Consider the following 72,089-nt stretch of genomic DNA (forward strand, 5'->3'; position numbering starts at 1 on the left):
TGTATGGGAGATATGTGTATGGGAGATATGTGTATGGGGGATATGTGTATGGGAGATATGTGTATGGGGGATATGTGTATGGGGGATATGTGTATGGGGGATATGTATGTGTATGGGGGGTATGTATGTGTATGGGGGATATGTATGTGTATGGGGGATATGTATGTGTATGGGGGATATGTGTATGGGGGATATGTGTATGGGGGATATGTGTATGGGGGATATGTATGTGTATGGGGGATATGTGTATGGGGGATATGTATGTGTATGGGGGATATGTATGTGTATGGGGGATATGTATGTGTATGGGGGATATGTGTATGGGGCATATGTGTATGGGGGATATGTATGTGTATGGGGGATATGTGTATGGGGGATATGTATGTGTATGGGGGATATGTGTATGGGGGATATGTGTATGGGGGATATGTGTATGGAGGATATGTGTATGGGGGATATGTGTATGGGGGATATGTATGTGTATGGGGGATATGTGTATGGGGATATGTGTATGGGGATATGTGTATGGGGATATGTGTATGGGGGATATGTGTATGGGGATATGTGTATGGGGGATATGTGAATGGGGGATATGTGTATGGAGGATATGTGTATGGGGGATATGTGTATGGGGGATATGTGTATGGGGGATATGTGTATGGGGATATGTGTATGGGGGATATGTGTATGGAGGATATGTGTATGGGAGATATGTGTATGGAGGATAAGTGTATGGGAGATATGTGTATGGGGATATGTGTATGGAGGATATGTGTATGGGAGATATATGTATGGGGGATATATGTATGGGAGATATGTGTATGGAGGATATGTGTATGGGAGATATGTGTATGGAGGATATGTGTATGGGAGATATGTGTATGGAGGATATGTGTATGGGAGATATGTGTATGGAGGATATGTGTATGGGAGATATGTGTATGGGAGATATGTGTATGGAGGATATGTGTATGGAGGATATGTGTATGGGAGATATGTGTATGGAGGATATGTGTATGGAGGATATGTGTATGGAGGATATGTGAATGGGGGATATGTGTATGGAGGATATGTGTATGGAGGATATGTGTATGGGGGATATGTGTATGGGGGATATGTGTATGGAGGATATGTGTATGGGGGATATGTGTATGGGGGATATGTGTATGGAGGATATGTGTATGGAGGATATGTGTATGGGGATATGTGTATGGGGGATATGTGAATGGGGGATATGTGTATGGAGGATATGTGTATGGGAGATATGTGTATGGGGGATATGTGTATGGGGGATATGTGTATGGGGATATGTGTATGGGGGATATGTGAATGGGGGATATGTGTATGGGAGATATGTGTATGGGGGATATGTGTATGGAGGATATGTGTATGGAGGATATGTGTATGGAGGATATGTGTATGGGGGATATGTGTATGGGGGATATGTGAATGGGGGATATGTGTATGGAGGATATGTGTATGGGAGATATGTGTATGGGGGATATGTGTATGGGGATATGTGTATGGGGATATGTGTATGGAGGATATGTGTATGGGGGATATGTGTATGGGGGATATGTGTATGGGGGATATGTGTATGGGGGATATGTGTATGGAGGATATGTGTATGGGGATATGTGTATGGGGGATATGTGTATGGGGGATATGTGTATGGGGGATATGTGTATGGGGATATGTGTATGGGGGATATGTGTATGGAGGATATGTGTATGGAGGATAAGTGTATGGGAGATATGTGTATGGGGATATGTGTATGGAGGATATGTGTATGGGGATATGTGTATGGGAGATATATGTATGGGGGATATGTGTATGGGAGATATGTGTATGGAGGATATGTGTATGGGAGATATGTGTATGGAGGATATGTGTATGGGAGATATGTGTATGGGAGATATGTGTATGGAGGATATGTGTATGGGGGATATGTGTATGGGAGATATGTGTATGGAGGATATGTGTATGGGGATATGTGTATGGGGGATATGTGAATGGGGGATATGTGTATGGAGGATATGTGTATGGGGGATATGTGTATGGGAGATATATGTATGGAGGATATGTGTATGGGGGATATGTGTATGGGGATATGTGTATGGAGGAGATGTGTGTGGGGGATATGTGTATGGAGGATATGTGTATGGAGGATATGTGAATGGGGGATATGTGTATGGAGGATATGTGTATGGAGGATATGTGTATGGGGGATATGTGTATGGGGGATATGTGTATGGAGGATATGTGTATGGGGGATATGTGTATGGGGATATGTGTATGGAGGATATGTGTATGGAGGATATGTGTATGGGGGATATGTGTATGGGGGATATGTGTATGGAGGATATGTGTATGGAGGATATGTGAATGGGGGATATGTGTATGGAGGATATGTGTATGGAGGATATGTGTATGGGGGATATGTGTATGGGGGATATGTGTATGGGGATATGTGTATGGGGGATATGTGTATGGGGGATATGTGTATGGGCATATGTGTATGGGGATATGTGTATGGGGGATATATGTATGGGGGATATGTGTATGGGGGATATGTGTATGGGGGATATATGTATGGGGGATATGTGTATGGAGGATATGTGTATAGGGGATATGTGTATGGGAGATATGTGTATGGGGATATGTGTATGGGGGATATGTGTATGGGGGATATATGTATGGAGGATATGTGTATGGGGGATATGTGTATGGGGGATATGTGTATGGGGATATGTGTATGGAGGATATGTGTATGGGGGATATATGTATGGAGGATATGTGTAGGGGGGAGATGTGTGTGGGGGATTTGTGTATGGGGATATGTGTATGGGGGATATGTGTATGGGGGATATATGTATGGGGGATATGTGTATGGGGGATATGTGTATGGGGGATATGTGTATGGGGGATATGTGTATGGGGGATATGTGTATGGGGTTAAGTGTATGGGGGATATGTGTATGGGGGATATGTGTATGGGGGATATATGTATGGGGGATATGTGTATGGGGGATATGTGTATGGGGATATGTGTATGGGGGATATGTGAATGGGGGATATGTGTATGGAGGATATGTGTATGGGGGATATGTGTATGGGAGATATATGTATGGAGGATATGTGTATGGGGGATATGTGTATGGGGATATGTGTATGGGGGATATGTGAATGGGGGATATGTGTATGGGGATATGTGTATGGAGGATATGTGTATGGGGATATGTGTATGGGGGATATGTGAATGGGGGATATGTGTATGGAGGATATGTGTATGGGGGATATGTGTATGGGAGATATATGTATGGAGGATATGTGTATGGGGGATATGTGTATGGGGATATGTGTATGGGGGATATGTGTATGGGGATATGTGTATGGAGGATATGTGTATGGGGATATGTGTATGGGGGATATGTGTATGGAGGATATGTGTATGGAGGATATGTGTATGGGGGATATGTGTATGGAGGATATGTGTATGGGGGATATGTGTATGGGGATATGTGAATGGGGGATATGTGTATGGAGGATATGTGTATGGAGGATATGTGTATGGAGGATATGTGTATGGAGGATATGTGTATGGAGGATATGTGAATGGGGGATATGTGTATGGAGGATATGTGTATGGAGGATATGTGTATGGGGGATATGTGTATGGGGGATATGTGAATGGGGGATATGTGTATGGGGGATATGTGTATGGGGGATATGTGTATGGAGGATATGTGTATGGGGGATATGTGTATGGGGGATATGTGTATGGAGGATATGTGAATGGGGGATATGTGTATGGAGGATATGTGTATGGGGATATGTGTATGGGGGATATGTGTATGGGGATATGTGTATGGAGGATATGTGTATGGGGATATGTGTATGGGGGATATGTGTATGGAGGATATGTGTATGGAGGATATGTGTATGGGGGATATGTGAATGGGTGATATATGTATGGGGGATATGTGTATGGGGATATGTGTATGGGGGATATGTGTATGGGGGATATGTGTATGGGGGATATATGTATGGGGGATATGTGTATGGGGGATATGTGTATGGGGGATATATGTATGCGGGATATGTGTATGGGGGATATGTGTATGGGGGATATATGTATGGGGGATATGTGTATGGAGGATATGTGTATAGGGGATATGTGTATGGGAGATATGTGTATGGGGATATGTGTATGGGCGATATGTGTATGGGGGATATATGTATGGAGGATATGTGTATGGGGGATATGTGTATCGGGGATATGTGTATGGGGGATATGTGTATGGGGATATGTGTATGGGGGATATGTGTATGGGGATATGTGTATGGGGGATATGTGTATGGGGGATATGTGTATGGGGGATATGTGTATGGGGATATGTGTATGGGGGATATGTGTATGGGGATATGTGTATGGGGGATATGTGTATGGGGGATATGTGTATGGGGGATATGTGTATGGGGGATATGTGTATGGGGATATGTGTATGGGGGATATGTGTATGGGGGATATGTGTATGGAGGATATGTTTAGGAAAACAATAAGCTTTGGGGTGATGTCATGAGGCTTAAGTTATTGTTTTAAGTGACCAAAGTTACGACTTGACCAAAGTTGATTATTTTCCTTTAGGACTATGTCGTAGTGCTATGACTGAAGAACGGCACATCATACCCGTATCTATAGTCACATTTAAGGTGGTTTCACATCCTATCTTTTACATTATAGAAGCTATAAACAGTCATTTCCTTCACCAGTGCCCATTTCTTAAACAGAAACCACAAAGACTTTTTCTTTAAGGCTGCTGATATTCTTAGTCTGTCACTTACTGAGCCTGAATGTGGATGTGTTCACTGATAGACACTCAAAGCTCTTCTGTAAGTCAATCCGGATGATAAGGACATCTGCCAAATCTGCCAGAAATGTAAATACTTCTGTTACAGCTGACACTGGAGGCTCCTTCCAAAAAATAAAAATAAAACGATACAAATCTTACAACAGGAACAATTTCATATTCCACATACAGTACATCACTTATTACTTTATATTTTATTAAAGTATTACTTTATTCATCTCTTTAACATCCAGGACAAGTCAAAGCCCCACATCATGTTCCTCAGACGCGATGTGATTAAACCCAGTTACAGTTTCTACACAGGACCAGTTTAACGGCTGACATGAAGCAGGTCTTTACATCCCCTCTTCTGTTCCCATCGCTTTGTAACACTGCTGACCTTTCACTTCCTGACATCAGCAGTTGTATTTAGTGTGTGTGTGTGTGTGTGTGAAAGTGGTAGTTTAGGGTCATGTGCCTGTGTCACATGTAGAGAAACCCAGTGAAAGGCCTTTGTGGCTGCTGGTTGGATCACCAACAGGTTAAACCTCTAAACTCACAGTGACATCAGTGTAAATGTTTAGAATGTTTAAACACACACACACACACAGAAACACAGATACACACACATACACATGCATACACTCAGACAGACACACACACACACACTCAGAAACACAGATACACACACATACACTCAGACAGATACACACACACACACACAGATACACACACATACACTCAGACAGATACACACACATACATACACTCAGACAGATACACACACACACACACACAGATACACACACATACACTCAGACAGATACACACACACACAGATACACACACATACACATGCATACACTCAGACAGATACACACACATACATACACTCAGACAGATACACACACACACACACACACAGATACACACACATACATACACTCAGACAGATACACACACACACACACACACAGATACACACACATACACTCAGACAGATACACACACATACATACACTCAGACAGATACACACACACACAGATACACACACACACACACACACACACTCAGAAACACAGATACACACACATACACTCAGACAGATACATACACATACAAAAATACACACACATACACTCAGACAGATACACACATACACACACACACATACACTCAGAAACACAGATACACACACACGCATACACTTAGACAGATACACACACACACACTCAGAAACACAGATACACACACATACAAACATTCAGACAGATACACACACACACACACACACTCAGAAATACAGATACACACACATACATACACTCAGACAGACAGATACACACACACACACAGATACACACACATACACTCAGACAGATACACACACATACATACACTCAGACAGACACACACACACTCAGAAACACAGATACACACACATACATACACTCAGACAGACACACACACACACACACACAGATACACACACACACTCAGAAACACAGATACACACAGATACACACACACACACAGATACACACACATAGACTCAGACAGATACATACACACACACAGACACACACACACTCAGAAACACAGATACACACACATACATACACTCAGACAGACACACGCACACACAGATACACACACACACACACACTCAGAAACACAGATACACACACATACACTCAGACAGATACACATACACACACTCAGAAACACAGATACACACACACACACACACTCAGAAACACAGATACACACACATACACTCAGACAGATACACATACACACACTCAGAAACACAGATACACACACACACATGCATACACTCAGACAGATACACACACATACACTCTGAAACACAGATACACACACATACACATGCATACACTCAGACAGATACACACACACACACTCTGAAACACAGATACACACACATACACATGCATACACTCAGACAGATACACACACACACACTCTGAAACACAGATACACACACATACACATGCAAACATTCAGACAGAAACACACACACACACATACACTCAGACAGATACACACACACACACAGAAACACACACATACACTCAGACAGATACACACACACACACACACACACTCAGAAACACAGATACACACACATACACTCAGACAGATACACATACACACACTCAGAAACAGATACACACACACACATGCATACACTCAGACAGATACACACACATACACTCTGAAACACAGATACACACACATACACATGCATACACTCAGACAGATACACACACACACACACTCTGAAACACAGATACACACACATACACATGCATACACTCAGACAGATACACACACACACACTCTGAAACACAGATACACACACATACACATGCAAAAATTCAAACAGAAACACACACACACACATACACTCAGACAGATACACACACACACACAGAAACACACACATACACTCAGACAGATACACACACACACACACTCAGAAACACAGATACACACACACACACTCAGAAACACACAGATACACACACACACTCAGACAGATACACACACACACACACACTCAGAAACACAGATACACACACACACACTCAGAAACGCAGATACACACACATACACATGAATATACTCAGACAGATACACACACACACACACACACACACACACTCAGAAACACAGATACACACATACACATGCAAACATTCACAGATACACACACACACACTCAGAAACACATACACACATGCATACACTCAGAAACGCAGATACACACACATACACATGCATACACTCAGATACACACACACACACTCAGAAACACAGATACACACACATACACATCCAAACATTGAGACAGATACACACACACACACACACTCAGAAACACAGATACACACATATACACATGCATACAATCAGACAAATACACACACAAACACACATACACTCACACACATGTACACACTCTGAGACACAGATACACACACATGCATATGAACACACACTTAGAGACACAGATACACACAGACATATGAACACACACTCAGAGACAGAGACACACGCACGCACAGACATATGAACACACACTCTGACACAGAGACACACACATATGCATATGCACACACACTCAGAGACACAGATACACACACATGCACACATACTCAGCGACACAGATACACACACATGCATATGCACACACACACACTCAGACACAGATACACATACACACACACATATATTCACACACACTCAGAGACACAGATACACATGCACACACACTCAAAGACAGAGACACACACACGCACAGACATATTAACACACACTCTGACACAGAGACACACACATATGCATATGCACACACACTCAGAGACACAGATACACACACATGCACACACACTCAGAGACACAGATACACACACATGCACACACACTCAGAGACACAGATACACACACATGCACACACACTCAGAGACACAGATACACACACATGCATATGCACACACACACATGCATATGCACACACACACACTCAGACACAGATACACATACACACACACATATATTCACACACACTCAGAGACACAGATACACACACGCACAGACATGAACACACACTCTGACACAGAGACACACACATATGCATATGCACACACACTCAGAGACACAGATACACACACATGCACACATACTCAGACACAGATACACATACACACACACATATATTCACACACACTCAGAGACACAGATACACATGCACACACACTCAGAGACACAGATACACATGCACACACACTCAGAGACACAGATACACACAGATACACATGCACACACACTCAGAGACAGATACACACACATGCACACACACTCAGAGACACAGATACACACACATGCACACACACTCAGAGACACAGATACACATGCACACACACTCAGAGACACAGATACACACAGATACACATGCACACACACTCAGAGACACAGATACACACAGATACACATGCACACACACTCAGAGACACAGATACACACACATGCACACACACTCAGAGACACAGATACACATGCACACACACTCAGAGACACAGATACACATAGATACACATGCACACACACTCAGAGACACAGATACACACACATGCACACACACTCAGAGACACAGATACACATGCACACACACTCAGAGACACAGATACACATGCACACACACTCAGAGACACAGATACACACAGATACACATGCACACACACTCAGAGACACAGATACACATGCACACACACTCAGAGACACAGATACACATGCACACACACTCAGAGACACAGATACACATGCACACACACTCAGAGACACAGATACACATGCACACACACTCAGAGACACAGATACACACAGATACACATGCACACACACTCAGAGACACAGATACACACAGATACACATGCACACACACTCAGAGACACAGATACACATGCACACACACTCAGAGACACAGATACACACAGATACACATGCACACACACTCAGAGACACAGATACACACAGATACACATGCACACACATTCAGAGACACAGATACACACAGATACACATGCACACACACTCAGAGACACAGATACACACAGATACACATGCACACACACTCAGAGACACAGATACACATGCACACACACTCAGAGACACAGATACACACAGATACACATGCACACACACTCAGAGACACAGATACACATGCACACACACTCAGAGACACAGATACACACAGATACACATGCACACACACTCAGAGACACAGATACACATGCAGATACACATGCACACAGATACACATCAGAGACACTCAGATACACACAGATACACATGCACACACACTCAGAGACACAGATACACACAGATACACATGCACACACACTCAGAGACACAGATACACACAGATACACATGCACACACACTCAGAGACACAGATACACACAGATACACATGCACACACACTCAGAGACACAGATACACACAGATACACATGCACACACACTCAGAGACACAGATACACACAGATACACATGCACACACACTCAGAGACACAGATACACACAGATACACATGCACACACACTCAGAGACACATAGATACACACAGATACACATGCACACACACTCAGAGACACAGATACACACAGATACACATGCACACACACTCAGAGACACAGATACACACAGATACACATGCACACACACTCAGAGACACAGATACACACAGATACACATGCACACACACTCAGAGACACAGATACACACAGATACACATGCACACACACTCAGAGACACAGATACACATGCACACACACTCAGAGACACAGATACACACAGATACACATGCACACACACTCAGAGACACAGATACACACAGATACACATGCACACACACTCAGAGACACAGATACACACAGATACACATGCACACACACTCAGAGACACAGATACACACAGATACACATGCACACACACTCAGAGACACAGATACACACAGATACACATGCACACACACTCAGAGACACAGATACACACAGATACACATGCACACACACTCAGAGACACAGATACACACAGATACACATGCACACACACTCAGAGACACATAGATACACATGCACACACACTCAGAGACACAGATACACACAGATACACATGCACACACACTCAGAGACACAGATACACACAGATACACATGCACACACACTCAGAGACACAGATACACATGCACACACACTCAGAGACACAGATACACACAGATACACATGCACACACACTCAGAGACACAGATACACACAGATACACATGCACACACACTCAGAGACACAGATACACACAGATACACATGCACACACACTTAGAGATGCACACACACTCAGAGACACAGATACACACAGATACACATGCACACACACTCAGAGACACAGATACACACAGATACACAATGCACACACACTCAGAGACACAGATACACACAGATACACATGCACACACACTCAGAGACACAGATACACACAGATACACATGCACACACACTCAGAGACACAGATACACACAGATACACATGCACACACACTCAGAGACACAGATACACATGCACACACACTCAGAGACACAGATACACACAGATACACATGCACACACACTCAGAGACACAGATACACACAGATACACATGCACACACACTCAGAGACACAGATACACACAGATACACATGCACACACACTCAGAGACACAGATACACATGCACACACTCAGAGACACAGATACACATGCACACACACTCAGAGACACAGATACACATGCACACACACTCAGAGACACAGATACACACAGATACACATGCACACACTCAGAGACACAGATACACATGCACACACAATTAGAGACACGGATACACACACATGCCTATGCACACAAACTCAGAGTCAAAGATACACACACACGCATACACTCACACATATTCACACACTCTCAGAAACACACACACACACCCTCACACACATGCATATATACACTCACACATATATATGCACACACTCTCAGAGACACACACACAGCACCTCTTTTTTCTTTCATGGTTTTATTTGAAAACATTTTCACAGACAATATCCCGAGTCAGCCAGGCAGGCGGATCTCCACAAGCACGTCAGGTTCAGATTCAGAACGAACGTCACTCTCAGCACCCTGCGTTTATTGCTATGGTTATGTGCCGTTTCCTTAAGGGTCGTATTCAAATTAGCAAATTTAAAAAATAAAATAAAAATTAAAAAAAATACAAAAATAAAATTAAATTAAAAATAAAATAAAAAAAAGTTTTTAAAAATCAAAAGTATACACAAATCCCAATCAGCCTACTAAAGGAGGATTAAAAAAAAAATCGGAAACATGACTTTTTTGTTTCTTTTAGTCACAATCTTTCTCATCGAGTGACGCTCTTATTATTACACGTTATACAAGAGATTATAATTGAAAAACCCAGAAGACTAAAAACACACTAAACTCATGATCCTGAATGTCCAGATGACTCATTCAGCGTGGCACAAACATTAAGCACGTGTTGTTACGTTACTGGAGGGGACGCAGGACGCGGGTTTTCCGACTGACTAAAAAGTTATGAACTGATATGGCTGCTGCTGCTGGTGAAACATTTAAGAAAAAAAAAAGAGAGAGAGAGAGAGAGAAGTTTTCTTGTTTTTCGTCGACGGATCTGTCCGATCCGGTGAGAATCGAGTAGAACAGGGGACGTCTGGGAGGAGTGTGAGCTTGCTAAGTAAATCTACAATGACGAGTCTAAAAAAAGTTAGCATCTTACAAAATACTCAATAAAGAATAAAAAAAAGTCTTTTCCGTTCCCCAGAAAACCGACTCGAGTCACTCCTTAGCATCTGCCTCGGCCTCAGTGGTCGCAGATTCCTGAACGACAGAAAGAAAGAGGAAAAAAGAGAGAGAGAGGGATGAATATATGATACACTTGTTGAATCTTCCTGCTGTGGAGCAGATTGTGTTAGTTGTAAATCCTGTTAAAACACTGGGGTTAGTACTGCACTAACACACGTGTGTGAAAGATCACTGCAAAGTCAAAAAAATAATATTAATAATCACTGATGGTTAGCTTTTACTTTTTGACAAAGCATCCAAACAGTACAGCTACACAACAATCTCCATTAATTAACAGAATCGCAACTCTGAGGTTAAAGAGGAGGCTCCCTGGAGGTGGAGCTAAATACAGGGGCGTTGGTCTGACAACATGGGACACGGTACCGTAGATGTAAACATGGACGGCAGACAAGTCGCTAAATAACGCTATGCTCACGACTGTTCGTTCTAACGAACCCCACTTGCAGCTGTAGAAAGTCTGACTAATCCCGCCACTAAAAGGTTTTAAGAAGGAATTCTGACTAATCTCACCCACTCTTGAGGGAACTCAAGCAATCCCACCCACTCCGGGAGGAATTCCATCCAATCATACCCACTCTGGGGGTGGGGTAAAAATGCTCTAGAGAGCATTTAATTGGTCTGGTGTAGTGAGCGGTATGAGGAAAATATTCTGTCCAACTATATGGCTTGATCTCAGTCAGCAATATGGCAAAATTTCATTTAGTCACGAAATTAAAATGTCCAAAATCTTTATTTTTATACTTAAAATTATTATTTATAAATAAGTATAAATAAGAGTTAAGAAAGTTAATATTTATGTTTATATTTATAATTTAACATAAGAATAAATATATATAATTTATATATAATAATATAAAAATATAACATATATAATTTATATTTAAATACAAATATAAGAATTATATATAAAATATAATAAAATAAAATAAATTAATTTTTACCATTCCACCCACTGCAAGAGAAATTCTACATAATCCTGAGAGAATTCCGACCAATCCCACTCACTCCAGAAGGAATTCTGACCAATCCCACTCACTCCTGAAGGAATTCTGACCAATCCCACTCACTCCTGAAGGAATTCTGACCAATCCCACTCACTCCAGAAGGAATTCTGACCAATCCCACTCACTCCAGAAGGAATTCTGACCAATCCCACTCACTCCAGAAGGAATTCTGACCAATCCCACTCACTCCAGAAGGAATTCCGACCAATCCCACTCACTCCAGAAGGAATTCCGACCAAACCCACTCACTCCTGAAGGAATTCCGACCAAACCCACTCACTCCAGAAGGAATTCTGACCAATCCCACTCACTCCAGAAGGAATTCTGACCAATCCCACTCACTCCTGAAGGAATTCTGACCAATCCCTCTCACTCCTGAAGGAATTCCGACCAAACCCACTCACTCCAGAAGGAATTCTGACCAATCCCACTCACTCCAGAAGGAATTCTGACCAATCCCACTCACTCCTGAAGGAATTCCGACCAATCCCGCTCACTCCTGAAGGAATTCCGACCAATCCCACTCACTCCTGAAGGAATTCCGACCAAACCCACTCACTCCTGAAGGAATTCCGACCAAACCCACTCACTCCAGAAGGAATTCTGACCAATCCCACTCACTCCAGAAGGAATTCTGACCAATCCCACTCACTCCTGAAGGAATTCTGACCAATCCCTCTCACTCCTGAAGGAATTCCGACCAAACCCACTCACTCCAGAAGGAATTCTGACCAATCCCACTCACTCCAGAAGGAATTCTGACCAATCCCACTCACTCCTGAAGGAATTCCGACCAATCCCGCTCACTCCAGAAGGAATTCCGACCAATCCCACTCACTCCAGAAGGAATTCCGACCAATCCCACTCACTCCAGAAGGAATTCCGACCAAACCCACTCACTCCTGAAGGAATTCCGACCAAACCCACTCACTCCTGAAGGAATTCCGACCAAACCCACTCACTCCTGAAGGAATTCTGACCAATCCCACTCACTCCTGAAGGAATTCTGACCAATCCCACTCACTCCTGAAGGAATTCTGACCAATGCCAACCACTCCTACAGAAAGTTCACTAATTGCACCCACTCCCAAAGGAATTCTGTCCAATCCCACCTGGCTCTAAAGGAGTTCTGTCCACTTGCACTAACTCCTGATGGTATTCTGACTAATCCCACCTGATCCTGAAAAAATCCTGACCAATTCCACATGGCTCTAAAGGAATTCTGTCCAATCCCTCTAACCCCTGAAGGAATTCTGACTAATCCCAATCAACTCCTACAGAAAGTTCACCAAACCCACCCACTCCCAAAGAAATTCTGATCAATCCCTCCCCCTCCCAGGGGAATTCTGTCAATCAATCTCACCTGCAGTATATATTTGTTAAATCAACTGCGATATTAAATCAACAGATACAATATTTTCTTTTGTAAACCAATAGTTTCCTTAAACGTCCATTATGAGTGATGTGGGGGTGGTGCTGTTAGAGCTCATCTACACTGATGCTACTGATGAGAGACGCTCAGAGAAAAGGCTGGCTAGTCAAAGGAAGCTTGTCTAGTGAATTTGTTGTTTCTAATATTAAATGAAATGATGATGATGTGTAATAAAATACTATATATCTGAGTAACTTCAGTCTGTCGTATGCTACACCTCCCGGCAGGTGACATCCACACTCCTGAACGTGAAAAGCGAGTGCTGTGAGAGTGGGAGATTTAGAGAAAAAGCTGGTATAAAGCATTATTAAAGCTCTTAACCTGCTTTAGCTAACTGGCTATGTTTAGCATATAGAGAGTATTGTGTATGTTTCATTTTATACTGCATTATCACATTCGTTCTATTTCCTGTCTCAGTATTGGTCAACATCCGGGACTCGATTAACAGCACACGTGTTTTATTTGAATGAATGAACAGACATCCTGTATAATTAAGCCGGCTTCGCACGTTCACCTCACAGCAGTGACGTGTAAATACAAAACACTACTATTATCATGACACTGACAGTCCTATTCAACTATTCTGTAAAATACTACAAGCTTCCCTGATGCCCAAAAACAGACCCTGCGACGATCAACAACATTCAGTGTTCAAGATTTCTAACAGCGAGGGAAGTCTTGCAGGAACCGCTTCGATTTTTTTCTTTTTAAACAGGAACGGTACTTTAAGTGATCAATAAAGATACAGAGGCATCATTTTCACCCTCGCAAACAGCCAGGCTAACAAACGGACATTAATTATGGATCCTGCCACAACCGCAACGGCTTTATTTACAACTGAAATGGCTTCTTGGCTGTTATCTGACTCACAAATTAGCTTCTGAAAGTAAGAGTGATGAAGTGTTAAAGAGGGCAGAAGGGGCAGTGGTAGTTCAGTGGCTAAGATGTTAGGGTGAAGGATCAGAAAGCTGTGAGTTCAAATCCCGGGACCAACAAAAAAAGGTGCTGCTGTTGGGCCCCTGAGCCAAGCCCTGAACCATGAACTGCTCAGTTGTAGAAATGAGATAAATGGAGGTGGCTCAGGATAAGGGCGTCTGCCAAAATGCTGTAAATGTGCACACCCAATAGTGTTTTTAGAGCTTTTAACTCACTCTTACTAATGATGAGCCCTGATGGTTCACATAAACCCATACAAATTCCTCCGTCTTTAAAAATAAATAACTTATTTTCGTTGGGAAAAGTGAACAGTGTGCATGAAGATGCACAGGAAACCATGTTTACTGCTAACAAGCTACGCTCTGGGGGCGGGGCAAGACCCGGCTCTGAGGGCGGGGCAAAAATGCTCTAGAGAGCATTTAATTGGTCTGGTGTAGTGAGCGGTATGACAAAAATATTCTATCCAACGATATGGCTTGATATCAATCAGCAAAACAGCAAAATCTTTATTTTTATACTTAAAAATTATTATTTTTAAATAAGTTTAGCAAGGTAATATTTATGTTTATATAAACATAAGAATAAATATATATATATATAATTTATATGTAATAATATAAAAATATAAAATTTATATTTAAATATAAATATAAGAATTATATATAAAATATAATAAAATAAAACAAATGATTTATTTTCATCTTCAACTAACGGATTCACCGCAAGAAATTTCTGCGTTGCGGGACAGTGTGAATGCAGCTAACACACAGAGCAGACCACAGTGACATGTCCAAACACACACGGCAGTGTCACTCTTCACACTCTCCTACCCTTTACTCTCACTGTCTCCTTCTGTCCTGTGACGGACAGCAGGGTGGGGGAGGGGCTTCTCGGAGCTGACACGGTGACAGAAGAACGAGAGATGCAGATCTACGTGTGTGTATGTGTGTGTGTGTGTGAGAGAGAGAGAGAGAGAGAGAGAGAGAGGTTGGGAAATGAAAATTAGATAGAGGCTATGATGATTAAGTAAAGTGTTGCTTTACGGAACGGAAAGACAGAAAGATTAGAACGGTTTCCTGTTGATCTTATTGGTAATATCCCGTTGCTCTTAGGCGATAGAATAAAGAGACGTTGCTTAATGCTGTTACATGAACACATGCAACTCCTGAAGCTCAAGCCTTCCTCACATGCAGAGCTTCAATGTTTAACAATTCTGCACAGGGCTTTTCCACGACTGCGGTGCTGAAGATTAACTTAAAAGCTCTGTATCTGCATTTAAACAATAAAAATCAATTTGCATCTAATCATATATATATATATATATATATATATATATATATATATATATATATATATATATATATATTTTAATAAAGTTTCTTGGCTGCATTTTGGTCTTAACTGAGTTAAGAATTAGCAAAATTGTCGTTAAGCAGCAGCCATGCTATTGTCATGAGGGCATTAAGAATGTGTTAATATGTATGTTTATTTTTAATAATTTTCTGACAGCCTGTAGACTGGTTAAGAGAGTTGGTCTCATCACTTGATAACACAATATCATTAAAATCATTAAACAGAAAAATAACGAGAGGATTCTTGAATTTTGAGTCGAGTGTTTGGACGGCTTGTGTAAAAGGCTGTTTCTGAGCAGGAGATTTTCAATGGATTCACACATTAATGCAGAAAAAAAAAGCCATTAAATGTGTTGTATAATGTTATTTCTAAATAAAGTATATTTACTGTATAGTGAATTTGTAAAGACAAAATGCAGTTTTAAATATCTGACTAAAAATAAGCATATACATTGTTCTAAGGCACTTTCTGTCTTTAAAACATTAACATATTAATTAATAAATGTAATATCAGTGAGACACCTCAGGCTTAAAGCTTCTACAAGACTCCCATCATTATTACCCATAATGCTTTGTAAATATGGCTACATCCAAAACTTTTCATTCGCATTCAAAAGGTCACGTTAAGTAATAATAACGCTTCCATCATTTTCATTCGAGTAATAAAAGTGTTGTAAGTAACTCTCTCACCCCCTCGGGCTTGGTCTCTCCATTCTCAGTTGGCACCGCCTCTTTCTCCTCCTTCTTCCCTTTGGCGCCGCCCTTCTTTCCTTTCACCGCTTTGTCGTCAGACACCTTCTGTGAAAAAACAATCAGCACTACGTTGGACACGCCATTACTGCACTAATTACTACTAACTACTACTTACTAACTAATACTGCAGGATTGCAGCCAGCTTTCAGGATGTACAAACAGAGCAGACTTTTAATGTATAGAAGGGATACGAAGTTTACAACAAATAAATGATTATACTCTTACATTCCATTGAAAAAAAACTATATATAAATATGTATATATTGGCAGCAATAAGAGGACCAACACAATATTAGGCAGGTTTTCATAATGTTTAGGTTGATATATATATATATATATATATATATATATATATATATATCCTCCTTACTTCTGACTACTGATAATGCATTTCTGTACATTTTGTGTGTTTTTTTTGTTGCTATAGTGACCACAGACTTGTGCAAGGAGATGTTTATTAAACGTTTATGGAAGGAGGCTCCAGTGTCAGCATTCTGCTGCGTAAATAAAAGGACAAGAAATAACTTGTTATTGGAGAACGGTCAGCTTCAGGGTGGTAACGGTGACTCGGGCCGCATCACATTGCCATGCGTGTTTTTATTCATCACATAATAACGTTAAATAGATTTATAACAGTCAATTAAATGCAAACGAAGGCAAACACAATGAGCCTGGTTCAATAAGATAACATTAAACTTGAGCAGAGAATGTATCTTGTGATAAATTTTAATCAAATTTCTAAACGATACAAACTGGAGCGTGGCTGGATTTCATTTTAATCTGAAGCTGTCCAGAAGAACACTAACCCTCACGTCTCAGCTTAAGAGAATTTGTTTTCATGCACTCATTTGCAAGTTAAAAGCATTTTTCTTTAGCACATATTTAAAAGTTGAAATATTTAAATAGTGGCGTAAACATATAACCTTAACCTGCTATACACCTTTACATATATACACGTTTACCCGAGGAGGAGTTTACCAATAATACCCAAACTAACCATTTCCATACTATAAGGAAAACGATAAGAAATTGTGTGCAAAGCTTTTATCAATGTTCAGTCAAACTTCTGAATTTTAAAGTTATTAGTAATTGCACTTCATTAGTTTTTCGTGAGAAGTGAGTTCTGTAAAGTCAGTTAAGAAACTTTTTTTTTCCCAACTCACATCCTGAATATTGTGAGGAAGAAAGGAAGAACACACTTCCTGTGGTGTGGTGTGATGTTATGCAGTGTGATGTGATGTGGTGGAGTGGTGTGGTGTTGTGTGGTGTTGGGGGTGTGATGTGGTATGGTGTGGTGTGATGTTGGGGGTGTGATGTGGTGTGGTGTTGGGTGGTGTGGTGGTATGGTGTGGTGTGGTGTGGTGTGATGTGGTATGGTGTGGTGTGATGTTGGGGGGTGTGATGTGGTGTGGTGTTGGGTGGTGTGATGGTGTGATGTGATGGTGTGATGTGATGGTGTTGTGTGATGGTGTGGTGCTGGTGTGATGTGATGGTGTGATGTGATGGTGTTGTGTGATGGTGTGATGTGATGGTGTTGTGTGATGGTGTTGTGTGATGGTGTTGTGTGATGGTGTGATGTGATGGTGTTGTGTGATGGTGTGATGTGATGGTGTTGTGTGATGGTGTGATGTGATGGTGTTGTGTGATGGTGTTGTGTGATGGTGTGATGTGATGGTGTTGTGTGATGGTGTGATGTGATGGTGTTGTGTGATGGTGTGATGTGATGGTGTTGTGTGATGGTGTTGTGTGATGGTGTGATGTGATGGTGTGGTGTGATGTGATGGTGTGATGTGATGGTGTGTGATGGTGTGATGTGATGGTGTTGTGTGATGGTGTGGTGCTGGTGTGATGTGATGGTGTTGTGTGATGGTGTGATGTGATGGTGTGATGTGATGGTGTGATGTGATGGTGTTGTGTGATGGTGTGATGTGATGGTGTTGTGTGATGGTGTGATGTGATGGTGTGATGTGATGGTGTGATGTGATGGTGTTGTGTGATGGTGTTGTGTGATGGTGTGATGTGATGGTGTGATGTGATGGTGTTGTGTGATGGTGTTGTGTGATGGTGTTGTGTGATGGTGTGATGTGATGGTGTTGTGTGATGGTGTTGTGTGATGGTGTTGTGTGATGGTGTTGTGTGATGGTGTGGTGTGATGTGGTTGGGTGATGTTGGGGGGTGTGATGTGGTGTGGTGTTGGGTGGTGTTGGGTGTGGTGTTGTGTGATGGTGTGATGTGATGGTGTGATGTGATGGTGTTGTGTGATGGTGTGATGTGATGGTGTTGTGTGATGGTGTGGTGCTGGTGTGATGTGATGGTGTTGTGTGATGGTGTGATGTGATGGTGTTGTGTGATGTTGTGATGTGATGTTGTGATGTGATGGTGTGATGTGATGGTGTTGTGTGATGGTGTGATGTGATGGTGTGATGTGATGGTGTTGTGTGATGGTGTGGTGCTGGTGTGATGTGATGGTGTTGTGTGATGGTGTGATGTGATGGTGTGATGGTGTTGTGTGGTGTGGTGTGGTGGTGTGTGGTGTGATGTGATGGTGTTGTGTGATGGTGTTGTGTGATGGTGTGGATGGTGTGTGGTGGTGTTGTGTGATGGTGTGGTGTGATGGTGTGGTGTGATGGTGTGATGTGATGGGTGGGTGTGGTGGTGGGGTGTTGTGTGATGGTGTGGGTGATGTGTGATGGTGTGGTGTGGTGGTGTGGTGTGATGGTGTGGTGTGATGGTGTGGTGTGATGGTGTGGTGTGATGGTGTTGTGTGTGGGTGTGGTGTGGTGATGGGGTGAGGTGATGGTGTTGTGTGATGGTGTGATGTGATGGTGTGTGATGGTGTGATGTGATGGTGTTGTGTGATGGTGTGATGTGATGGTGTTGTGTGATGTGATGGTGTTGTGTGATGTGATGGTGTGTGATGGTGTGATGTGATGGTGTTGTGTGATGGTGTGGTGTGATGGTGTTGTGTGATGGTGTTGTGTGATGGTGTGATGTGATGGTGTGTGATGGTGTTGTGTGATGGTGTGATGTGATGGTGTTGTGTGATGGTGTGTGATGGTATTGTGTGATGGTGTGATGTGATGGTGTTGTGTGATGGTGTTGTGTGATGGTGTGATGTGATGGTGTGTGATGGTGTGGTGTGATGGTGTGGTGTGATGGTGTGGTGTGATGGTGTTGTGTGATGGTGTGATGTGATGGTGTTGTGTGATGGTGTTGTGTGATGGTGTTGTGTGATGGTGTTGTGTGATGGTGTGATGTGATGGTGTTGTGTGATGGTGTGATGTGATGGTGTTGTGTGATGGTGTGGTGTTGTGTGATGGTGTTGTGTGGTGTTGTGTGATGGTGTTGTGTGATGGTGTAGTGTGATGGTGTGATGTGATGGTGTTGTGTGATGGTGTGATGTGATGGTGTTGTGTGATGGTGTGATGTGATGGTGTGGTGTGATGTGATGGTGTTGTGTGATGGTGTGTGATGGTGTTGTGTGATGGTGTGATGTGATGGTGTGATGTGATGGTGTTGTGTGATGGTGTGAGGTGATGGTGTTGTGTGATGGTGTGAGGTGATGGTGTTGTGTGATGGTGTGATGTGATGGTGTGATGTGATGGTGTTGTGTGATGGTGTGATGTGATGGTGTGTGATGGTGTTGTGTGATGGTGTTGTGTGATGGTGTGATGTGATGGTGTTGTGTGATGGTGTGGTGTGATGTGATGGTGTTGTGTGATGGTGTGTGATGGTGTTGTGTGATGGTGTGATGTGATGGTGTGTGATGGTGTGTGATGGTGTTGTGTGATGGTGTGATGTGATGGTGTTGTGTGATGGTGTGATGTGATGGTGTGATGTGATGGTGTGGTGTGATGTGATGGTGTGTGATGGTGTTGTGTGATGGTGTGATGTGATGGTGTTGTGTGATGGTGTGATGTGATGGTGTGATGTGATGGTGTGATGTGATGGTGTGGTGTGATGTGATGGTGTGATGTGATGGTGTGATGTGATGGTGTGTGATGGTGTTGTGTGATGGTGTGATGTGATGGTGTTGTGTGATGGTGTGATGTGATGGTGTGATGTGATGGTGTGGTGTGATGTGATGGTGTGATGTGATGGTGTGATGTGATGGTGTTGTGTGATGGTGTGATGTGATGGTGTGATGTGATGGTGTGTGATGGTGTGGTGTGATGTGATGGTGTGATGTGATGGTGTGATGTGATGGTGTGTGATGGTGTTGTGTGATGGTGTGATGTGATGTGATGGTGTGGTGTGATGGTGTTGTGTGATGGTGTGTGATGGTGTTGTGTGATGGTGTGATGTGATGGTGTGGTGTGATGTGATGGTGTGATGTGATGGTGTTGTGTGATGGTGTTGTGTGATGGTGTGTGATGGTGTTGTGTGATGGTGTGATGTGATGGTGTTGTGTGATGGTGTTGTGTGATGGTGTGATGTGATGGTGTGATGTGATGGTGTGTGATGGTGTTGTGTGATGGTGTGATGTGATGGTGTTGTGTGATGTGATGGTGTGATGTGATGGTGTTGTGTGATGGTGTTGTGTGATGGTGTTGTGTGATGGTGTGATGTGATGGTGTTGTGTGATGGTGTGATGTGATGGTGTGTGATGGTGTTGTGTGATGGTGTGATGTGATGGTGTTGTGTGATGGTGTGATGTGATGGTGTGTGATGGTGTTGTGTGATGGTGTGATGTGATGGTGTTGTGTGATGGTGTGATGTGATGGTGTGGTGTGATGTGATGGTGTGGTGTGATGTGATGGTGTTGTGTGATGGTGTTGTGTGATGGTGTGATGTGATGGTGTTGTGTGATGGTGTGATGTGATGGTGTGGTGTGATGTGATGGTGTGTTGTGTGATTGCATGGTGTGATGATGTGGTGTTGGGTGGTTTGTTGTGGTGTGGTGTTGGGTGGTGTGGTGTGATGTGATGGTGTTGTGTGATGGTGTGATGTGATGGTGTGTGATGGTGTTGTGTGATGTGATGGTGTTGTGTGATGGTGTGATGTGATGGTGTGTGATGGTGTTGTGTGATGGTGTGATGTGATGGTGTTGTGTGATGGTGTGATGTGATGGTGTGGTGTGATGTGATGGTGTGGTGTGATGTGATGGTGTTGTGTGATGGTGTTGTGTGATGGTGTTGTGTGATGGTGTGATGTGATGGTGTGATGTGATGGTGTTGTGTGATGGTGTGATGTGATGGTGTGATGTGATGGTGTTGTGTGATGGTGTTGTGTGATGGTGTTGTGTGATGGTGTGATGTGATGGTGTGATGTGATGGTGTGTGATGGTGTGATGTGATGGTGTGGTGTGATGTGATGGTGTGGTGTGATGTGATGGTGTTGTGTGATGGTGTTGTGTGATGGTGTGATGTGATGGTGTGGTGTGATGTGATGGTGTTGTGTGATGGTGTTGTGTGATGGTGTGATGTGATGGTGTGATGTGATGGTGTGATGTGATGGTGTGGTGTGATGTGATGGTGTGGTGTGATGTGATGGTGTGTTGTGTGATTACATGGTGTGATGATGTGGTGTTGGGTGGTTTGTTGTGGTGTGGTGTTGGGTGGTGTGGTGTGTTGTGATGGTGTGGTGTGATGTGATGGTGTTGGGTGGTGTGTTGTGGTGTGGTGTTGGGTGGTGTGGTGTGTTGTGATGTGTTATGTTGAGCATGTTTTTTCACTTACACCACATTTGCCAACAATGTTTAATTATTAAACATGGAGGAGTTTAACAGTTTAGAGATAAGATTTAATGTTGTGGAAAGACAAGTTTGTTCCTGTTATCACTTCTAATACAGCTGTGATCAACAGCCATTCCTTCACCAGCCTCTCTCTCTCTCTCTCTGTTTCCCTCCTTTTCTCTCTCATTCTCCTTCTCTCTTTGTCTGTCTCTCTTTTCATTCTGTTTCTCTCTCCTTGTCTCTCTTACTTTCTTTTCCTTTCTGTTTCTCTGTTCTTCTCTATCTCATTCTACTTCTTTTCTTTCTTTCTTTCTTTCTTTCTTTCTCCTCCTCTCTGATTTTTTTTCTTTTTCTCTCTCACTCTCCTTTTCTTTCTTTCTTTCTTTCTGTCCCTCTCTGTTTCTCTCTCTCTATTTGTCTTTCTGTCCCTCTGTTTCTCTCTCTCACTCATCTTTTCTTTCTTTCTTACTTTCTCTCTCTCTCCCTCTCTCCATCTGTTTCTCTCTCTCGTTCTCCTTCTTTTCTTTTTCTTCCTGTTTCTCTCTTCTTCTCTTTCACTATCCTTTGTTTGCTTTCTTTCTCTCTTCTTCTCTCTTTCATTCTCCTTCTTTTTTTATTTTTCATTTATTTCTATTCCTCTTTCTTTCTTTCTTTCTTTCTTTCAAGTGCATTTTACTGACAAACCAAGCTGCATGAACTTCTCTGTCCTGAAGACCTTCCTGTATTGAAAAACTTGGCAAGTCACTGTGACTGTTATAAAGCTCTGACACCTGAAACATACATGAATGTTATATAAATGTCTCCTTAAAAAACAAACAAAAAAACCCTGCAGCATTAATAATACGTTTTTTAATCTATTTTATAGTCATTATGTGACATACAGGTCCCTGTGTATGTACTGTTACTATAGCAACAATAATGTATTAGTATGAGCACATTAATATTAAACCATATTTATAATAATATTATATATTAATAATATTAAACGCCTGAGCAACGCTGACACACACCTTCCGACCAATCAGATTACAGGACCAAACCCCGCTGTGGTATAAGCTACAATTAACCTCAAGGGGGATGAGTATTACATCCACCGGCTTTAGCAACGGCTTTAATTCTTCCTGTTCGAGTATTGACTAATTATTTCACGACGAACTACCGAGTTTCTCTTCCTTCCTGTTAGCAAATATACCCAAGTTCTCGCAGTCGTATCTCGGCCGTAAAGATCGTGTTACTAAACCATTGAGCCCATATCCCAGGACGGTCCGAGAGCCACTGTTCTTCCCCTGAATACGACTCTTAACACTGGACTCTTGTGTTGAAGATGAGATCACAGCAGAGCTACTCGACTCCACTGAACTGGAGCTGGGGCTTGAAGGAGGGGGGGAGGGGTTGTTTTATCGCCATGACAACAACTCCAGGGTAACCGTGGCTGTCTGCTGGTTGAATAAAAACGTAAACAGTTTTGAACGGCCACAAAATCGTTTAACGCACAAATCTGTCTTCTTAGACGTAATAGTTTGATGGTAAAGGATCCATCTTTGGATCGACGCTTTTCTCGAAGTCAGAAGTAAAACTTGTAAAAATTTCTCTATGGCTGTAATTATGGCTATGGCGTAATTTCCACATCTGATTATGTCATTGTTTTGGCTCGCAAACTGGTCGAAAACACTGGATCATGTTGCTGGAAAAAAAACGTAAATGTGTACATTGCCAAAGCAAAATAAGGAGTCTTCCGTAAGGAGATAGAATAGAAAAGTCTACTGTTCCTCATAACAGTCCTCCTGCATCCATATCATCGGCTAATTTCATTTTATTTTAACTTTGATTTAACCGCTAAAATTTTTATAAGCATGTCATTCCTAATAAATACATTACAACTGATGTGCGATGTACACCAACCAGGCGTAACATTATGACCACCTGCCTAACATTGTGTTGGTTCCCCTTTTGCTGCCGAAACAGTCCTGACCCGTCCTGCACTGTGTATTCTGACACCTTTCTATCAGAACCAGCATTAACTTCTTCAGCAGTTTCAGCAACGGTAACTCGTCTGTTGGATCGGATCACACGGGTCAGCCTTCGCTCCCCACGTGCATCAATGAGGCTTGGCCGTCCATGACCCTGTCACCGGTTCACCACTGTTCCTTCCTTGGACAACTTTTGATAGATACTGACCACTGCACCCCACAAGAGCTGCAGTTTTGGAGATGCTCTGATCCAGTGGTCTAGCCATCACAATATGGCCCTTGTCAAACTCAAAGCCCAAATCCTTGCGCTTGTCCATTTTTCCTGCTTCTAACATCAACTTTGAGGACAAAATGTTCACTTGCTGCCTAATATATCCCACCCACTAACAGGTGCCATGATGAGGAGATCATCAGTCTTATTCACTTCACCTCTCAGTGGTCATAATGTTATGCCTGATCGGTGTATACTTGTCTAATGTTAGCTAAGTCTAACATTAGACAAGTATTTCTCCATTTGCCGTAGCTGAGAGCTAGAAAAATCAAGAGAAGGACGCGGGGTGTCATAACAGGCTTCAGTTAAGTCAAATCCCTAAAATCAGTCAGCTCTTCCCTATCAAACGACAGCTACTAATTAGGATGAAGGTGAATACACAAAACCTTTCTAATTAGGATGGAGGTGAATATGTGTTTCCTCAGAGACTCATGAAACCAGTAAATCCCTTAGCCTCGACCTGGTGCTGCACCGCAGGGCAGCATTACACAATCAGAGAAAAAGCGTTATACAACGTCTTCCTCATACGCGACTGGTTTTCGATTCTATTTAAAATACGTGAAGGTCTCACGATTATATCATTCAGCTAATTAAACTCTTTTAGTTGTTTTATATTTTGCTGAAGTTCCTGTAAAATCTCTGCAAAAATCAAGTTTGTTTCATAAGAGTGAAACCAACACAAGCTGCATGCAAACGTTTTGAAACAGAATCTGACCCGTGATAGGTGTGTGGGTTCACAATGTGCCTCTGTGTGTGTGTGTGTGCTGGTACCTTAACTGCAGCTTTCTTGGGTTTGGGCTCAGGTTTAGGAGGAGCCGGTTTCTGTAAATGAAAAAAAAAAGGCTGACAAATGAAAGTATTTATAAAAAAAAATAAATAAATAAATTAAAAGTATAATAAAGTACATGCACAAGCAAACCGTTGGATGCAAATGAAATAAATATTCTTCAGGGGGAAAGTGTAGACGTAAGCCGCTTTTTTGTGGAACGGCAACATTTATCATTTAAAGAAGTGACTTTTAAGTGACTTTTAAAGCAACTTTGTGGCACATTTTCTGTGGAAAACGGAGTCGTCTATAATAAATACACAGATGCTCTTAGCAGGAATCTCTCCACGCTGTGTGCCGTGAGTGATGTAGGGATTCACTACACCAGGCATCCTAGAAGAGGAAGTTGGCAGTCTGGTGGTCAGATCTGCCCTTGTACACTTACAGGATACTCGACAGCTGTGTGTACAAAACTAGCATTAAACGTTAAACGCTAGTCGCAGCTCGAGCCAAATCCAGCTAAAGCTTTGTACGCTTCTGATATTTGCTGATATTCCGCAGTGTTTAACGATCATGGATTATACATGACATGATTAGGGATGCTGAAAGACAAGCCATATCAAAACCGTCTCCTTTCACCGGCTGAGTTTTGCTTCACTCCGGTCTGAAGTCTAAGCTGTCTTTATCTGTCACATGTACATTACTGCACAGTGAAATTCTTCCTTCCCATATCCCATCCTTGGGGGTTAGGGGTCAGAGCACAGGGTCAGCCATGATGCAGCACCCCTGGAGCAAAGTACGTTGAGGGACTCGCTCAAGGGCCCAACGGTGGCAGCTTGGCAGTGCTGGGGCTTAAACCCTGATCTTCCGGTCAACAACCCAGAGCCTTAACCACTTGAGCTACCACTGCCCCAGCTTTGAAGGACCACAGGCTGCACATGCACATTTCTCAAATGATTGAGAACATCGAGTAACTAGGAGGAAGGCTGCTTTGAAGCGGAACAATCAGAGGCGTATCCTGGATTCCTGGGAGTAGATGAAGTATATGACGAAAATATGATGAGATATAATCACAGTACTTCAAGACTTTGCAAGCATCTTGCAAATTTTGTAGCAAACTTCAAGAACAGTAGTGCTGCATTTTTAGTACGAATATTGTGTACTAACACATCCAGTGTGGAAACCTGTATTCCAGTCTGGAATGTGTGTTTGTATTTGGCGTGGTCTCCTGTCAGTCATTTTATGGACACGCCCCCAACAATCCTTCACATCCTTTTATGAATCATTATAAGGAGAATTTTGCACGAGTCGTAACTCAGCTGTCGAGCGGTCGGATGTCCGAGTGCGCTTTAAAGTCGTGTCATGAAAGACCTTGCTAAGGGTGACTCTAGACTGAACAACATAAGTTTTGGGAGGCGGGGCTTTGTGCACATGTGTGGAAATAGGGGCGGGCTCATCCGAATCTTATTCGAATCCATTTACTTAACTAATTTTCCTTGAAATTTGATTTCATCAATATTTAGTATCGAGATGTTATAAAATATCTGCACGATATCTGGGATCATTTAGAAAAGTGTACAATTTATCTCGATAGCAGTACTCTTTTGTCATGCTGCTCGGGTCCTAGCCGAGAGAGAGGCAGTGTTTCCTGTCCAGGAAATTCGTTTTTTATTCAGTTTTATTTTTAACACTGCTTACCAGTTGATGTTTGCAAAACAAAAGGGTTTTTTGGTGTGTGTGTGTGTGTGTGTGTGTGTGTGTGGGTGTAAACGTAATGCGCTTCATGGAGGTGTGTTCTTACAGTGATTGACAGTTGAAGATTTGTTGTTTTTTTCTCTTGGAGGATTAATTAGCATAGACGCTATTTTCAAACTCATGGAACATGCAGGTAAATGACAAAACCGAGCGAAATACAGTCCAAAGCTGTACAACAACACACAGCCTCCTCTCCATCGGCAGAAAATAACTTGAATAAAACTGAAAATCTGAGTGTAATTCAAGGACATAACAACATATCTCATAGCTGAAACGCTCACCAACGATTCACTGCCTTTTAATCGAAGGGACAAATGTGATGTGCTGCATAATCATATACAGGTTTGTTGATCACAATCTGTACCTATTTATCTAGCTAACATGTATATGTCTGCAAGCAGCTGCTACATTTGTTCACATACTTGCTTGTGAATCTTGTGTACATTTAGATTATAAAATGCAGCATCTGCACAGCAACATAGCAACTGCTTGCAACTGGATATGGGTGTGTCCACATCAATGTCGCAATGAAACTGAGAAAAGTTTATGTAATTATGGATCGACTCAGTGCAGTGACTACCAACGGGAGAGAAGACAGAAAAGTTGAGAGCATATATATGTGTGTGTGTGTGTGTGTTTAAGTTAAGTAGCCTTTATTTTGTCATATATATATATATATATATATATATATATATATATGTGTGTGTGTGTGTGTTTAAGTTAAGTAGCCTTTATTTTGTCATATATATATATATATATTACTGCAAAGTGAAATTCTATCTTCACATATATCATCTTTGGAGTGTTGTGAGCAGGGCTGGTTTGAGGGCTTTGAGGGCCCAACAATGACAGCTTATATATATATATATTAGTGTCCTCATTTTATATATATATATATATATATATATATATATATATATACATACACATATACATATATATGTAAATACACACCGACCAGGGTTTAGAGGGTTATGAGCAGGGTTGGTTTAAGGGCCTTGCTGTTAATGCTCTGTGATTGGCTACTTCCAACCCTTATTGTATATATATATTTATATATATATATAGCAATATCCAAATGTCAAATCTCTCTCCAGAGCATCTCTATGGCACGTCACATCATTATGGCAACTTGTAGTAGGAACCCCTACTGGCCACCTCACACTACTGGAGACTTTCACGGTTACGACTCTGGGTTGTTGATCAGAAAGCTCAAGCCCCAGCACTGCTAAACCACCAAAGTTGGGACCTTGAGCAAGGCCTTTAACCCTCTCTGCTCCAGTATCATAGCTGACCCTGTGCACTAGCCTCAACTTCCTAACGAGCTGGAATATGTCAAGAAAAGTATTTCCCTGTGCTGTAACGTCACAAAATAAAGGTTTCTTCTAAATAAGTCCGTGATTTGAGACTCAACATTAGTTCGCTGGATTTGTCATGGACACTGAGTCATATGGTGCTATACTCTTGTTTATGTTGGTATCGCACCACACGGACTTCTGAGCGAGGTGCCAAAAAAAACACAGGACACACACGGCATCCTTACTGTGTGCGCTTAATTAACAGCGTGTGCTTGAATTATACATCACATAATTCAGGTTAAACTTACCGAGGACAGGCGCTCTGACCTCCGAGTGGGCTGAGAGAGACAGACGGAGGGACAGACAGAAAGAAAAAGAGAGAGACCAAAAAAAAGGGTATTATTAAAATTGTATAATCATTAAGTGAGAGCATTTCAGTGTCTTGAAGTTACAAATAAATAAAGACACACTTGCTAACTGTACTCAAACAAAAACCTTACTTTTTTCTGTCACAAATCAGGCTTTAGGCTTGAGGCAGAAGGCGCGAACGAGAGCAATGAACCAGAGGGACACTTTTATTTCTGCAGCAACAAATTTAATAAAAATAAAGTTACTCTTTCTCTTACTGATGTCTCACTTTTAAGGTTTTCCTCTGACTCACCCTCGTGCCAAGAAGAACTAAACTGATGTACTTGAACTTTTAGATATTACTCGAGCAGCTAAACATCACTGCAGCTGCAATATCTAAACGAATAAATGAACATAAGTACACTCAGATCATGTGTGTGTGTGTGTGTGTGTGTGTGTGTGTGTGGCACTCACCTCCTGTTTTGTGACTTTAGTAGAGTCTTTTCCCTCTGCTCCCTCGGGTGACTGAAGGAAGAAACACACACACCACACACACACACACACACACACACACAATATACATTTCTTATTAGAATTTTAATCAGCATTTTGTCAGCATATGTTCAGTGTTGATTTTCTCGGTGTCACTTGTGTTTACGTTCTGCTGCGCAGTACGAAATGCCAATCAAAACACACACACACACACTGTACATCTCTTCAAACTGTACATGTGAAATATAATTATAATTACCTTAAATGAATCTTTTTAATGTAAACTTTAATATATATCACATTATACAATCATTCCAAGCAATACACAGTGCCTATTTACACAATACAGTAATAATACAGTTGTTGTTTTTTTTGCTGTTTATTTCCGCAGTTTAGATTTTAAATTGCGTTATTTTTCCTAGACCTGTAATAATCAGTACGATTATGATGACATTGCTGAGTATTTGCAGCTCACGACTTCCTGATTAGGTTTCTGTTTACTTTGTTGTGCTGAAATAAGCTCCGCCTTCACATGGCTCTGTGACTCCGCCCACTTTCCCTTGAAGACTATTGCTGCATTTGATGTAACTCAGAAGTTTTGAAAGAATTAGGAATTTTTTTTACCTCAACGGCTAGAAAGCAGGAAATAAACACGGACGCCTCGTCTTTGGTGTTCATCTTCGGCCAGATGACCGTGGTGACTTTTTCGTATTCATCTCCCCAAACATTGAACTTTCTAGCCAGTGTTATAGCTTTAACAAGCGTATATCTGATTGTTAACTGATCTCAAGTATATATTTATATATACAAGCATCAAAAGTGCTTTTTTTGTTACTTGTGGATGTTGTGAGCAGCCATGTTGATTTGGCTTCACTTGCTGAACTCAGGGATGAGGAGACCGTCCTGAGTTTACGAGTAGAGGGATTTCTTTGTTCTCTGTCAATACAAAATGCTTACGAGAGAGAGAGAGGATGGAGAATCCACAGGTCAAAGTTTAACTTTATAAAGCTGGCACAAAGCAGTGTGTGCCCTTCACATCCCGTGTCCTTTCCCCTTCAGTGAATTTTTTTGGATGAATTTATTCATGTTTGCTTTGTCTGCTGCTTTAGATATCGTAGATTAGCAAAGCATGGGTTTTAAAGCACCTCCTGTAGCATAACAATCATTGACTGACCACCGATCTCAATTCCTGACCATTTTGTGTCTAACAGCAAAAAAAAACAAACAAAACAAAACAATCTGAGTGTCATCTAGCATAAAGCCGGCTTAAGCATAAACGGTTCTTTATTAACGTCTACATTACGCTGTAAACCTGTCGCTCTGGAGCTTTTTAATTACCTTTAAAACAGATGTTTATAGATAGATAGATAGATAGATAGATAGATACTTTAAGGAAAAAGTTTGCACATGATGTGAATATGCGCAAAAACACAGAAATTATGTTTACATGTCTAAAAGAGGATAAACACCACGCATAAATAAAGAAAGAAAAGAGAAAAAATAAATAAATATATTAAGAAAAAGCAACAACAACAACAACAACTGGAGCTGGAAGTCTGGGTTTTGTGTGCAAAGAAAGAGGGGAAAAAAATAAATAAAATAAAAAACAAAAACAAAAAATCCATACACCTGAGAAAACCAACCAATCATATAAAAGGGGGATTAAACTATACATTTATTTGCAAAGAGTCAAGGAAAGGCCGATGAAATTTCGTATTATTTACTAGTATTAACATGAATTGGTGAATATATCACACTAAAACAGCGTCTTTAAGGTAAACATGTATTAATGGTGAAGAAGAAGAAGAAAAAACATAATTAATAGTCCTGAAATTAAAGGTGTAATTTGGCAAATTAAAACGTGTAGATGTTTTAGATGCTTGACCTGAAAAGGGAAAGTTAACTATATAAACACACACCAAACAAAAGTGTACTAAATCTGATATAATCATAATAATAATAATAATAATTATTATTATTATTGCTGTTGTTGCTGTTTGTTATAATAAAGCACAAGTTATCAATTAATTTTTGTTCGTATTGCTACTACTACTAATATTTTTGACAATATTTTATTATTGAAATTATTTACATTGTTGTTGCTATTATATTATTATTATCATTATTATTACTGCTGTAAACTATAAAAATATATAAAAAATATTTTAAAAAACTATAAAATATAAAAAAAACTATACAAACATATTTTATATTTATTAAGTATATTGCAATTGGCACAATAAAGTCAAACAATATTAATTATTTAAAAAAAAAAGAATGATTATTACTAGCAGCAGTATTGTGTACAAAACGCCACCTGACTCTACTGCGCATGCGCGAATCTTCTGCCTTTCGCTTCGCTTCCAATACAGAGCGCTGACCTCTAACATTAACACGCGCGCGCGCGCACCTCGTGTCTAATTTTGAACATATTTTTTACACTTCAGCTATGTTTAGTTTTTTTTTAGCTCGTTTAAACACATTTTTTAATATCCATCACCTAATAATCGCAAATTATTCTGAACGTTTTCGGAGGGGGGGGGCTTTTTTGTCAGTGTCGCGCGCACGCACGCGCGGGGTCAATTGTCTACGCGCGGCGCGCTCCCGAGGCGCGCGCTCGCTCGTGTGTGTGTGATTGATGTGCCAGTCGCTTACATACGGGTCTGTACGGCGCTGTGTGTGTGTGTGTGTGTGTGTGTGTGTGTGTGAGGGGAGGAAGAGGAGGAGGCATGGGAGGAGGAAGAGGGGGGTGTCGGTTCAAACAGGGCTATTAAATAAATAATAATAGCTTCCTTAAATCGATCAGCGATTCGGCGGTTTTATTAAAGAAAAGTCGCGTTTAAAGCTGAGGCGTAAGAAATAAACCCAAAACAAAATGGACGCAGAGCATCGCATCAGTGACATTCAGCTCAAGTGGCTCATAAAAAAAAGCCGAGCCACTATCATGGAGGAAAAACCTGCAGCTGACGACGACTGAATAAAAAAACGGAAAGCACAAATATGACCAAAGGGGATTTGTGTTTATGTGTGTGTGAGTGTGTGTGTGTAAGCATGTATGTGTGTGTGTGTGTGTAATGAACGTCCAGCTGTAATGGTGTTAGAGCTGAGCCGAAAAGCAGCACTGATTTGCAAAACTTAACGCTAAATCCTCGCTCTTACCTGCTCGACATTTTGGATGGATAATAACCAGAGAGCGCCTGGAATAATGTCACTGTGGGTTTAAAAATAAAAAAAATAAAATACGAATGAAATTTTCTTACCTTCCTCTTAGGCATTTTTCCCCTGCGTTTGTTTCTTTGCACTCGTTTAAACAGTAGAGTTTAACAGGTCCGTGTTTTTAGCCCGTGAGTGAGTTTGTAACTACGACAGAATACTGGATCAATATCTAAAACACCTCCTGTAATAACATGTTAATAATATGCTGCTTCTCTGCGCCACCATTGGACACCTTGGCGCTCGCTCAGCCGCCAACTCGCCCTCCGATTGGCTGGCTGGGCTAATATGCAAATAGCTCCCGCGCGCCGATTGGCTTGCACGTGCCGTGGCTCGGGCTCTGGTTGGTTACGCGCTTTTTTTCTGAAGCAAATCACAGCGCGAGGGCAGCGGGTAAGTTTAAAGGTGCAGAAGAGACAGAAGGCAGAAAGTGACGAGCAGCCTCGGTTGCCAGGTCCGTGGTTTCAACACATTAGTTTTGAAGGAATTTTTCAGGCGGAAAAAACTTGCTCGTGTGTCGGGGTTACATTGAAATTTGTTAATTTCCAAAAGCAAATACTTATAGTAAATGTAACTATTAATTTTGGAAAATATACTCTAAGGTAAACAAATGGAAAATATTAAAGCAGGCAGTGAATGTACAAAATACAGACTCATCTCTGATTTATCACACAAACAAAGACTGTGATATTAAGCTATGAATAATTAGTAAATAAATTGAATTTCGCCTTTACAGTTCTCGAACTTTTTGCTCAAGTTTCCTGTATATTTTTTGCCATTTTTGAGTAGTCTTTACTATGAAGAATTTACTGAGACCTGGCAACCATTCGTGCAGCCAATCCGCTCGTGACACCGAGAGCTCAGCTCTCTGGGAAACGTATTTCTAGTTTGGCCAGTTCTCTTCGTGGTGAAATGACATAAAGATTGAGATTTACAAACTCGTAAATGTACCGAATTATAACAATATAACAATAGCTACGAAACAAGGCTTTGCATTTATTTATTTATTTATTTTTTACTGAACGCATCATTTGCGATGTTAACAGTTTGACGTCACCACTCACGCGCTATTCGACATCCAGGTTATGAATCGTTTTCCAACACTCATAAAAGAAATGAAGTTTTACATGGACATGGACGCGAATTATATCGCATGCGCCAAGCAATATGACATTACACCTATCTATAGCCTTGTGCACATGCTTCAAACACGTGACTTAAACGAACAGACAAAGCCCATCCCTTCACAATGACCTGACAATGGAGGACATTGAACATCAACATCACACAACATGGATGTTCCTCTAGAAGCGTACTGTGTGCACAACCAGTGCTTTCCTGTGTTTGCTCCTATTTTCAAACCTTAAACCAGTCCCAAGTGAAGAACAATCCAGTCCAGGGGAACAATCAACTCATTCAGGAGCTCAGTGTCCTTCTGGTCTGGTGTGTTTAGACAACTAAGCATTTCTGTATAGAAATTACAGTCCACTATACTGCTTTGACCACTCAATTCAAATCATTCCACAGGATACAGAACAATGTACTACACCATACTGCACATAAAAATGATTAAAACGCATATTAAAAATGAATAAACTTAACAAAACGTGTCAAATTATTAAGGCTTGTGTGTGGTAATGGTGCACGTTATCGCTTTATCTCATATTGACTATAATCTGTTCAAAACAGATCCAAAAAGATTTAAATGTAATATGCTAAGGAAAAAAACTGAACATACACTATATTGCCAAAAGTATTCGCTCACCTGCCTTGACTCGCTTATGAACTTAAGTGACATCCCATTCCTAATCCATAGGGTTCAATATGACGTCGGTCCACCCTTTGCAGCTATAACAGCTTCAACTCTTCTGAGAAGGCTGTCCACAAGGTTTAGGAGTGTGTTTATGGGAATTTTTGACCATTCTTCCAGAAGCGCATTTGTGAGGTCACACACTGATGTTGGACGAGAAGGCCTGGCTCTCAGTCTCCGCTCTAATTCATCCCAAAGGTGTTCAATCGGGTTGAGGTCAGGACTCTGTGCAGGCCAGTCAAGTTCCTCCACACCAGACTCTGTCATCCATGTCTTTATGGACCTTGCTTTGTGCACTGGTGCACAGTCATGTTGGAAGAGGAAGGGGCCAGCTCCAAACTGTTCCCACAAAGTTGGGAGCATGGAATTGTCCAAAATGTCTTGGTATGCTGAAGCATTCAGAGTTCCTTTCACTGGAACTAAGGGGCCAAGCCCAGCTCCTGAAAAACAACCCCACACCATAATCCCCCCTCCACCAAACTTTACACTTGGCACAATGCAGTCAGACAAGTACCGTTCTCCTGGCAACCGCCAAACCCAGACTCGTCCATCAGATTGCCAGATGGAGAAGCGTGATTTGTCACTCCAGAGAACGCGTCTCCACTGCTCTAGAGTCCAGTGGCGGCGTGCTTTACACCACTGCATCCGACGCTTTGCATTGCACTTGGTGATGTATGGCTTGGATGCAGCTGCTTGGCCATGGAAACCCATTCCATGAAGCTCTCTGCGCACTGTTCTTGAGCTAATCTGAAGGCCACATGAATTTTGGAGGTCTGTAGCGATTGACTCTGCAGAAAGTTGGCGACCTCTTCGCACTATGCGCCTCAGCATCCGCTGACCCCGCTCCGTCAGTTTACGTGGCCTACCACTTCGTGGCTGAGTTGCTGTCGTTCCCAAACACTTCCACGTTCTTATAATACAGCTGACAGTTGACTGTGGAATATTTAGGAGAGAGGATATTTCATGACTGGATTTGTTGCACAGGTGGCATCCTATCACAGTTCCACGCTGGAATTCACTGAGCTCCTGAGAGCGACCCATTCTTTCACAAATGTTTGTAAAAACAGTCTGCATGCCTAGGTGCTTGATTTTATACACCTGTGGCCATGGAAGTGATTGGAACACCTGATTCTGATTATTTGGATGGGTGAGCGAATACTTTTGGCAATATAGTGTATATAGATAGATAGGTAGACAGAGAGAGAGAGAGAGAATTCAAAATATCAAATATTTAATATTCAATATTCTGCTGCACAATTTTTCTGCGTCCCCATTTAAATGTACACAATATTTAATACTGGTGTTATAACTGTGTTGTATAAAAGGTCAGATTTTCCTCATGTCTAATCTCTTCTACTGAATCACTGTCCAGACGACAAAGCAATGGATTTGGTCTAAAACAGATCATAAGTTTTGCACAAACCTGTGGAGCTCAAACACATGCTGTCGTTAAAGCTAAAAGGCGATAAACCAAATACTAAGATACTTTGAAATTCATGGAAATGTTTAAAAGATTCGCTTTTTTACTCAAGTTTTTGTCAGTGATATAATTAGTAATGAAAATTGCTGCATTAAATTTGCAAATATTGCACAATTGAAGAATTTACTATTACTAGTGCTCTCAGATTTTCGGACAACTGTAAATAAGTAAAGAAGTAAAATAAAACATTGCTTTTAAAATAGTGTTTAGTATAGTATAATAAAATAGTGTGGTACTCTATACGCAGATATATATATATATACTTCAGATTCAGATATATATATATATATACCTTGAAAAAAGTCATTAGGGCCTAATGTGATTTACATTACATTAGATTTTTCTATTCATATAATATTCATGTTAGTTCAATAAATTTATACTCTATACAAAAGTTTGTAAATGTGTGTATTTCTGTTTCAAGATGCTGTGTACAAAATGAACATGCAATTATTTACCGCCCGTTGACTTTTGTGCTTAATTGAAACATCTTGATTCATGAATTATTTATCTATGTAAATCATTAAATTAAAAAACACATGGTGATTTCTGGTTTTAGTCAGGACACATTCAGGTTTGTTAAAAGTTCTACAGTGCAAAAATACACTGCTCAAAAAATTTAAGGAAACATGTAATCACACATTGGATGTCATATAACGAAATTTTCAAGTTCAAAATCTTATATAAACAAAGATATGCTGCATAATTCTTTGAGAACCAAACAACGTGACAATGGTTGAAGGAGACCAAAGTCCACTAAGGTCTGGCATCAAAAACACACCAAAAGTGTAATTGATTAAAATTTCTGGCTGATCCAGCTTGCATGAATATCATTATGGCAACTCATAATGTCCATCAGTAGTGTGTATGGCCCCCATGTGCCTGTATGCACTCCTGACAACATCTGGGCCTGCTCCTGAAGAGATGGCAGATGTTGTTCTGGTGAATCTTCTCCCAGACCTGGATCAGGGTATCAGTGAGCTCCTGGACAGTCTGTGGTGCTACTTAGTGGCTTTGGATGCTCTGATACATAACATCCCAGAGGTTCTCAATTGGATTCAGGTTTGGGGAATGTGAGGGGCAGTCAATGGTATTAAAGGCTTTGTCATCCAGAAACTCCCATGTTGGGCCACATGAGGCCAATTCTGACGTTTTCTGGCAAATGCCAGAGCTGGTCTGTGAGCACAGATCCCATTAGAGGATGTTTAGCCCTCATGTCACAATCATGTAGTTCTTACAGTTTGGTCAGAAACATGCACACCAGTAGCCAGTTGATGGTCACTTTGTAAGGCTCTGGCTGTTTTCCCTGCACAAAGGAGCAGATAGCAGTCCTGCTGCTGGGTTATTGACCTTCTATAACCATGTCTGGGTCTCCTCGTGTAACGCCCCGTCTCCTGGTATATTGTATGATCTAGACACAATGCGGGGAGACGCACTAAACCTCATTGCAACGGCACATGACTGGGTTGCAGGTACAAGGACCCTAACAAAACACAAAACTAGAGACAAATCAGTCAGGAAGGTTAAGGAAAGAGAGCAAAGGTCTGTGGCCACGCCCCCCCTGTAAAAACATTCCCATTTTGGAGGTTGTCTTGCTGTTGCCTCTCCAGTGGACTTGTTGTCACATTCATTTGCACCAAAGCAGGTGAAACTGACTCACAATCACTTCCACTTCCTAAATGAACAGATGGATATCCCTGGAGTTTAAGTGACTTGGTGTTATCCTTGATTTTCTTTGAGCAGTGTAAAATATAGTCAAAATTATACAGCATTAGCTAGGATGCATTTTAGCACCAAGACGTTGGATATTCATTGTGCTGTGGAGAAACTGCTAGTGAATCAGTCTAGAGCAGATGTTTTAACCCTAACCAATTTATGTGTAAATAAATAAAAAAAAAATCTATAAACCCTTTTAGCACACATTTATTTTAATGAACATAATTGAAATCAAATATTCTGTTTATTCTGTTTCTATCAACACCACACCTCAGGGTCAAGTTAATGTTATTTATAGCCTGACTCACAGAATTCAGTTCGAGGTACGAATCCAGCAGGATAGTAAATATAAAGACGTTAATGGTATATAAAATAAGTTTATAAAAGGTCATTAGTGGTTTGGTGCTTTATAATGTAGTGCAAACTATCATCACATCTCATCACAAAAATAATACCAAGTAAATCAGTCAAAATCAGTTCAGCAAGGTGTTCCTGCCAAAAAGACTTCATTTTTAAGTTAAAAAAAACTTCACTATCTTATTTCAGAGACATTGTCTTGCTGGAAGGGACCACTGGCAGGTTCAATGGCACAAAAAGACAACATTATTCGAAGCTGGTCAAAGATTTCTGTGATGTTGCTAGATAGGCTAACAAGATGACATTCTTACTATGCTTCTCTGATTTTATTTTTTACAAGTGGACAGCTTCATGGCATCTATTCAGAGCATCTAGTGGGGATGTGGTGGGTTAGTGGTCAAGGCAGTGGGCTACTGATTGGATGGTCAAGAGTTCAAGTCCCAAGTCCACCAAGCCGCCACTGCTGGGCACTTAAGCAAGGCCCAGTTGTATAAAGTGAGTTAAATTATAAGTTGCTCTGGATAAGGGTGTCTGCCAAATGCCAGTAATGTATTTGTATATAGTTCAGGGGACCGTGATTTGTGTTTCTTATGTGTACTAAACCAAATAAATACATAAAATCTTGATCAAAATAAAAAAAATCAATTCAGCAAACCTGGCCTATAAAAATCCCTGTTGGAGGAAATAAAAGATAAACCAGTATTCAGGAGGTAAGTACAGACATTTGGCTATCAAATAATCCAGAGTCCATTAAAAAATGTTTAAAACTTGGAACATATTCCGATGTACAGCGCTGAGAAAAGGTTTTTGCCTCGACCTAAAGAAACTCAAGAACAGATGAGAAACAAAATAGTTGACATGTATCAGTCTGGAAAGGGTTATAAAGCCATTTCTAAGGCTTTGGGACTCCAGCGAACCACAGACAGAGCCATTATCCACAAATGGAGAAAACTTGGAACAGTGGTGAACCTCGACTCATCCAGGAACCCAGATCACAAAAGAACCCAGAACAACATCTAAAGAATTGCAAGGCCTCACTTGCCTCAGTTAAGGTCAGTGTTTCATGATTCAACAATAAGAAAGAGACTGGGCAAAAATGCCATCCATGGGAGAGTTCCAAGGCAAAAGCCATTGCTGACCAAAAAGAACACAAAGGCTCATCTCACATTTGCCAAAAAATATCTTGATTATCCCCAAGACTCATGGGCAAACATTCTGTGGACCGATGAGACAAAAGTTGAACTTTTTGGAAGGTGTGTGTCTCGTTACATCTGGCGTAAAAGCAACACAGCATTTGATAAAAAGAACATCATTCCCACAGTCACACATGGTGGTGGTAGTGTGATGGTCTGGGGCTGCTTTGCAACTTCAGGACCTGGACGACTTGCCATCATTGATGGAACCATGAATTCTGCACTCTATCAGAAAATCCTGAAGGAGAATGTCCGGCCGTCAGTTTTTGACCTCAAGCTCAAGCGCACTTGGGTTATGCAGCAGGACAATGATCCCAAACACACCAGAAAGTCCACCTCTGAATGACTCAAGAAAAACAAAATTAAGGTTTTGGAGTAGACAAGTCAAAGTCCGGACTTAAATCCGATTGAGATGCTGTGGCATGACCTCAAACAGTTCATTCATTCTCGAAAACCCTCCAGTGTGGCTGAATTAAAACAAAAGAGTGGGCCAAAATTCCTCCACAGGAATGGATGTGAAAGACTCATTGCCAGTTAACGCAAACGCTTGATTGCAGTTGTTGCTGCAAAGGGTGGCACAACCAGTTATTAGATGTAGGGGGCAATTACTTTTTCACATAGTACCAGGTAGGTTTGGACAGCTTTCTTTCTCTTTCTTTTTTAAGTGTGACAAATATGCCAAAAAAAAAAAAAAACAGGAAGGGGGCAAAAACCTTTTCACAGCACTATAAATGTGTCAGACAATTAGAGTCAATCTACATTTGAAGTTTTCTGGTCCGATGTGATTTCCTCGATGTCACTGTCCAGGGTCGTAATGACTATAAAAGCCGGGCCACTGCCAGAGATGTTCAGCGTGCCTCTTCCGCGTCCACTTGTAGATTTCGTGCCTGGAGAACTCAGAAGCTCCATCTTGTTGTGTGACTCATTGGACGCAGATAAAAATGAGGACCCGAACAGCTGCTGCAGGAGATCAGACTTCTTCTCCTTTGTGTGTTCAGTCAGGTCCATCACTTCATTCTCGTCTCCTGACAGCTCCACGGTCTGTCTCGGGCTCCGGCGTCTGAGACCTCTTTGAGGAGTGCGATCACCAAACGATGGAGTGTAGCTGCCAAAGGTGAGGTCAAGATCCTGATTGGTTTTCAGTGATCTCAGAGCCGTGCCCTGTTTCCCGGTCTCGGGCGTGCTCAGATGTTCATGAGGCTCTATGAAGCTGAAGACGGAGGTGTTCTGAGGAGGAGTGCGAGCTCTTTCTGTTTTGTCTTGGAAGAAGATGGAGTCCTGTGCTTGACCTTCCATGTCAATCTTACGCATTTTAGCCAAAAGCTGGTCTTTCCATCTGCGCTCTTCTTCTACATGCTCCTGATTGGCCTGAATCTCCTCATGCATCACAAAAATGAGTTGTTTTATAACACGTCATCATCATCATCATCATCATTATTCTATATAGTAAAGTATTTAATGAGCAGTCTTAAAGAACTAATAAAATAACAAAAAAAGATCTCAGTGTCTCACCATCTCCTTGCCTCGTCCCTTTCTTTTTGCTCAGATCAAACTCAAGGTTCACTCCCTGCTTCTGCACCTTTTCTTTTCCATTTTCCATTTTTCTCTCTCTTTCCCTGACTCTGTCTTTCTCTATCCCACATGCTATAACCTCCTCCTGCGCTCTTATTGTCTCCTGAACCCTTTGCGCTCCTGCTCCTGTCTCTCTCTGCTCACTGCTTTGCTGCTCCTGATGGGAAAAAAAGGAAAAATGAGTCAGAAAAATAGATGGTGAGTTTTTTGTGCACTAAAATGTTTTGTCCCAAATAAGTGAGAGCATTAAAAGACTTTTGCCATGTCACCCTAAAACACATCTAGACCTATTAATAAACTAAAATAAATTCTGAAAGAAACAGAAGTGTATATAAGCTGCAAGTCTGAGTGATGCGGATATGTTTCAGTCATGTTCAGTACTGTTTCAGCGACTGACGGTTAGTTATGAGGTACCGTCCCTAATAACTAGAGATCACCCAACAACCATATGGAGAGGTTGTGGGTCTGGCAGGTACAAGCCAAGAGTGTGCTCTGTTAAACTGTACAATGTTTTATCTGAGCAAAAATCAATGTGAGGTTCTGATCATTCATCCACACGACATAAGATTAACCTTCTCTCACACCAAAAGGTTCAGGAAATACGTTCAGCTTAAGCTCCAAGCCTGGAAGTTTGATTCCAGTTCTAACATTTTGTCAGAAAGAGCAAATCTGGGATAAACTCAGTGAGCAGTGAGGCTTATTCCATCCTAGGTCCCTTCAGTCCTCTCAGTAGCTGGAGGATCTGCTGTGATTTATTGACATGACTCTCCAGTCAGTGATTAAGTATGAGTTAAACTGCATGTGTAATCTAAATGTACGCTAGGGAAGAAATAAAACATCATGGGGCATGCTGTATTAGGAAAATAATCAACCTCTGGGTAGTGTAATGCACCTCATTGCCAACTGGAGTTACTGTTGCCATGAAGTCATCGTGGCATATGAAGAACTGATGAAGAAACAAGAAGTTTGGAATGAGGTAGCAGAGATCAGTGATGGCTCTGGTGAGTTTATGTAACAGAGTACAGTTAGCATGCTTTGCTAATCCGTCAGTGAAGCTAGGTGGAAGCATCAGGGAATGGAGCTGTGGGATTACATGTTATTAAAAAGGAACATGAATAGAGTGACGGGGGGGTGGGGGTATATTAGAGTAGAACTGAATCTTATCGACATGAATCTTGGAAAAAGGATCGGTCATTTTCTCAGAAAAAAAAATTGTATACTTTTTAATCGCAAAAGCTCGTCTAGCACTAGCTAGATTTTTGTTCTGGAAGTGAACTCCTTTAAGTTGTAGAAAAAATCTGCCTCACTAACTCTTCTCACAAGAACATCATGTTTGCGAAAACGTAGAGGTGTGCACATCCTGTGACAATCCATGACGGCCATTTTCTTATCTAATGTTAACAATCTAATGTTAGCTCGCGGCTATTTATTGTGTAGGTGAATAAATAAGTTGCAATGAGTAAAATAAGTTACACTTTAGCTAGCTAAGTAAGCTAACGTAATCAGTAACTCGTGAGCAGCAGTCTATATTAACCTTACTTATGTGATACAGCAACACAATAGCTCAACTTTTTAGTCACCAAGTAACATTACTTTTTGCATAGTTTTTATTTAATGTAAAGAATAAGAATAAGATTAGTGCACAAATACAGTAACTGTCCATCACAAACCAAAGCATTAGTTACTGGAATACTGAAATATTGATGGTGCTGAATTGGCACTTTTTTCCTCTGGATCTGTAGAGCAGCAAGTTTCTTCATGAAGTAGTAGTAATGAAGTAGTACTTCATGTTGTCTTCATATTTAAGCACTTTATGTAAAAAACAATTTGCAAGCTACAGACCCGGTCTTTAAATAAGGGTCCTTTTTCTTGTGTAGTCTCCATGCACAAATACCTGTGCCCTGGAAAACATTGACATGTGCACACACACACACACACACACAAATGTACCATTTCTACTTCTACATAGGGGCAGCACGGTGGCTTAGTGGTTAGCACTGTGAACAGGGGCAGGGGCCTTTCTGTGTTCTGTTCTCAAATTGCAACTGGTTTCCTCCCATGGTAATTCTAAATTGCCCATAGGAGTGAGTGTGTGTGGTTGTCTGTCTATATGTGTGGCCCTGTGATGGACTGGTGACCTGTCCAGGATGTACCCCTGCCTTTTGCCCAGTGTGCGCTAGGATAGGCTCCAGCAGACCCTTGTGACCCTAATAAGTGGGTATAGACGATGGATGGATACTTCTCCATAGTAAAGTGCTTTATCAGGTTTTAATTTATTACTATCTTAAATCTTAGCAGGAAAACCTAATTGATCTCAAGTTCTGCTATTTTACAGCCACATGTTCTCCTTGAGGCGACACAGTAGCATAGTGGTTAGCATGCTCACCTCCAGTGTCTTGGGTTCGAATCTTGCTCCCGCTCACCCTCACTGTGTGTATGGACTTTGCATGTTCTCCCTGACTTTTAATTGCAATGTCACTACCACACTTTAATGGGCTCTATGCTGTATTCCACCTCTTGTATATAGCCAGGTAAAGGAAGAGAAGAAGAAAATATAGTTTTCGGGGAAGATGGAAATATTGCCTTCTCGAGTGCTTACGCAGAGGTTGGGAGTCCTGACTGAAAAACTTTTCAGGTTTCAGGTCTAGTCAAATGGACTCTATGCACTGTCCTCCTTCAGTGGCTGGCTTTTTACTTCGGTTTTTGCTTGGTGGGTTTCCTCCGGGTGCTCCCGTTTCCTCCCACAGTCCAAAGACATGCTTCTAGGCTGACTGGAGTCTCTAAATTGCTCGTAGTGTGTGATTGTGTGAGTGAATGAGTATGGGTGTGTGTGTGCCCTACGATGGGTTAGCACTCCGTCCAGGGTGTATCCTGCCATGATGCCCGATGACGCCTGAGATAGGCACAGGCTCCCCATGATCCAAGGATAGATCGGATAAGCGGTACAGACAATGAAATGAAATAAAATGTTCCCCTTGTGCTCCTTGATTTAGAATAATGTTAACTGATCATACAGGCATGTGTGAGTAGAGTAACAGATTATTCTCACAAGAAATGAATAGTTCATTACAAAAAAATGACAAAATTAGAGCTAGGATAAATGCTGCATTTTTTACTCTTGTACTTTAACTCAAGTAGAAATTCTAATTCAGGACTTCTACTTTTAACTGATGTATATTCAAGTGTGGACAAAAAATAATTCATTATTTAGTCCATCAGGTGAGAAAAGGCTGATTTATACACCCTGTGAACTACTCACACGCAGTAAGAATGCAGTTCGTGTCCTGTGGTCATTTGGCATGTCCCTTGTGCACATGCTCAGAAGTAAAGCACCAGTGTCCACTCTGTGTCCGTGACTAAACAATCAAACTAGTGTTGTGTCTCAAATCACAAAACTTTTTTTTACTAATCTAGACTGTTTACAGTTACGATTAAAGTCAGTGTTAGGATTTTAAAGCCTGCTTTGAGTCTCCTAGAGTTTCTAGACTGGATCATATGTTTTCTGTTTGAGATTCACATCATGACAAAAATCACACAGACTGCAGTAAAGCTGTGTTCATTCCTACAGTGATTTTATCTCTGCAAGCCTCCATTCGCTGTACTATGATCTGGCCAGTAGACGGTCCTACTACTGGTTGCCACAGTGATAACATTTCTCAGTGTGTGGAGCAGCTAGTGTTCCAAATCGGTTTTCTTGGAACTAAACTAAAATGATTTTATATATATATATATATATATATATATATATATATATATATATATATATATACACACCAATCAGCCATAACATTATGACCACCTGCCTAATATTGTGTTGGTCCCCCTTTTGCTGCCAAAACTGCCCTGACCCGTCCTGCACTGTGTATTCTGACACCTTTCTACCAGAACCAGCATTAACTTCTTCAGCAATTTGAGAAACAGTAGCTGGTCTGTTGGATCAGATCACATGGTCCAGCCTTCACTCCCCACGTGCATCAGTGAGCCTTGGCTGCCCATGACCCTGTCACCGGTTCACCACTGTTCCTTCCTTGGACCACTTTTGATAGATACTGACCACTGCAGACCGGGAACACCCCACAAGAGCTGCAGTTTTGGAGATGCTCTGATCCAGTGGTCTAGCCATCACAATTTGGCCCTTCGTCAAACTCGCTCAAATCCTTAAATGTTCACTTGCTGCCTAATATATCCCACCCACAGGTGCCATGATGAGGAGATCATCAGTGTTATTCACTTCACCTGTCACTGCTCATAATGTTATGCCTGATCAGTGTATATATAGGCAAGGCAAGTACTGTCCTCCTGACAACCGCCAAACCCAGACTCATCCATCGGATTGCCAGACAGAGAAGTGTGATTATTCACTACAGAGAACACGTCTCCTCTGCTCTCAAGTCCAGTGGCGACATGCTTTACACCACTGCATCCTACGCTTTGATTTGCACTTGGATGCAGCTGCTCAGCCATGAAAACACATTCCATGAAGTTCTCTACACAGTGTTCTTGAGCTAATCTGAAGGCCACACGTTTTTTGGAGGTCTGTAGCTATAAGTTGTCCACTTCTGTGCAGTGTGCCTCAGCATGCTCTGACCCTGTTCTGTGATTTTACATGGCCTACCACTTCCCCGCTGAGTTGCTGTTGTTCCCAATTGCTTATTGCACAGGTGGCAACCTATCACAGTACCATGCTAGAATCCACTGAGCTCCTGAGAGCGGCCCATTCTTTCACAAATGTTTGTAGAAGCAGCCTGCATGCCTAGGTGCTTGATTTTATACACCCGTGGCCATGGAAGTGATTGGAACACCGGAATTCCATGATTTGGAGGGGTGTCCAAAACTTTTGGCGATATAGCAAAAATATTGATATGGTGATGCTGTATATTCAGCATCATATTTGCACTGAAGTTAGCCTGAGCATGGCTTAAAATGTCTAAAAACTAGGAAGCAACCCGTAAGTGATCAGAACTCTAGCGAGGGTTCCCTCTGGTGGTCGGGAGGGGAAGTGACTAGTGGAGTTATGACAGAACCCCCCCTCTTAAGAACACCTCCTGGTGTTCTTTTAGGAGGCCAGCCCCGGGGTCGAGGTGCAGGTCGATTGGTGAAATTCAGTGATTAGTGAAGGCTCAAGGATATCATGTGCTCTTACCCAAGACCTCTCCTCCGAGCCATAACCCTCCCAAGTTGACTAGATACCGAAGTCGGCCTTGCCAGCAGCGTTGGTCCAGGAGAGCGTGAACCGAGTATGCCGGGGATCCTTCAACATCAAGTGGTGGAGGTGGCATAGGGTTTAAGTTCTCAGAGTTGGGGGTGGTATGGGCAAGTTTGAGGAGGCGAGGGATCCCTCTGTTGGTCAGGAGGGGAAGTGACTGGTGGAGTTATGACAGTAGCTGCATGTTAGATTTCAAATGTGTTAATTAACCTTTACAAACTCAAGCTTTAGAAACAGCTTTCTAAAAATTTTTTTCATTTACAGAAATTGTCTCCTCCTAAACCTGAGCCCAAACCCAGGAAAGCTGCAGCTAAGGTACCAGCACACACACACACAGAGGCACATTGTGAATCCACAAACCTATCACAGGTCAGATTCTCTTTCAAAATGTTTGCGTGCAGCTCGTGTTGGTTTCACTCTTATGAAACAAACTTGCCTTTTGCAGAGATTTTACAGGAACTTCAGCAAAATATAAAACAACTAAAAGAGTTTAATTAGCTGAATGAATCATCATCATCTCAGACCTTCCCAGCCTTGACATATTTTGTGTAGAAGCACAGCACGGCAACGCCTAAAGTAGTGATCACTCAGCATTACACTTTATTTTTTCCCTGGTTGAATCCCAACGATGACACAGCCATTTGTAGCTGGAGTAAAAACAGTCTGTGAGCTCATGTATGAGGAAGATGGAAATGTTTGTTTGGGTATTATGTTAAATTCCTCCTCGGTTGATGAGTATAAATGTGTATAGCAGGTTCTTCTTCTTCTTTCGGCTTTTCCCTTCAGAGGTGGCCACAGCGAATCATGTCTTTCCACCTATCTCCTATCTTCTGCATCCTCAACACTTACACCCACTAGCTTCATATCCTCAGTTATTACATCCATATACCTCCTCTTTGGCCTTCTTCTTTGCCTCCTGCCTGGCAGCTCCATGTCCAACATTCTCCTACCAATATACTCACTCTCCCTCCTCTGAACATGTCCAAACCATCTTATCCTGGCCTCTCTAACTTTGTCCCCCAAACGTCCAACATGAGCTGTCCCTCTGATGTACTCGTTCCTAATCCTGTCCAACCGTGTCACTCCCAAAGAGAACCTCAACATCTTCAGCTCTGCTACCTCCAGCTCTGACTCCTGTCTCTGTCTCAGTGACACTGTCTCTAAACCATACAGCATGGCTGGTCTCACCACTATCCTGTACACCTTCCCCTTGATTCTTGCTGAAATTTTTCTATCACACAGAACTCCAGACACCTTTCTCCACCCATTCCAACCTGCCTGCACTCGCTTCTTTACCTCTTTCCCACACTCTCCATTACTCTGGACTGTTGACCCCAAGTACTTAAACTCCTGTACCTTCTTCACCTCTTCACCCTGTCCTCGTCTACTTCCTCGACCAACAGTAGCCCAATTTCCACCAGCGCCCTGTAGGTCAATGGCGCCGATGGCGGTCGTTGTTAACCCGGGCTCGACCGATCCGGTATGAAATTTAGAGTACTGACAATTCGCATGGTTAAATTTGGCAATGTTTTACGCCGGATGCCCTTCCTGATGCAACCCTCTCTATTTAACCCGGGCTTGGGACCGGCACAGAAGTCACTGGACTGTGACCCCCATGGCTAGATTGTGTATAGCAAGTTAAAGTTATATATACACCGATCAGGCATAACATTATGAGCACTGACAGGTGAAGTGAATAAGACTGATGATCTCCTCATCATGGCACCTGTTAGTGGGTGGGATATATTAGGCAGCAAGTGAACATTTTGTCCTCAAAGTTGATGTGTTAGAAGCAGGAAAAATGGACAAGCGTAAGGACTTGAGCGAGTTTGACGAAGGGCCAAATTGTGATGGCTAGACCACTGGATCATAGCATCTCCAAAACTGCAGCTCTTGTGGGGTGTTCCTGGTCTGCAGTGGTCAGTATCTATCAAAAGTATCCTTTAAGTCCTGTAAGGATCTGCTGCTAACATCTTGGTGCCAGATACCACAGCACACCTTCAGGGATCTAGTGGAGTCCATGCCTCGACAGGTCAGGGCTGTATTGGCTGCAAAAGGGGGACCAACACAATATTAGGCAGGTGGTCATAATGTTATGGCTGATCAGTGTATATGCCAGGATTCCTGACTTTAAAAGCGAACTATTTAAATATTTCAACTTTTAAATGTAAAAGAAAATGATTCTAACTTGCAAATCAGTAGCTATTCAAACGACTCGATTTGCACGAAAAATTCTGAACGTTAAGCTGAGACGTGAGGTTAGTGTTCTTCTGAACAGCTTCAAATCAACTGAAACCCACCATGTTCCGGTTCGTATTTTAGAAATGTGATGTAAAAAAATGTCGTTAAAATTTTCTGCTTGTATTAATTGTTTCATTTGTGTCGCAAGGCTAATTGTGTTTATTTTAACTGAATGTTTTAAATGTAGTTAACGTTATTTAGTAAGTAAAACAGAAGTGTTTTATTCCTCTAATAATCACACATTTGCTGAGAATTCCAGTTGATGTTTCACATTTTGTATTAACACGTCATACTTTTTTATCTGCTTATATATCTGTAATGCAAACGATCCAAAATTCTCCCACACCACCCCACTACTGCGCTCCTCCACTGGCTTCTGTGAGCTGCATCAGATGCAAAACGCCTGCCTAAAAAGCCAAGAATGGACCAACACCATCTTACCTCAAAGCTCTTATCACTCCTCACACTGCACCTCGCTCCCGCCGATCCGCTAGCACTGCTCGACTGATCCCACCGTCTCTTAGGGTAAGAGGTAGGTAGGTATGCATCTAGACTGGTGGTGGAATCAACTTCCCCGAAATGTCCCTAGATTTAATCTTGTGAAATGTCCACGAAAAAAGTTAGTTCTTATTCTTATTTACGCAACATAAATGTTAACTAAACATCGCATTACAGAAAACGTCGCAGGCCTGTGTGTCAGTCGTTGCTATAGCAACACTAAAGTATTGTACTTTCAGAGCTGCGGGGATAGAAAATAAATCAACGACCTCCGACCAATTAGAATGAAACGCACAGGAGAGAGACACAGGATTCACAACTTCTGCTCTGTTTGTACGTCCTGAAAGCTGGCTGCGATCGAGCAGTATTATTTAGTGCAGAAATGGCGTGTCGAGCTGATACGCCGTGTCCTAATTGTTTTTTCACAGAAGGTGCCTGATGACAAAGCGGTGAAAGGAAAGAGGGCACTGAGCAGTTCAGGGCTTTGCTCAAGAGCCCAGCAGGAGCTGAGGTTCAGGTTCTGGGATTTAAACTCACAACGTTTATCTTAGACACAGAGCTATTACAGCTCCTGCGACACACTTTAATACCACATCACTCTTACTTTCAGAAGGCAGTTTGTGGGGCAAAATTACATTTGGCAGACACCCTTATCCAGAGTGACTTACAAATCTTATACAACTGAGGGTTAAGGGCCTTGCTCAGGGGCCCAACAGTGGCAGACCTTGGGAATCTTCCAATCAGTAATCCAGCACCTTAACCACTATTAACCACATCCTACATAACAGCCAAGAAGTCATTTCATCTAAGTATTAAAGCAAATGTTTTTGTTTGATTGTGTTGTGCGTGTTAGCAAGTACAGAGGCTAAGTTAGCTCGTGACTAAATAGAGACGTCTAGCGTGCAAGCAAGATTAGCTCGCTTCAGAATGAACGTTTACTAGCTTGCTAGCATTCTTTAATATAACCGTGTTTCCTCACACGATTCTATTAGATTGTCCTGTAATTAAGTAAGAAACAGAAAATAATGTGGAGAGAGGGGGGTTATTATTTTTTTTTAACGTTTATTATGTTATGTTTTGTGTTTTCGTGCAGCCATGACAACGAGTTAAAATACTCCACCGTTTATACAAAAAGAGAAATTCATCATTCTTAACTGCAACTTTTATTCGTATCAACTTACAATAAAACCAAAAATGTTGTGATTTTGTGAATGGCTAAAGACACACACACACACACACACACACAAAGACGCAGTCGCAAAAATGAACCGAAACTCAGAGTATCATTGTGACAAGAGACACGTCTATAGAAACATGTCTACTTTTAAACGGACCTATTTAAAATAGAAAACAAATATTTTCTTGCTTGTGCACGAAGGCTAACGATGAGTAGAGTTTTTCTGTCTCTCAGCTCATCATTAGCGCTAATCTACACACACACACACACACACACACACACACACACACTCCCGTTCACGGCGCGCGCTGTTTATTAACGACTCGGACCCGAAGACTCCGGAGATGAACGTATCATAAGCCGAAACCTATAAAACTGTCACGTGATGCACGGACAACGACTCTGGAGATGAATTAATCATGTTTGCTGTGCAAAACCTGCGGCATATCGCGCATGCGCGGTCAATACAAAATGAACGGATCGCTCTCTGAGACGACTCGTTGTCAAATTATGGAGTCGTTCAAAATGAACGAATCTTTCATGAAAGATAGATCACTACTATTTTTTGATGCTTATTCTTTTAGGTCCTTATATATATATATATATATATATATATATATATATATATATATATATATATATATATATATATATATATATATATATATATATGCTCACGTGTCTCATGTTACTAAGCACCAATTCACCAGGACACCTTGTACACGTAGTGACACACTTGTACAGAGTGATGTCATTAAGCTGATTCGGTTCGAATTCGAATTCTGAACTGCACAGGAAGTCTTGTACAGAGGAAGAGCCAGAAATCCAGTTTTATTAGGATTCACGTCTTGGAGTCACTAGTGATCATGTGAGTAAACGTTTATTTGGAGTGAAGTTGCTGTATGGAGAGCACAAAAAGTTTAGTAAATAGTCTCTTTATGTTATTGCTCCAGTGTTGGATACAAAAATAGGATAAAACAGCACAGCTTCTCTCATGTTTGTCTCAGGGCTGTTATATCTCCTTTTTTTTGGGGGGGGACGACGACGACTGTGTCTCTGTAAGCTTTTTTGGACACTTCTAGACATTGTGGACACTTGCAGGGGTGGGAGAGGGGAGAATGGTCAATTCACTGTAAGTCGTGTTTGTTTGAAGAAGGATTGGATGTAAAATAAAAAGAAACCTTGCATGATCCTTTTTTTTCCTGTTTAAAGTTGCTCTGGTTTACCTGACATAAACCTATAGAGCATCTTTTCTGTGTGACTAGAAGAAAATGAAAAGAAATAATTCTGCAGGCTGATTAAACTGGACATCGTAATGACCGCTAGTGGAAAGCCCTGCACTTTATATCACAGATGCAACATTTATAGGATTACAGTAAAGTGATCATGTAAGGTGACATCTTGTAGCTGAACATTTTCAGAGCTACTGTTACAGAAACCTACTCAACACGTTTAAACCAATCAGAACTGAGGATTCAGTAGTATAAGGGAAAAAATATATCACATCTACCGTATACCTGAAGTGTCGTGTTATTGTTCCAATTCAAAATGTTTCCATTTAGTAAAAAGGAAATGTAAAACAAAGAAGAAAAAAATAACTCCTTAGGATATTAAATAAGTGTTCTTTAAATATCTACATAAAAATGATTATTCCTGTATGTTCTTGTAAGTGGAAGTTATGATACGGTTATATTGTTAACATTTTAAAGTACAGTGTTAGTGAAGGTAGTGTGTATTTGTGCCATCTGTGCCAGGATGTACGTGCACGCCCAGCGTCTGATTAAACTCTCTGTTTTCAGTGAATTTCAGACGGCGATGAATTCTTACAGCTTCAAGGATAAGTACATGGTGAAGTTAGAACAGAGGATCCAAGTGTCCCGTCATGGTGACCGGCGAGACTCGGCTTTGTTAGGGAGAAGGAACAGGAAGCTCCGTGAGGATAATGAGAGCTCCAGAGGAAATAGAGCTTGTACCAGGACACAAGAGGAGAACCGGGATAAGGACCAGATGTCTGACAGCGAACAGAGCGATGCCTCCTACTCGTACTCGGACAGATTCGAGAGCAATTCCCTGTCTGACAGGCCCTTCTCACCACACCATCCTCCAACACCACGCAAAGGGCCAAGGACACAGAGAGTATCAAAAATCTCTGTGCACCCGACAGGTACAACCATGTGTATACACACACACACACAGAATATGTATCACACATGCAGTATATATGTGTATTAATATATATATACACTGTGTGTGTGTATGTGCATGTGGAAGAATATAGTCAAGAATATAGTCTTAGAATGTAAAATATGAAAGAAAAGACAATACAAGTTCAGTATCTAGCAAAATAATTGATTTGTTTAACAGGTAATCATTGCCTTATATCTTACATTCTTCTCTGCAGGGGTGCGTAAGGTTGTACCTCGGCGTCCTGGTCCCCTGACCCTACCCCCTCTTTCGTGCGCCAGCACTGTGCACTCTCAGAAACTCAGTAAAGATGCTCCTCCCCAAAACCTGAGCCTGGTCACCAAGACGCAGCTGTCTGCCCGCCTGTTGAAGATTACCCAGTTGAAGAACACACTGGCTGAGCAGCAGGCGCACATCGACGAACTACAGCGAGAAAATCGTCTACTAAAGCAGTTTCAGCTTCGGCAAGAGAAATCGCTACAACGCTACGGCAACACAGAGAGCGAGATCTCGGAGCTCATCACACGCCATGATAATGAGATTCATGTCCTGCGAGAGAGGCTACAGCGCAGTCTCAAGAAGGAGCGCATGGCCGAACGCCGCTGCACAGAGGCAGAGGCGCAGCTAGAGCAATGCCAAGACCAGCTGCACAAACTGCAGCAGCTCGCTGACGAAAAGCGTCTTGGGGAAAAAGGAGAGCTGGCACGCAAGCTCGCACATGCACAGGTCAAAGTGCAGGAGAGCGAGCGTAAAGTCAAGGTTTGATCACATTTATATACTTATATTTATATACCGCTTCGGATTTGTTTGCCTGTTCCAGTATTCTAAATAAACCACTGATGGATTCTGCAGCCAACACCTCTGGCACTTCATTACAAGCAGGATATGCGATATAGGATAATAATCCAGACCGGGGTTGTGTGATATGGCCCTGATATAACTCTATTTTCTATTTTTTTTTAAAAAAAGAATAAAAATAAGGAAACAAAAGAAGAGATTTTTGTGACCCCAGAGTTGTGACCCGAAGTATGGGAACCCCAGTGCTCTAATGTGTTTAGTTATTAGTATTTTTATTTGGTCTTCATTTGTGCCATGTGTGGTATATGTGTGCTGTCAGGAACTGGAAAAGAACATAGAGTTGAGTAGAGGGATCTTCCAGAGGCAGCTGGCGAGCGAGCGGAAGAAAACCCTTGATGCCCAACAGGAATCCCGGACACTGCGGAATCAAATCACCAAGCTAAGCGCCAAACTAAAGGTACCTAAACATGTAGAAAATAGCTGGTTCTTGGCACATACACACACATACTCTGCCATAATGCATGCTGATATTTTATTGACTCGGTTTGTAAATCTATGTGATGTTTTTTAGGAGAGAGAACGAGAGCTGGACGCCAGGGGCATTTATGAACTAGAAAATTCCACCGGGAGGAAAGGTAGAGTAACCTGCAGTTAGTAAAGAAATGAAAACATACAGTGAACATTTAGCATAATACAGACAATGGTGTACTATTAGATATGTTATGTTTGCAGCGTAGCGTTTTAACTGAACTGTATTTTAAGGTAGCTCATATGAAAGAGTGTTAAGGTGTTAATGATCATTCTATTATCTCCATGTCTTTTGTGTATCTTCAGGTGGCAGTAGAAGCAGCAGTAAAGCAGTGCAGACTGAAGAAGTGTCTCTGAAGGCAAGTCTCTTACACTGAAAGCAGGGCTGATGATGTGCCCAGACCCAACAACATCTATTTAACACACTTAAAAGGATCTAAAATTATATACAGATTCATTTCAGTTTCAGGAGATCAGTTAGGCACCTTCACTTTTACTCATTTTGGCTTTATGTTTGGATTTTCCAAGATTCACGTTGACAAGATTCAATTCTGCTCTAATATACCCCCCCACCCCATCGCTCTATTCATGTTCCTTTTTAATAACATCTAATCCCACAGCTCCATTCCCTGATGCTTCCACCTAGCTTCACTGACGGATTAGCAAAGCATGCTAACTGTACTCTGTTACATAAACTCACCAGAGCCATCACTGATCTCTGCTACCTCATTCCAAACTTCTTGTTTCTTCATCAGTTCTTCATATGCCATGATGACTTCATGGCAACAGTAACTCCAGTTGGCAATGAGGTGCATTACACTACCCAGAGGTTGATTATTTTCCTAATACAGCATGCCCCATGATGTTTTATTTCTTCCCTAGCGTACATTTAGATTACACATGCAGTTTAACTCGTACTTAATCACTGACTGGAGAGTCATGTCAATAAATCACAGCAGATCCTCCAGCTACTGAGAGGACTGAAGGGACCTAGGATGGAATAAGCCTCACTGCTCACTGAGTTTATCCCAGATTTGCTCTTTCTGACAAAATGTTAGAACTGGAATCAAACTTCCAGGCTTGGAGCTTAAGCTGAACGGATTTCCTGAACCTTTTGGTGTGAGAGAAGGTTAATCTTATGTCGTGTGGATGAATGATCAGAATCCTCACATTGATTTTTGCTCAGATAAAACATTGTACAGTTTAACAGAGCACACTCTTGGCTTGTACCTGCCAGACCCACAACCTCTCCATATGGTTGTTGGGTGATCTCTAGTTATTAGGGACGGTACCTCATAACTAACCGTCAGTCGCTGAAACAGTACTGAACATGACTGAAACATATCCGCATCACTCAGACTTGCAGCTTATATACACTTCTGTTTCTTTCAGAATTTATTTTAGTTTATTAATAGGTCTAGATGTGTTTTAGGGTGACATGGCAAAAGTCTTTTAATGCTCTCACTTATTTGGTGAGACAAAACATTTTAGTGCACAAAAAACTCATTTTTCCTTTTCTTTTTTTCCATATATTCCATTAGGAGCAGGAAAGCAGTGAGCAGAGAGAGACAGGAGCAGGAGCGCAAAGGATTCAGGAGACAATAAGAGCGCAGGAGGAGGTTATAGCATGTGGGATAGAGAAAGAGCTGATAGAGAAAGACGGAGTCACGGAAAGAGAGAGAAAAATGGAAAGTGGAAAAGAAAGGGTGCAGAAGCAGGGAGTGAACCTTGAGTTTGATCTGAGCAAAAAGAAAGGGACGAGGCAAGGAGATGGTGAGACACTGAGATCGTTTTTTGTTATCTTATTTGTTCTTTAAGACTGCTCATTAAATACTTTACTATATAGAATAATAATGATGATGATGATGATAACGTGTGTGCGCTAAATCTTCATCAGCTGAGGCATTTGTTCATGATTTACGACTAACAGACATCGTTTTTGTGTTCTCGATGGTGCTCTCAGTCCCTGATCTGGTGAACTAGCATGAGGATATGATTTTTGATGTTTTTCCTTAGAGCACTTTTGGTAGGTACTAATCACGGCATACTGGGGAACACTCCCACAAGGCTTGCTGTGTTGTAGATGCTCTGACCCATTCGTCTAGCCATCACGGTTTGACCCTAGTCAGAGTCCTAGCTCAGATCTTTACACTTGCCAAATTTTCCTGCTTCCAAATCATCCACTTTCAGAAGTGACTGTTCTCATGCTACCCAGTATATCCCACCCCAGGACAGGTGCTGCTGTAGCGAGATGATCAATGTTATTCACTTCACCTGTCTGGTGTTATGGCTGATTATATGACATGAATTGTCATGAAGATCGAGTTGAAGTTTAGTCTTCTTATGTGTAAATTTGCACACGCTCAGGAGCACGAGTAGGATACAAACATTCTTACAGCGTTTTTACAGTGTACAAAATTATTGAAATGAAAAATCCTGGCCCTAAATCTTTATTCTTCAGTTCTTTTTTGAACTGCTGAATGAAATATCTGTGGCTCATGAGCTGTATCTGCAGGATCCAGAAGTAGAACAAGAATCTCTCTAGGATGTAGATGTAGACATGTTTGATGTAGACCACAGAGCAGTGTCATGCCTGTTCATGTGTGCATGTATATTTAAAGACTTAATTTGTGCCTTGTGACAGGGAGAGACCGAGATGAAGAAGACAGGAAGAGGAGAAGTGACTGGCAGACTGAGGAAGAGAAAGTTAAAGAGCCACACCTGAGCGAGCAGGAGATTCAGGCCAGTCAGGAGCGTGCAGAAGAACAGCGCAGACGCAAAGACCAGCTTTTGGCCAAATTGCGTGAGGTTGACATGGAAGGTCAGGCACAGTACTCCAGATTCTTCCATGACGAAACAGAAAGAGCTCAAAACCCTCCTCAAGAGCATGTAGAAGAAGAGCGCAGACGGAAAGACCAGCTTTTGGCCAAAATGCGTAAGATTGACTTGGAAGGTCAAGCACAGGAGTCCAGCTTCTTCCAAGACAAAACAGAAAGAGCTCGCACTCCTCCTCAGAACACCTCCGTCTTCAGCTTCATAGAGCCTCATGAACATCTGAGCACGCCTGAGACCGGGAAACAGGGCACGGCTCTGAGATCACTGAAAACCAATCAGGACCTTGACCTCACCTTTGGCAGCTACACTCCATCGTTTGGTGATCGCACTCCTCGAAGAGGTCTCAGATGCCGGAGCCCGAGACAGACCGTGGAGCAGCTGTCAGAAGACGAGAATGAAGTGATGGACCTGACTGAACACACAAAGGAGAAGAAGTCTGATCTCCTGCAGCAGCTGTTCGGGTCCTCATTTTTATCTGCGTCCAATGAGTCACACAAGATGGAGCTTCTGAGTTCTCCAGGCACGAAATCTACAAGTGGACGCGGAAGAGGCACGCTGAACATCTCTGACAGTGGCCCGGCTTTTACAGCCATTACGACCCTGGACAGTGACATCGATGAAATCACACTGTGATGAAATGTCTCTGATGTGTTTGTGGGGTATTCTAATGAGGGATTTTTTGGGTAAGTTTGCTAAATTGTTTTTGATTGATTGACTTCTGTGGTCATGAAGTCTTCTGAGCATCTAGTGTTGTCCTACCTCAAGGACATTACAGACCCTCTCCTGGATCCACTACAGTTCGCCTACAAATCCAACAGATCTGTAGACGATGCTGTGAACATGGTGCAGCATGAACAACCTGGAGCTCAACTCTCTCAAGACAGAAGAGATGACAGTGGATTTCAGGAAGGACCCTTTGCTGTACCTGGCAATAAAACGTTTTCTGATTCTGATTAACATCTTTATATTTACTGTCCTGCTTGATTCGTACTGTTGTGAATTCACTGAAGCAGACCAGGGGATTGTTGATTGATGTTGCATTTTTAAAGGCCTTGAGTGGTCAGGCCCTGAAGGTGTGATGATACAAAAGCCTACAAGTGATATAAACTCATCTTGGAAATTTAATTGATACACTTAATGCTTCCTATATGTTTGGCTATTGTAGTATCGTGCCAAACCTCCTGTTATTATGCTAAAGAGTGGTTTAATGACAATTGTATTATACCATCATTAGCATCATAGAATAGCGTTTTTGTTGCTCAAACAGAAAAGTAGTGCGCTAGCAGCGCTAAGCTCATGCGTTCAGTTTCATCATGATGAAATGTATACCTTTAATGGAATGTAAGTCACTTTGTGTTTACTAGATAGAATAGTTAGAGGTGGTTTCTTATCTCTGTATTAACCCAGACTCTGAGTCCTGTATCACCGCGTCCACAGGCTTAGGTCAGTCAGATATAGGGTCAGATACAGGTTCAGGTCAATCAGATACAGGCTCAGGTCAGTCAGATATAGGGTCAGATACAGGCTCAGGTCAGTCAGATATAGGGTCAGATACAGGCTCAGGTCAGTCAGATACAGGGTCAGATACAGGCTCAGGTCAGTCAGACACAGGCTCAGGTAAGTCAGATATAAGGTCAGATACAGGCTCAGGTCAGTCAGATACAGGCTCAGGTCAGTCAGATACAGGCTCAGAGTCAGATACAGGGTCAGATACAGGCTCAGGTCAGTCAGATACAGGCTCAGAGTCAGATACAGGGTCAGATACAGGCTCAGGTCAGTCAGATACAGGGTCAGATACAGACTCAGGTCAGTCAGATACAGGGTCAGATACAGACTCAGGTCAGTCAGATACAGGCTCAGAGTCAGATACAGGGTCAGATACAGGCTCAGGTCAGTCAGATACAGGGTCAGATACAGACTCAGGTCAGTCAGATACAGGGTCAGATACAGACTCAGGTCAGTCAGATACAGGCTCAGGTCAATCAGATACAGGCTCAGATAGGGGGTCAGGGGCAGCAGGATCAGAGATGGACACATTCACTGATCAGGACGAGACCAAGTACATGCTGGTGGTATAATGAAGCATAGATTCCTCATGGAATGTTTTCAAGATGACCATTACTAAAAGCTAAATTTGCAGTTTTATATGAATATATAAAAGTATGCTGTATTACTCTTGATACGAGTAGTGCAGTAGCAGCGCTTAGCTCATGTGTTCAGTTTCATCATGATGAAATGTATACCTTTGATGGAATGTAATAGTGGTCTCTTATCTCTGTATTAACCCAGACTCTGTATTAACCCAGCGTCCACAGGCTCAGGTCAGTCAGATACAGGGTCACCTGATAGGCCCATGTGCAGGTGGTTTGAACGTGAACTATAGAATAAATGCATTTGATTAGTAAACCAAATTGAAATGTGATGTATGATCTACTAATGAGAATGCATGGAATTTACAGCAAACCTAAATAACTCTATCAATTCTATTGATCAATTTTATCAAGTCTATCAATTTGCTTCACAGCCAATCATGGGCCCCCTCCTTGCACGGGGCCCTGGGGTTCTAGCCCTATTGTTAATGCAGCCCTGTATGGAGTTGCATGTCACCATAAAAGCTGCAGAAGGACTTAAGGTTATTAGATGTAAGCATTGTAGAGGTCAACAGTCCAGGGTAATGGAGAGTGTGGGAAAGAGGTAAAGAAACGAGTGCAGGCAGGTCGGAACGGGTGGAGAAAGGTGTTGGGAGTTCTGCGTTATGGAAAAATATCAGCGAGAATCAAGGGGAAGGTGTACAGGACAGTGGTGAGATGGCCATGGTGTATGGTTTAGAGACAGTGTCAATGAGGAAGAGACAGGAGTCAGAGCTAGAGGTAGCAGAGCTGAAAATGTTGAGGTTCTCTTTGGGGATTAGGAACGAGTACATCAGAGGGACAGCTCATGTTGGACGTTTGGGGGACAGAGTTAGGGAGGCCAGATTAAGATGGTTTGGACATGTTCAGAGGAGGGAGAGTGAGTATATTGGTAGGAGAATGTTGGACATGGAGCTGCCAGGCAGGAGGCAAAGAAGAAGGCCAAAGAGGAGGTATATGGATGTAATAACTGAGGATATGAAGCTAGTGGGTGTAAGTGTTGAGGATGCAGAAGATAGGGATAGCTGGAGAGAGATGTTTCACTGTGGCGATCCCTGAAGGGAAAAGCTGAAAGAAGAAGAAGATGTAAGCATTGTAGAGTGATTTTGAGGAGTTTGGTTCAATGGCTGTCCTTAAACTGTCCCTGTGGCTACAACATCCACACAGTCTCTGTAAGCACAACCCCAGCACTCTGCTCCTCTAGGAAGAAAGCAATGTCATCCACACCTGCACAAAACAGCTGGAATATTTAAGAACTGCTTGAGAGCATGGGGCAGCTAACCCTAAAGCGAATTAAAACTTATCCCAGAAATACGAGAGGAGAGATTCTACTTTCAGCATTAGCCTCCATGGCTACAGAAAAGGACTTCTTGAAACACACAGATAACCTGTACAACAGAGTAACTGAACTCTTCTCGAGGAAGGGAAAGGAGGATGGATTTTGTGTAAAATAATCAGTAGTTTTGGTGAGTATAATGCATTTTATTTACATTTTTTATACAGTCAACCTGGTCTAATCTGGGTTTACTAATTCTCGTGCTGAATTTTGAAGGTTACTTGCTTGCTTTTTTATAATACCTGTCTGTGATGCAGTGCTCTGTTAGTATTGAGATACTACGTGATAAAAGACAATAAAAGAACCAAAACTGGAATGAATAAGAAGAAAATGAAACAGAAACCTGTAGGTAATGTTAAACTTATCTTTAATTTATATTCAGATGCTATACTTCATACACTTAAAAACATTGCCTATACAATAACTAATGCCCCTTATCATCACTGCTCAGACTTCAATGTCAAATTGCACAGGTCTAATATATATATATATATATATAATAAAATTTTTTGATCTTCATAAATATACATTTTAGCAAGGAAATGTTGAAATATAAAAATATGTACATGGTCTACTTTGGCCCCCCATAGAGCTGGGCCCAGAGTGAGATGTCCTCTGCAGGACAGGTGGCAGAGCAGCATTCTCAATGGAACCGAAAGGTGGAGCGATGTCCTTAGCCGAGACTGGAAGTGGAATGGTGTCCTCCGCAGAAACAGGCGGTGGAGTGGTGTCCTCAGTCGAGCCAGGAAGTAGGACGGCATCCTCTGCGGTAAAAGGAAGTGGCTCGGTGTCCTCCACAGAAACTGGGAAGCAAAAATCAACAAAAGCACATGACAAAGCAAACATAAACAATGACATGAAACCAGTCCTGCCAGAAGGCCCTCTGGTGGTCAAATGGCAAAATGTCCATGCAGCCCCTGACACTGAGGTCATTTCTGTTTGAGATGTAAATGAAGGCTATGGAAATTTAGCAGGTGTAGAGATTAAATATCATTGCAGTTTATTTTACTGACAGTCAGGAATCTGACTCTGCAGCTTGGTACAACCTGAGCTTGAACCTGAGCCTAATTTTCTCTGCAAACGTATGGAAACTTCCTCATTCTCTGTTTCCAAAATCGAACGATCTCAATGAGACGTTTAATCAGAGTGTGACTTCCTCAATGTCATCATCGAGTGTCGTAATGGCCCTAACAGCCGGTCCACTCTCTGAGACATGCAGCGTGGTCTTTTTCAGCTTGTTAGGTGTTTCTCTTTCTTTTCTACGTCCACTTGATGAAGATATCGTGCTTGGAGAATTCAGAAGCTCCATCTTGCTGGGTGACACATGGGGAGCAGACAAAACTGAGGACCCAAACAGCTGCTGCAGGAGATCGGACTTCTTCTCCTTCGCGAGTCCACTCAGGTCCATCGCTCCATTCTCGTCTCCTGACAGCTGGTCCACAGTCTGGCTCGGGCTCCGGCGTCCGAGACCTGCTCGAGGAGCGGGTTTCCCAAACGACGGAGCGTAGCTGCCAAAGGTGAGGTCGAGATCCTGATTGGTTATCTGTGATCTCAGGGCCGTGCCCCGTTTCCCGGTCTTGGACGTGCTCAGATATTCATGAGGCTCTGTGAAGCTGAAGATGGAGGTGTTCTGATTCCGAGGAGGAGTGCGAGTCTCATCTTGGAAGAAGCTGGACTCCTGTGCCTGAGCTTCCACATTGATCTCGCGCATTTTGGCCAAAAGTTGGTCTTTGCGTATGCGCTCTTCTTCTACATGCTCTTGAGGAGGGTTTCGATCTCTTTCTGTTTCGTCATGGAAAAATCTGGAGTCCTGTACCTGAGCTTGCATGTCAATCTCACGCATTTTAGCCAACAGTTGGTCTTTCCGTCTGCGGTCTTCTTCTACACGTTCCTGATTGGCCTGAATCTCCTGCTCGCTCAGCTGTGGCTCTTTAACTTTCCTTTCCTCGGTCTGCCACTCACTTCTCCTCTTCCTGTCTTCTTCATCTCGGTCTCTTCCTGTCACAAGGCACAAATAAGATATTTAAATAGAGACATCTACATGGACAGACATGACACTGCTCAGTGGTCTACATCATACATTATGTCTGTCTTTATCCTAGACAGATTTTTGTCCTACTTCTGTTTCTACCGCTCTTAGCTATACTTTAGTATTTATGCTTTTGGCAGTATATGATATAACAACACTTCATGAAACACCTCTACACCTGCACATTCTTGCAGTTATCCAATTAACCATTCATGTGTTAAGAGCATGATGTTTAAAATCCTGTATTTTCATTTCAATAATTTCAGTAATTGAGAATTTTTTTGGCGTCACCAAATGCAAATCAGCTGTGAAGTGATATTCATCAATATACACACGCAGATACGAAACAAATCAGTGTCACAGCACCGAAAGTATCAAATAAAAAAGATCTCACTGACTCACCATCTCTTTGCCTCGTCCCTTTCTCTTCACTCAACTCCGACTCAAAATTCATTCTCTGCTTCGGCACCTTTCCTTTCTCATTTTCACTTTTACTCTCTCTTTCCCTGACTCTGTCTTTCTCTCTCCCCTGGTCCTCCATCGCCATCCCACGTGCTATAACCTCCTCCTGCTCTCTCGCCGTCTCCTGAATCCTTTGCGCTCCTGCTCCCATCTGTCTCTGATCACTGCTTTGCTGCTCCTGAAGGAATATTAGAAGAAAAAAGAAAGAAAGAAAGAAAGAAAGAAAGAAAGAAAGAAAGAAAAAAGAGTCAGTAATATATATGGTAAGTTGGTACTTTTTTTTAGCAGGATATGGGTGTGTACTTATAGAGCTCTAACAGATTTTAAAAGCATCATTTGACAGTATTTCATTTGTGCATTGTTGCAATCATAAGATGTTTCATGGCACTCCAGACCTCTTCACCCAACATCACTGTCTGATCTCATTAATGCTCTTGTGTCTGGATGAACACAAATCCTAATAACTACTAAAATCTATTGGAAACCCTTGCTTGCCTAATACAGTGTTGGTCTCCAAGGGCCACACCTTGCAACTTACAGAAGGATATTTACAGGACTTACAGGACATAAAGGATACTTTTGATAGATACTGACCACTGCAGACCGGGAACACCCCACAAGAGCTGCAGTTTTGGAGATGCTCTGATCCAGTGGTCTAGCCATCACAATTTGGCCCTTCGTCAAACTCGCTCAAATCCTTACTCTTGTCCATTTTTCCTGCTTGTAACACATCAACTTTGAGGACAAAATGTTCACTTGCTGCCTAATATATCCCACCCACTAACAGGGGCCATGATGAGGAGATCATCAGTCTTATTCACTTCACCTCTCAGTGCTCATAATGTTATGCCTGAATGGTGTAGGTATGTACTTTGTTTCATCTCTTTGTCTGTCTTCCTATTAAATTCTTAGTCTCTCATAAGTAAGAGCTTTAAAAGACCTTTGCCATGACACCCTAAAATGCAACCAGAATTAGACCTATAAATAAACAAAAATTTAAGCCAGTCATGTTACTGTTTCAGTGACTGGTAGTTAAATCGTAGGTCTGGCTGGTACAAGTGAAGAGTGCGCTCTGTAAACTATGAGAGATTTTCTTCTATGCAAAAATCAATTTCATGAGGATTATTCAACCATTTAACCGTCTCACACCAAAAGGTTCAGGAAATCCATTCAGATCCATTAAGCTCCAAGACTGGAAGTTCTGACAGAAAGAGCAAATCTGGGATAAACTCAGTGAGCAGTGAGGCTTATTCCATCCTAGGTCCATTCAGTCCTCTCAGTAGCTGGAAGATCTGCTGTGATTTATTGACATGACTCTCCAGTCAGTGATTAAGTACGAGTTAAACTGCATGTGTAATCTAAATGCATGCGGCATGCAGTATTAGGAAATTAATCAACATCTGGATAGTGTAATGCACCTGGATGCTGCCATGAAGTTGATTATTTTCCTATAACAACACAGTCCAGAGACTTTTATTCCATTTATACTACAGATATTCAGCAGTAATTAACAATTATATACTGTATATATTACTTAAGAATGACATCAGTTTAGTTTATTTCCTCACCAGCACATCAAGTAACTGAAAAAAACACTCTATCCTGTATCCATGCTAATGTCTTTTTCCAAAAAACATTATCACATCCAAGATTTTGATGTTATTTAACCTGATTATTTTCTGATTTTCAGTAGTTTCTGCTGTTCCTGTGCCACTGTCAGTGTACTGTTTCTATAGAAATCATAACGTATTACAACAACCACATTCACTTAAACCTGTAATATAAACCTTATTGAAAACTATAAGGTTTATATTATAATACCTGTAACTAACCGCCAGAGCTTCTGTTATAGAAAATTCACCCTCTGACCAATCTGAATCAAGAATTTTCAAGCAGTTACAGTTTGTCCACAAACAATGAAGTGTATTAAGTCTTAAAAGGTTGTACATCTTACCCTAAATTCACTGAACTAAGAGACAAAGTGACTGCTGATGGTTCGACAAGCAACACTTTATGCTAATTAGGAATGACACATTTAAAGCAACAAATCCACACAGCTTTTTCGAATCAGCCGTTTCTTCAGTTCCGCACTCACAACTTTGGTTCCTACCTGCAGTTAGTCCTCATTTATTGTTAAGAAGAATAACTCTTTGAATGAGGTAGCAGAGATCATCGGTGCCTCTGGTGAGTTTATGTAAGAGTACAGTTTGCCTGCTTTGCTAAGCTGCTAGTGAAGCTAAGTGGGAGCTGTTTCTCTGTACACGCTGTAAACTGGGGCATTAAATGTTATAGAAAAGAAACATGAGTGCAGAGATGCAGAGTTTAATCTCATCGCCAGGAAACTGAATCTTGGAACAAGGTGGAGGTTTCAACAACTCCAAGCATACAGGCAAAATAACAACTGGGGGGAAAAAAGGTACCTGCATGGCTGATCTGATCTCCTGAAACTGATTTTTGAGCCTTGTAACCCTGGGAATTGCTGACCACTTGCTAAGAGGAATGGGCCAAAATGAATCCATAATGCTGCCAAAAAGCTCATTATACTGTATGTCAGAATTAGAAATAAGTGAAGCTTGAAATGCTGAAAGGTTCACATAAATGAAATGTTGTGTTGTGGTATGAATAGGTTTGTTAAATAGATGTTGTTAAATCTGGGCACATCATCAGCTCTGCTTCAGTGGAAGAGACTTGCCTTCAGAGACAGATAGTCATCCGCCTGGTCATCGCAGGAAAACTCACTACCGTTAGTGATAGCAAGAGGAGGTGAGGGGAAGTCTAGTGAGAGCATCCCGTCTTCAGTCTGCACTGCTTTACTGCTGCTTCTGCCACCTGAAGTGTAAGACAATAGAATGATCATTAACACCTTAACAGCTTAAACCCAAACCCTTTTATATGTGCTACCTTAAGAACAGTTCGGTTAAAACGCTATGCTGCTAGCATAACATATCTAACAGTACACCATTGTTTGCATTATGCTAACTGCTCACTATGTTTCCATTCCTTTGCTAACTGCAGGTTACTATGCAACTCTAGAGTCAACTCAACCTTTCTTCCTGGTGGAATCTTCTAGATCTTTCTTTGAAGCCCCTCTCAGCATTCTATTGGCATAAATGTTCCTAGTGTCCAGCTCTCTTTCTCTCTCCTAAAAAACAAACCGCGTTAATGAAATATCAGCATTCATTATATGTGTATGTGCCAAGAACCAGCTATTTTCTACCTTTAGTTTGGTGCATAGCTTATTGATTTCCTCCCGCAGTGTCTGGGTTTCCTGTTGGGCATCATGGGTTTTCTTCCGCTCGCTCGCCAGCTGCCTCTGAAAGCTTCCTGTACTCAGGTCCATGTTCTTTTCCAGTTCCTGACAACACACGTATATCACACATGGCACAAATGACCAAATAAAAGTACTAATAACTAATAACTAAACACATTAGAGCACTGGGGTTCCCCAAACCTTAGACTGTTTAGTTTAACACTTATGAATGAAAGGCCAGATTTATCAACTATGACAACAATCACAATGACAGTGTAATGTTTTTAGAGAGACAAAACAGACTCATATCAGGGCCGTATCACACAACCCCGGTCTGGATTATTGTCCTATATCGCATATCCTGCTAGACTGGCGAGTCAGTGCAAGGAATATTCACTTGGTTTTTAGTCACTTGCTTTAAACACAGGTATGATATTGATGTAACAGAATGTCTGAATTTTTCAGCACTCCTTTATAATAGGTGTAGAATTTAAAATGTGCCACGTGGTCAAATCTTGGGGTCACAGAAAATTCATAATGTCCATTCAGGGTCAATGCTGTCATTCTTGAAACCCTACTATTGCAACTATTGCATAAAAAGAGCAAAAAATACAATATGCAGAATATATCCACTGTATGCATGTGAGTACATAAATGTATGTGAGAATATAAATGTGATCAAACCTTGATTTTACGCTCGCTCTCCTGCACTTTGACCTGAGCGTGTGTGAGCTTTCGTGCCAGGTCATCTCTTTCTCCGAGGCGTTGGTCGTCAGCGAGCTGCTGCAGTTTGTGCAGCTGGTCTCGGCACCGCTGTAGCTGCGTGTCTGCCTCTGTGCAGCGGCGTTCGGCCATGCGCTCCTTCTCCTGACTGCGACGCAGCCTTTCACGCAGGACGTGCGTCTCGTTGTTGTGGCGCGAGATGAGCTGCGAGATCTCGCTCTCTGTGTCGCTGTAGCGGTGCAGTGCTTTCTCGTGGCGCAGCTGAAGCTGCTTCAGTAGACGGTTTTCTCGCTGTAGTTCGTCAGTGCGCAGTTGCAGCTCAGCCAGTGCATTCTTCAACTCACTGATCTTTAATAGGCGGGCAGACAGCAGCCTCTTGGTAACCAGGTCCAGGTCTTTGGGAGGAGCATCTTTACCAAGGCTTTGAGAGCGCAGACCGCTGGAGCGCTGAGAAGGTATGGTCTGGGGACCAGGACGCCGTGGTACACCCTTACGAACTCCTGCAGAGAAGAATGTAAAATATAAGGCAATGATAATCACAAAACTATTACACAAGTTATTTTGCTAGATACTGAAATTGTATTGTCTTGACTCTATTCTTGAATCACAATAAATCACATATTCATAAGTGAGTAATGTGTCATTGTGCCATCTGTTGGCCGTTTGTAGCAATGTATGCTGAACTGAATAATGTGTACTGGCCTCGAAGTAGCCAATAATCTAACGTGCCAGACTGTATTTGGAGCAATAAGAAAATGAAGTATCAGCATAAATATTTCTTCAAGGCAAATTAGTTTAAGGTAAAGGTGGCAGCTGTGCCACTCTTTATATATATAATATTTATTATTTAAGGCACCATTTCAGCACCAGAGACAGCGCTTGCCTTGCGAGCCACATGAGGCCAGGCGTCCCAGGGAGGTAACATGGGCTTACTGCCGACCTAACACAGCGTTTTTTCTGTCTTGCCTTGCAGACAGCCCATGAGCACAAGGGACATGCTACGCACTGTGCCAAGAAACCAACTACGCCTGGTTTCGGCACCCTTCTCCCCTGGGACAAGCTTGCCTGCACTCCATGGCCTCCCGAGGCCTCCTACAGACACATCCGGCCCACACTGCTCTGTCACCTTCATCACCATATAAAGTTACATATTTGTTTTGCTCCACTCTTTTATACTTTCCTTCTCCCTCTTTTTTCACCATATAAATAAAAGACACACACTGTTTCACCCAGCCTGTGTTGCTCCGTGTTTTTGTGTTCAACATGCTACACTGTATATACTGTGTATGTGATACATACTGTGTGTGTGTGTGTATACACATGGTCGTACCTGTCAGGTGTACAGGGCTGTTTGATACTCTCTGTGTCCTTGCTCCTTTGTGTGGTGATGGAGAAGGAGAGCGCGGTGAGAAGGACCTATCAGACAGTGAAGCGTTCTCGTAATCATCTGAATAGAACGAGGCGCTGCTCTGGTCTCCATCAGACACCTGGTCCTTATCCGGATCCCGGTTCCGCTCTCGTATCCTGGTCCGGGCTCGATTTCCTCTGGAGCTCTCATTATCTTCACGGAGCTTCCTGTTCCCGTATCCTGACAAAGCCGAGTCTTTCCGTTCACTGTGGCGGGACACTTGGACACTCTGTCCTGATTCCATCATGCGGTTATCCTCTGTGTTGTAAGAATCCATCACTGTCTGAGCTACACTGAAAACAGAGATTTACGAAATTCATAATAATGATTCACAAAATTTATAATGCACTCTTCATAATATTTTATAGTTTTTTTAGCAACAAGGAATAAAATGGAGGATGTATAATTCTTTAATTAATAAAGTTGTCATAAATGGCAAATTGCTGTGGTATGGGGACAGCACTTCCTGAATGTCTCGTCAATTTATTTTACATTACTTACATATTGTTCACAGACCCTCACAACTGCAGTGTCATGCATCATGTCCAAATTATTTGGACATGATGCATACTAAACTGAACCCCACACACACACACACACTCAGTAATTGTCTCCTTGACAACTGTTGGGCTCCCTGCACATGAGAGGTGTGGGTATAATTGTATGTACATGTCCTCATTTCTTCACACGCCCACATCTGGCCTACTCAAGACAGAATCGTGATGCTGACAACCCTCACACACACATGGATCTATCCAACGATCTACATTACAACATCAACACTATTTATCAGTGAACTCCTTGGCCTTTAGAGCACATTACAGACTTCACACAAACCTCTGTACCTGACAGTGGAAATGTTTAGGATCATGTCAGCGTGCTATCTTAGTCAGCATGGTCGAGTGATGTAACATTAAACACCATGGTGCTCTGGAGATGTGGAACATCTGGATTGCGGAATGCTCGGTGACAAGTTTGTTTCTGGAAATTTCACTAACAGGGGGTTCGCAGGCCAATTTCTGACTCATGCATGTGTCTAGAACTTTCCAGAACATATTGGGAATATAGATGCACAAAACCAGAGAGAAATATGCTGCTGGGAGATGAGAGCTTTAATTTCATAAGCTCATCTTTGCTGACTTACCATAGATTCATGGTAATACTTATCCAAACAGATTTCAAGTGTAATTAGTAAAACTCAGTTACATTAATTTGTACCTTAATGTCTAACCAGAACGATAAGAAACCATGGTGGGTCCTGGATATTGATTGTTGATGAGGCCAGTTGCTGATGCTGATGAGATGCTGATGTGGCGTGAGGTTTTTGTCTTGATGGACCACAGCCTTCTGAGCCGTCTGCTGGAGGGGAGTGCATCCAGAAGACTGTGTCCAGGGTAAGAGAGGTCAGCCACAGTCTTTACTGCCAACTTCAGGGCACATGAAGAGATGACCAATTGACATGGCATGAAGAGATGATACTTCCCTGTCCCTGGCAGTGGCAGCACCATACCAATTGCTGACAATATTCACTTCCTCATGGAGGAGGTCAGTATGGAGGTGTAGAAGTGCAAAATCATTGTCTTTGGTAGGTTGAACTTCTTTAGTTGGCACAGGAAGTGCAGCCACTGGTGTGCTTTTATTTCAATAAAGAGTTTATATGCAGCACCCACTTGAGATCCTATTGACTAGAGAGTCCCACAGGATAATAGGTGTAGGTGGTGCTGGGTTCTTCCTAAAGGCCACAACCATCTGTACTGTTTTCACAGCATTAAGGTCACCAGATGGTCAATAAGAAGTTAGGCTGAAACATTCTGGAGTACTTCTTTAATGCAAAGTGTTGTGCTGTGCCTGTGCTAATTCTCAGCCCTGGCTCACACCGATCTGTTTGTGCTTTCCTTGTTGTAACATGCCTGAGATGGATTATCAGACGCTCATCAAGAGGGTTTCGACTGAAATTAGTGCGACAACTGGGAAAGACAGAGATAAACCCACTGGCATGGCACACAGAGGTTTGTAACAGAGCATTGTATTTATTTCTATTGTTGACTCCATTATTTGGCCACTTCTTTCTTCAGAATCTACTCATAAACACTTCTGATGAGTACAAGAGCTTCTGCTCATGACAGACTAAACCTGGATACAGCCTTGTGTGGAAAGTAATGACAAATAAAGCTGGCAGGGCTGAAGTAGGCTGTTTGACTGCAGTAGTTATATACACTATATTGCCAAAAGTTTTGGGACACCCCTCCAAATCATTGAATTCAGGTGTTGTTTTTCAGGGGTTCGGCTCGGCCCCTTAGTTCCAGTGAAAGGAACTCTTAATGCTTCAGCTTCATACCAAGACATTTTGGACAATTTCATGCTCCCAACTTTGTGGGAACAGTTTGGGGATGACCCCTTCCTGTTCCAACATGACTGTACACCAGTGCACAAAGCAAGGTCCATAAAGACATGGATGAGCGAGTTTGGTGTGGAGGAACTTGGTGTGGAGTCCTGACCTCAACCTGATAAAACACCTTTGGGATGAATTAGAGCGGAGACTGTGAGACAGACCTTCTCATCCAGCATCAATGCCTGACCTCACAAATGTGCTTCTAGAGGAATGGTCAAAAATTCCCATAAGCACACTCCGAAACCTTGTGGAAAGCCTTCCCAGAAGAGTTGAAGCTGTTATAGCTGTAAAGGGCGGGACAACTCCATATTACATTCATGTGCATGTAAAGGCAGACGTCCCAGTTTTGGAATGGCTCAGTGTCTCTGCTCTAATTCATCCCAAAGGTGTTCTGGACTCTGTGCAGGTCAGTCAAGTTCCTATACACCAAACTCGCTCATCCATGTCTTTATGGACCTTGCTTTGTGTACTGGTGTGGACGAACAGGAAGGGGTCATTCCCAAACTGTTCCCACAAAGTTGGGAGCATGAAATTGTCCAAAGTGTCTTGGTATCTTTCTGAAGCATTAAGAGTTCCTTTCACTGGAACTAAGGGGTAAAGCCCAACCCCTGAATTCAATGATTTGGAGGGGTGTCCCAAAACTTGCCAATATAGTGTATTTAAAGTAGGACTTAAAAACACTAGATAGCCGTTGATGAGGCGGATTCACTACTAAGCTACAGGTGTCAAAAAAAGTCACCACTTTTTGTTTGTGTATTACAGAATAAACTCATATAGTCGTGTGATAAAACAGTTATATTAACGAATACTAGCAAGCTAATAACACTCACGGTGAAGCCAGCTAATCTTGCTAACCCACTAGATTAGACGTCACTCTTTCGCCTCGTGCTAACTTAGCTCCTGTACTTCTTTCTACTGTTGCTAAAAATCGTGCCATAAAACAAACCCAAACTATCATTATTTGCTTTAACACTTACCTTTTTGTTCAGAAATCCGTCTGGATGACACACACAGAGCTAATCACCCTGCTAGCTTAGATTATTTTTTAAACTAGTCTAGCTAAACCGAAGCTTCTTCCAAACTGTGTGACGGTAATCTAATGTTCTAACTAAACCGAGACCATTACATTAACACCCACTGAACACCAGTCGATGTGACAGCAGCCGCACATTAACGGGCTTTAGCACTAAATCGCGAAAAAGTGG

At 41.9% G+C, this 72,089-nt stretch overlaps 4 protein-coding genes across 9 annotated transcripts in view; 2 read left to right on the forward strand and 2 right to left on the reverse strand.

Moving 5' to 3' along the window:
* LOC131366005 (protein FAM133A-like) overlaps nt 1-35 on the forward strand; it is a 10,401-nt gene extending 10,366 nt beyond the window's left edge. For all 5 annotated transcript variants that reach the window (XR_009206758.1, XR_009206760.1, XR_009206759.1 and 2 more), the window contains one exon: nt 1-35. This exon is cut by the window's left edge. The gene's annotated coding sequence lies outside the window, so the exon portion shown is untranslated.
* An 11,423-nt stretch (nt 36-11,458) lies between these two features.
* Nucleotides 11,459-33,768, reverse strand: hmgn3 (high mobility group nucleosomal binding domain 3). Of its 2 annotated transcripts, none has more exons than XM_058410059.1 (6): nt 33,608-33,768; nt 30,330-30,380; nt 29,816-29,845; nt 26,460-26,510; nt 17,711-17,815; nt 11,459-12,311 (listed from the first exon to the last, which is right to left on the reverse strand). In XM_058410059.1, the coding sequence occupies exons 1-6, from the start codon at nt 33,620-33,622 to the stop codon at nt 12,270-12,272; spliced, it is 294 nt and encodes a 97-aa protein (XP_058266042.1). In that variant the 5' UTR covers nt 33,623-33,768; the 3' UTR covers nt 11,459-12,269. The 2 variants fall into 2 exon arrangements, with proteins under 2 accessions (XP_058266042.1, XP_058266040.1); XM_058410057.1 differs by having other exon boundaries at nt 11,462-12,311; nt 17,711-17,818; nt 33,608-33,767.
* An 18,855-nt stretch (nt 33,769-52,623) lies between these two features.
* LOC131365882 (lebercilin-like) lies at nt 52,624-58,170 on the forward strand. Its single transcript, XM_058409789.1, has 8 exons — nt 52,624-52,974; nt 53,212-53,753; nt 54,112-54,249; nt 54,364-54,427; nt 54,627-54,679; nt 55,862-56,093; nt 56,965-57,209; nt 57,336-58,170. Exons 1-8 carry the CDS (start codon nt 52,626-52,628, stop codon nt 57,786-57,788), a joined length of 2,076 nt encoding a protein of 691 aa, XP_058265772.1. The 5' UTR covers nt 52,624-52,625; the 3' UTR covers nt 57,789-58,170.
* A 2,800-nt stretch (nt 58,171-60,970) lies between these two features.
* Nucleotides 60,971-72,089, reverse strand: part of lca5 (lebercilin LCA5) — an 11,181-nt gene continuing 62 nt past the window's right edge. The window contains exons 1-8 of the mRNA XM_058410422.1: nt 71,862-72,089; nt 68,415-68,785; nt 67,046-67,584; nt 66,329-66,466; nt 66,157-66,253; nt 65,804-65,940; nt 63,052-63,289; nt 60,971-62,618 (exon numbers count right to left, since the gene is read on the reverse strand). The exon at nt 71,862-72,089 is cut by the window's right edge and continues 62 nt beyond it. Coding sequence (XP_058266405.1) covers nt 61,762-62,618; nt 63,052-63,289; nt 65,804-65,940; nt 66,157-66,253; nt 66,329-66,466; nt 67,046-67,584; nt 68,415-68,769 — 2,361 coding nt within the window. The 5' untranslated portion in view covers nt 68,770-68,785; nt 71,862-72,089 and the 3' untranslated portion in view covers nt 60,971-61,761. The remainder of the gene's footprint in view (nt 62,619-63,051; nt 63,290-65,803; nt 65,941-66,156; nt 66,254-66,328; nt 66,467-67,045; nt 67,585-68,414; nt 68,786-71,861) is intronic.

Source organism: Hemibagrus wyckioides, linkage group LG15 (genome assembly GCF_019097595.1).
Source record: "Hemibagrus wyckioides isolate EC202008001 linkage group LG15, SWU_Hwy_1.0, whole genome shotgun sequence".
NCBI lineage: Eukaryota > Metazoa > Chordata > Actinopteri > Siluriformes > Bagridae > Hemibagrus > Hemibagrus wyckioides.

Excerpts from the sequence above, each read along its gene's own strand:
- hmgn3 (XM_058410057.1), bottom strand. Across the intron at positions 26,511-29,815 it reads GGTCAGAGCGCCTGTCCTCG|AAACCGGCTCCTCCTAAACC; the intron begins GTAAGTTTAACC and ends TTTCATTTACAG. Across the intron at positions 17,819-26,459 it reads CCAAGAAAGCTGCAGTTAAG|AAGGTGTCTGACGACAAAGC; the intron begins GTACCAGCACAC and ends GTTTTTTCACAG.
- LOC131365882 (XM_058409789.1), top strand. The coding sequence starts at position 52,626 with ATGAATTCTTACAGCTTCAAGGATAAGTACATGGTGAAGTTAGAACAG. Across the intron at positions 54,250-54,363 it reads AGCTAAGCGCCAAACTAAAG|GAGAGAGAACGAGAGCTGGA; the intron begins GTACCTAAACAT and ends GATGTTTTTTAG. Across the intron at positions 54,680-55,861 it reads CTGAAGAAGTGTCTCTGAAG|GAGCAGGAAAGCAGTGAGCA; the intron begins GCAAGTCTCTTA and ends ATATTCCATTAG.